At 40.2% G+C, this 72,089-nt stretch overlaps 1 protein-coding gene across 1 annotated transcript; it reads right to left on the bottom strand.

Moving 5' to 3' along the window:
• Window positions 1-16,955: 16,955 nt before the first annotated feature.
• On the bottom strand, window positions 16,956-65,640 carry SYT10 (synaptotagmin 10). The gene is made up of 7 exons (XM_032796146.2): window positions 65,310-65,640; window positions 53,978-54,335; window positions 44,974-45,538; window positions 22,983-23,103; window positions 21,608-21,779; window positions 18,715-18,844; window positions 16,956-17,138 (listed from the first exon to the last, which is right to left on the bottom strand). Exons 1-7 carry the CDS (start codon window positions 65,461-65,463, stop codon window positions 17,067-17,069), a joined length of 1,572 nt encoding a protein of 523 aa, XP_032652037.1. The 5' UTR covers window positions 65,464-65,640; the 3' UTR covers window positions 16,956-17,066.
• Between the last annotated feature and the right edge of the window lie 6,449 nt (window positions 65,641-72,089).

The following is a 72,089-nucleotide window of genomic DNA, read 5'->3' as shown; positions in this document are numbered from 1 at the left end:
TTGAAAATACCCTAAGAATAACTCTTTGTAGCAGAGGTGACTCCTGGGCTATGAGAAGGTATCTTACTTGAAGAAAACAGATTCAATAGTTTTTAAAAGTTGCAACTGTTTAAAAGTGACGTGTATCTCAGAACAGCATGACTAACACAAGATCCTAAAGAACAGAATCACAGAGTTTATACGTTTATTATGCCGAATAATGCAGAATATTTTTAACATATATAGTGGTAATGCAAGTATAGTAGAGAAAACAAGAACTCAGATGTCAGGAACTCCCAAATGTAAAGAATAAGTTAAATATCAAGATTACAGAGTTGTATTTTTCTTTTACACTTGTTTGTGGATAGAGTAAAGTACAAGATTTTAATTAGATTACAATATGTATATTTTTTGGCTAAATTTTGGGAGTCTCTTGTGTATGGCTTTGGACTGGGAATCAAGAGTTTGGATTTGGATTCCAGTTTTGTCACAGACTTCTGCATAACTTCTAAGTAATAGTTCTATTGCTGAGAACAAGTATTTTTGTATTAATGTGCCAGCATACAATAATGGAACAATTAGAATATTATTTATTCTTACTGGTTGAAAGATGGCCCACTAAGAGTCCAATCTAACTCTCATTAAGTCAATAGAAGTTGACTTTAATGGGAGCTGAATCAAGGTTCAATGGGACCACCTGTGTGATTAGGACAAGAAGGATTTGGCCACTGCAATGTGTTCTGGGAAAAATCAAGAAGTGCTTTTACAGTATTACAAACCCCAAGCACTCACAGGCTACCAAAAGTTTTAATTTGTGTTCTGGCTCTTAAATCTTTGAGGTTTCATGTTTTCCAGCTCCCCTCTGCTTCATGAGGTAGAAACATACTTTTTAAAAAATGAAAGCTGAAACTGTCAGCAATTACATGACCCCAGGAGCCAGAGTTTTAAGAAAACACCTAGTATAGTCTTGCCAGACTCACTAAAATATCATGAAAGGATGGCTATACTGCTTCTAAGTGGAGAACCAGAGCAGCTGATTTTCCAAAATAATTGGTAACACACATGACAGTCAGGACCAGTCTGCCTGATGAATGTGACTCTTTAATGTATTAAACAGGAAATACTGAAATTAAAGGCAACATCAAAAAAGGAATGACATTATTCCTAAATGAGGACAAGCAATCTTTCAAGGGAAACTAAATCATCAGATCACAGTTGTAAAGTGAATCCCCACAATGAAGCTCAAAATCAAACAGCATTTTCTGTCTTAAGCAGACATTTTGCTTGGAACTCATTAACTTTGTGACACCAGAAATCAGAAGCATGATTGGAAACCCAATAGAAAATATCGCTACTCTCATTTAGGCAAAACCATCTGATCATGGAATGGGGCAATTTGTGATATATTAAACTTTGTCTCCAGATTTTACAAACATTTTCTAGTACAATAAATATATTCTTTTTAAAAATTTGCACACCACATGGTAAAACTCATTTTAATTTTTCAACGTAGAAATAAGCAAGTGATAGGATATAAACCCCCCCCCACATGAAGTTGAAAGTAAAGCTAATTTTGTCTGGGTTCTAACTGTAATAATACCATCTTTCTGAAAGACCATGTAATGAAAGGTCAGTGATGACTGAGAATGTAAGACCAGATTCATCATTTACCTCCACATTATGTAGTCACTTACACCAGTGCAAAGTTAGTGTAAAAAGAACCAGATCAGAATTTTTCTCTCCCTTCTGGTGGTAACAATGTTTTAAACATGAATAGGTGTAAAGGATAAGACAGTTGAGAATTGGGGGCCTATGATGTCTCCATCAGACTTATGGTTACTTACTTTTGGATATTTAAATTAGGTGCTATTATTCTCAATATTACACTGAATAATGTTGTAGAAGAAATTGTGCAGAAAGCCACTAGTACTACACCAAATCCCCTTTGCTGTCGTGTGACTACTTGTTTATATTTCTTCTTCATTCCCAGATGTGCTGATTTTTACCCCACCAACTGGTGGCAGAAATGTATGCCTTTATTTGATTATGTTCTTTGCCAAATTCATTTGTGTATGTCATCAGAACTTGAAATAGCAAATTTGTTAAAGGAAAAATGCTGAAGAAGTATTTTGATACAGGACATCAGTTCTCAACCCGGGCATTGGAGCGGTGGGGATCACAAACAGGTCTCAGAGGGTTGTGAGCATTCTATTCTTCTCACCTTGATAAATAGAAGAGAGTTATTGGGTAGGCCCATGATCCTGTACCATTCAAATCAATGGGAGAGTATTTTTAATTACTTGAATGGAAGCAGGATCAAGCCCTAGATACAAAGAGGGTCTTGATATAGAAAAGAAATTCATGATGTGGAAAAGGATGAGACCTGCCGGTATAGCCATTTACTTAATATGCCCCCAATCATGCAATTAATGTGGATTCTGCATGGGCACACTATTGCATCAACACAGGATGCTGTTGAAGTCTGCAGGTCTCTATGCAGGTGCAGCACTGCATCTACGCACAATCTCTTGCCAGACTGGGGTCTATATGTGCAGGGCCAGCTCCAGGGCTTTTGCTGCCCCAAGCAGCCAAAAAAAAAAAGAATAAAATTCAGGATCCTCCGCCAAATTGCCCCCGAATACCTGAACTTGCTGCCCTGCTCTGGAGTGGCCGCTCCAAGCACCTGCTTGCTAAGCTGGTGTCTGGAGCCGGCCCTTTATATGTGCCTAATTCATGAACAAAACTCAGGAGAATGTGGGCCAAAAATCTCTGGTTACTTCCAACTATTTGCTTTTTGTAAGAAAGACAAAAATGAATAATTTTTAATCACTTTATTTCTTGTTCAAAATACATATGAAACAAATAGAATAAAATTATATTTCAAATGTGTTCTTTTCTTTTTCTTCTCTTTTTTTTATAAAATTATCACAAACTATACACTTCATAACATCTTTTGAGGTTTCATTGTTACATATTTTTTCGGAATTGACAAATAGATTCACACTTTCTAGAGAATACATTGTAAAAATACTGAAATGTGTTACATCTCTTAAAGGCTAGTGCAAAAACATTTACTATCAGTAAAACAATTATATGCTGTCAAGTTTCACAAATGGCTGTTTAGCGCGAACAAAAAGCCAGTAACACGAGTTCCAAAAGATTTTTATTTTCTTTCCCCTCTATAATGCAAACGCCATAGATATTGACTCGAACAATGGTTGGGTACCAAATCACAAACTGCATTTAAAAAGTCACACCATGAACACTGAATAAAGGGTACCAAAACGGTCAAGTATTTAATTTTAGATCCCAGTCAACCAATACCACGTAGCAAGAAAAGGCAAAAGCTTAGAAGAACTCTGCAGTTCTTCATAGGCTACATAGACTTGGCAAAAGCTGTGATCTAATTGTGAAGATTATTTAAAAGATAGGCAGTTTATTAGAGTTTTGGCTATTTAGGGCCTAATCCAATGCCCACTGAAGTCAGTGTAAGGATGTCAATGGCCCTTAATTTTAAATATTTTAAAATATTTTAAATTCATTTTTTATTTTAGCCCTCAACTTTTCCACAGGCTAGGAACCCAATCTTAACTTCCTACCTTTCAAATCGTTCGCTCCTGAAAGCGACTTTGCTATAAATAAACAAAATATTCTCTTGTGAAAAAAATAGAATCCCAAAGGCTAAATCCTGGTCACATCACCTCGTTCACATGAGTAGTTCTACTGAAATCAATGGGCTGGAATATGATTTGTGTTACATGCCCGCTCAAAGGAGTAAGAGGTATTAAGAACTCCCTTTAGCTCCTACACAAGCTAGTTGGGCTCTGATTTGGAGTGCACAGGATTAGGTGCCACTTACTTGGAGGGCAAAGAGTAAGCAGAGATGGGTGGGGAATGGATGGAAACTTGGCTCCACCTCCCACATCCTGGTTAGTGCAGCTAAGCTGGCATGAGGGCTGTTGTAATGTACTGGTAGTATAGGATAACAGTAAGACTCTGATACAGCAGTCCATCTCTATTCAGCAAAGTACATTAGCAGGTGCTTAACTTTAGGCACATGCCCAAGTCCCAGTGACTTTAACGGGACTTAACTTTCATGTTTTTCTGTATAGAAATAGACTTAAGCATGTGCTTAAATCTCCTAAATTACTGTCCCCAGGTTAAAGTGGAAAGAGGGAAGGAACTTGGAATTGGAGGGGGGTCTTCCTGGTCTGCTCCTGAGGTGGTGCAAGTAGCTGTTACCCCTGGCTCAGGGCTGTGCCTATAAAGCCCCATAGAGCCCATTGAGATTGCTCGTGTGAGCAAGATGGGCACTGTTTAGATCTACATTTGGAAGAAGAGAAGAAAAGAAACTATCTGCAATATATATAATTTCTTTAATTGATAAGTAGTTTTCTACTTGGTATTCTTAGCAAAAGTATACTTTTTTTCCTATTTTTCATAGAAATATATATTGAAAATAAGTGCTTCATGTTTGCTGTACAACAGGATTATCTAAGGATTACACTGGAAAGATCTACTCTGTCCAGACATACTCTGAGCTTCACGACTAATATGGCATCAGATGGAAAACTGTAGGCTTCAATTAAAATAAAAGAGCCAATAAAGATATGTCTGACCTCCACATCAGGCTATAGACACCAGACATTTTTATTTACTGAATCAGGCAGTTGAGGCTTACATTGCTTGCTGATGCGAGTAGAATCCACACACAAGACAGGCAATAGTTCATACCCTAAAGATGCACTGAAAACTTGAATATAATCTGAATTGGCAGCAAGCCACAAGCATCAACAAGTGACACTTCAAAATTCATTCTCCTTGCCGGGTTCGTTTCATGACATTTTTTACGTTACTTGTATATTTTATCATATGCAGCCTGGTCCAAAGCTCATTGAATTCAATGGAAATCTTTCCATTGACTTCAGTGGGCATTGGATCAGGTCATTGGGACTGTGCTTGATGGGGCTGTGCTTGTCATCTGTCTTGGTGTTGCAATGAAATGACACACTAAAAAGAATAATAGAAAACTGGACACTGCCTGAACTCTCATTTTACTGGGTACAAATAATGGCAGAGATGTAATATTGAACCTGGACATTTAAACAAAACCTCACATCTCTCATTTTAATGAATATTAGAACAATTACTTCAAATACAGAAAGAACAGCAGCTAACCTGCTTTGAAAAACTCTTGGTTTGAAAGAATGTTACAATTTTTACTAAAATGGTAACAGATTTTAATAAGTTTCCTTTACCAATGCAAAATATAAAAAATGTGCATCATTTTAAAAAGTATATTCTTTTTAAAAAGCTAAATGGAATAATTTTGTGCTCTATTCTTTCAATAATTATTAAAGCTACAGGATTGTGTTATTTTGTGGTTTTATTGGGTTGAGGGTTTGTTGTTCTTGTTGTTTTTTGGACAATGGAAAAGGCTGCAATTTTTATCACTGAGAAGGCTTTCAAAGTACAGTGTACAGCTTTTTTCTTAGCATCTCATAAGAATAAATATTTTTGCTAACAGATTTTTAAATCTTTGTTTGCATTATGTTATATTATGAGTAGATCAATGGTATCATTTTTGCTGCTGCTAGATAACAAAGTATCAAAGTTGTATCTCTTTTAATAAAAAGACGATACTTAGCAACAGCAGAGACAGCAAATAAAGACGTTCTAAAAGATGCCTTGACATGGATTTGAATGAATCTCTTTTCTCTGTGTGGATCACTTACTAACAACCTTCTTTGGGTGGGATTCTCATTTACTCCATTTGTGTATGGAATGGTTTCAAAATCAGGCCTAAGGTCTTAAGAGGTTTCCCTCCAGGCACTGCGTTAATGTACAGCACCTGGCTATGATGCACAATGGGTGTCGACCAGCGGCGTCAATTCAGATTTTTCCTATGGTGCGGTGGGGAGGGTTCCATTCCCCATCTTTCCCCCTACCTCCCAGAAGGGCCTCTGTTCTAGTTCCTGCTTCTCCCACATGGACCCCGGGTCTCCCTCAGACAAGGAGTCTCCCCTTTCTCTTATCCACACTGCATGAGTTGATGGCACCAAGAGTCAAGCAGGCTCTGCTGTACAGGAATAGACTCCCCATGTGCCAGATTGCTACACTGACAACTCACTGATATTTGGGCTGGCCTCCCATCTGTATGGAGGAGCTGTTGGGTCAAATTTCAGTGGCACTGTGACCATGCAGCAGGAGCGAGGCTCCAGACCACTTCAGCAACAGCTATACTGATTTGGTACAAGACTATCACTTAAAAGTGGTCAGGCCATGCCCACCCTGGTTCCGTGGCCTATGGAACTTGAAGCAAGTGCAAAAACCCTGGGGCTGGGGGAGGCATTCACTCCCCCAATCACCAGTTGACACCACTGCCAGGGAAGAGCAGTCAAAGTGCAGTTGTGCACCAGCCAAGGCCACTTTTACCCTCACAAGGAGCACAAAGGTCTACCAATGTAGATTCAATTGCAGGACTGGGGCTTAAACACGGTGAAGCAATATATTTCATATTCAGCAATCCGACTATACCCTGATAATAAACATTTAATGATTTGGGGGGAACCTTCCAGATGAGAAGGTTAAAAGGTTCAACAAATTAGTCAAGCTCCTGTGCTAAAGGAATAATTCAAGTCATTAGACTCTCTTATCCTCTCTAAAGCTGAAAAGGAACAAAAAAATAACATACCATAAAGTGTTCTTTGGAGGTTCATTCTAATCTCCTCCCTCATTTTCTGAGATAATCAAGGCTCCCTTCAGAGAAAGAAGTCCACTCACACACACTCATGTGCTAAATACAATAAAATAATTACATTTGGCAATTCTATATCCCCTTTCATCCAAAGGTCCTCCGAGCTCTCCACAAACATTAATTAATTAAAGCTCACAAAACCCCTGTAAAGTAATGGTTCTATTAGAATCACTTCGACCTCTGCAGAAACACAGTCATCTCTGGGGTGAAACACTCACTGGTTAGCAGCAAACATCACCACTTTGCAACTGTTTAGAACAAGAGAAGAAGAACTCAGTATCCAATTGAATCTGCATATGTAACTTTAGATAGGAAGAACAAAATCAGTTGGAGTTTGTCTGGACACCAATCCCACTACCTCTATTCATGCAGAAAGAGCTGTTGGCTATTAAATGAGAAATACACTGTAATCGGGAATTCAGTTTTGGGAGTACTCGTCAATAGGTGCAGGGTGGCTACACCCATTATCTTCCTTCTTTAGAAAGCAGGCACAGAAAACTATTGATCCTTCTCCAGTGAATCATGGTCTTCAGAGGCGCAGTAAGCAGCATTACTCCCCCCTCCTTCCCTTCCAGCAGACAGCAAGAGAGGGAAACACACTATCCCTGTGCTGCTACCTGCTGCGAGACTGAGTGGCATGGTGACTCCTACATTGTTCTATGGCATTAGTCTAACCATTGTTCAGACTGAAGAATGGTATCTTCTGAATCACATCAGCACTTGCAATAGATGTTTCCTAGTGAGTCTTCCATCCAAATACTGACCTGGTCTGTAGGGATTGGAAAATGTGCAAGGCTCGTAGCATAGAAGGCTGGTCTGTTCTAATCTTTGCCAGCTGCCAATGCCATTAAAAGCCATTACAGCTGCAGGGGATCAGTGGGTCATGAGGAAGCCCTGGCTATCTCCCTTTTGCCCAAGATATGCTACAGGGAGCAGAGGGGAGTTTAGCCACCATTATGACACCACTTCAGCACCTTAGAATCCTCTTTGCAGGGGAGCTAGAACTGCTGGATTTAGGGACATTGCTCTAGAATAGGCAAAGTGCCTGCAGTATGGCTCAGGCCAACTGTCACAAATACAAGGCCGTGGAGAATCAGACCCAAAATATTCATTTTATGGAAGTGGAGCTTGCTGCATATACATTTTGTGACTCAATCTGTACACTGTCACTTTACTACTGCCTTAACATTGTCACTCTCTTTTTTTTTTTTGACAAGCTTTTATAAAAATCAAGTGCTCTTCAGAGGCTCAATTGGCTCTTTTCCCCTCTCACCATGAGTTATTGACTTGGGTGCTAAAAAAGGGAGCTAAATGTCTTGTTAGGCTGTTAAATCCTTGTTTCTCTTTCTCCTTCATTTTCATGCAGCTCTCAGTCTGGACTCATCTGATTAACCAACCCAAGTCCCCACCTCCATAATCTCTCTCTCTCTGCTACTAAAGAAGATTAACTTTCCAGGTGAAGCATACAAAAATATTACTCTTACATTTAAAAAAAAAATTCTCTAAAATACTTCTAAATTTTTATTTTGGGGGGTAAAATATGTGCATCTACAACTGTGTGATCGGGCAAAAACTTTTATTGGTGCTCATTTGGGATTGCCTGCATAATACATAGATGGCAAAGCTTCTTGCAAGTGAGCAGCTGTTGGGGTTACAAGACTAACAGCAACTCTATCCTCTTCCTGCGCACGCCGCCTCAGGCATCATGCTTCATGCCTTTACTTTTCCTGGATGGAATTCCATAAATCCCCCATTCTTAGACCAGGCCCTGGCCTACAGTACTCTCTGTACTGACCATTCCTACCCAATATGTCTAAATGGGTTTAGTTACCTGTGGTTCTTCCTTTTGGGAGTCTGTGACCAGTGATGTACATGATGCCAAATCGCCTTCATAAAACAAAAGGATTGTTTATTTTGGCAGAAGGAAGAAAGTATTTAGAGAAAAGGGATTTTAAGATGCCCACAGTTTACCTGCATGTCTATTTTACCTGTTTACCAGACCCTGAGGTAATCTAGGCAGGCCTAACTTCTTCAGATCCTTCCAGCAGGTGCCTGCACCTTAGTCTGGTTCCAATGAACAACTCTCCCATCTCCAGAGAGAGAGAGAGAGACCCTCACTGCGATAGTCCTTTAGTTTTTGTGTTCCCAGGCTGTAGACTTTCTAAACAAAGCTAGTTTTGCAGGTTGACTGGGGAGAAGGTAAAGTCTTCAAAGATAACAGTTCAGACATTGTCCCTCAACAACCCTCAAGCATTTGAGGTGTGACATATCTTGAGCCATTCTTTGCTTTCCCTGCTTGTTTTTTCTCACAGCCCTCTATCAATCATCTCAACAACCATCTCAACATACAATATTCATGAATTATTATTTATTATTCAAAAGCAGCTCTACTGCTGTCATAGCTGTCCAACCTCTTGCTGATTAAACCTTTGTAGCACACCATTATGAAACAGCAGAGGTTCTTAAATGTTAATTACTGAACAATGCCTAGCTCTTTTGTTAAATCAGTTCTATTTATTGTCTTATTAATTGTCAGTAAACAAGACCTTCAATGAAGCTTACCTGGATGGTGATTTCATCAGATTTTACAAATGTCGGACTCAACTCTGCCTTGATCCAGCAAAGCACTAAAACTCATGCTTAATGTTCACAGTGCGAGTACTCCCATTGATGGTGTGGTATAAAGTCTTAATTGACAAGAGCAGCTGTGATGCTCTTTTAAACTTCTGATGTCTGGTGACCTCCTAGGTCCAATCAAGCCTAGAGGATTGAGCTCTGTGCAACATAAGGCTTGGTCTGTATTTGAATGGAAGGTAGTAGGTAGGTATTCTCTAAGTCAGTAATGAAAAAGTGTCCTAGCAACAGCATGCAGTGTTGGAGGTGCTGTCTATCAGGTAAGACATAAAACCAAGGCCCTGAGCACTTACTGTCTTTAAGAACCTTGTAGCACTTTTCACAAGATAGGAGGTATTAATTCCATTTTCCCCTTTGGTATGTAAATCCCTCATGTAGTTTCATTTCAACATATTATTCTCTTGGATTTCCAGCCCTTATTTTCCTGTGTGTTGCTGAACAGCTGCCAACGTCCAACCCAGAAATGAGAGAAGGCATTTCTGTGTACAAGAATTGAGTTCATTTTATATAGTGCTTTGGGATGAAATGTACTATATTAATGTAAGGTATCATTTCTCATGAACATGACAAAAGATAGTTCAGCATCTCACTTCATTTCTATACTTGCTGCTTCTGTTTCTCCTCTGACCAACCTTTCTAGGTTCCCTTTTTATCACTGCCTCAATAGTGCATTCAGGCCCATCAAGAAGAATGAATGCACAGCGTGAATACCACAAAGATTACGTGTTCTATAGAAGTGGTTTTTTTCACTGACTTTGCAGTTGTACCTAACAGTTGTGCACTTCATATTATGATCTCATCCTGGTCATTATCCTATGTTTTCAATAGCTCTGTATTCCATCATGTTTGGCAGTTTTACAGTTTTCTGGAAGTTGAGTGCTTAGATTTTTGAATGATCCTCATAAGCCAACAAGAAGTGAGTTTGTGAACAAAAGGTCAAAACTGGGTCTCATTTCATATACGAGAAATGAGGAGCCAAGAACATTTTCTCTCTAAAATATTCAGTAACATCCCTGCCATAGAAAATATTCTACTCATCACTGGCTTATTTGACTGACTTTAAATCACCTCTGGTCCAAAAGCTGCCTCACAATCTATTTAGCAATGCACATTTAGGTCATAATTTATGCATAATTTATTTACTGCAGAGAATTCTTTCCTGGGTGCTGGCTGGTGAGTCTTGCCCACATGCTCAGGGTTTAGCTGATCGCCATATTTGGGGTCAGGAAGGAATTTTCCTCCAGGGCGGATTGGCAGGGGCCCTGGAGGTTTTTCGCCTTCCTCTGCAGCGTGGGGCATGGGTCACTTGCTGGTGGATTCTCTGCAGCTTGAGGTCTTCAAACCACAATTTTGAGGACTTCAATAACTCAGTCATGGGTTAGGGGTTGTGTTAAAAGTGTATGGGTAGGGTTCTGTGGCCTGCTTTGTGCAGGAGGTCAGACTAGATGATCATATTGGTCCCTTCTGACCTATGAGTCTATGAGTCTATGAGTCTATGCCAATAGAATTTTCAAGCACATTCATTTGAATGCACAAAAAAAAAGTACTTTGAGTCAGGGACTCTCTCTTCCTAAGTGTTTGTTCAGCATCTAGCACCAATGGAAGCCTATTTCTCATTGGACTTCTGGATCCTATTGTGTTGTAAATGCTAAATAATCATGATTACATATATATTGTGTGTGTACTAGTGTATTTTCAAACATAGATTTTTGCAGGCTTAGATAAAAACTTTCTCAAATCTTGCTGGCATATTTATTGAACTCCTTTGAAAATGTAGCTATTTAAACACTAAAATAGTCCTGTAACATATGTAATGCTGCTATGGCTTCCCACATGGCAAGTTACTGTAGATCAAGCCATGCTCTTGGACTTTGAGTGCACTGTAGCAGCATCTACATGGGATATTACTCCATGGCAAACTGTAGAGTAACACCCTGGTTTGTTGGGCAGTAATTTGCCATGTAGGTAAGTCCCTAGTGAGTGTTAATATAATTTCTCACATTCTCCAACATTTTTACTCTTAAAAATGATTTAAAACATTTATGTGTAAAGTATAAATCTACAAATGAAACTTAAGCAGCATCATAGACTTTTTACATCCCATAAATCATCTAGGTACATATTTTGTTAATGGGTTAAAAAAGGCTAAATAATGTGAAAGTTGGGAATTAGATCATCATGACGCTTGAAAGTGATAGTTAAGGCTTCCAAATAGGTAAAATAAAAGCCAACAGAAAATAAATGAAAGTACAAAAGTAAGAGTAAAGGATGACTGGGTAAGGATTCCCTGGAAACTGAACAAATTGCTAAGCCTTATGGGTAGAAGTGGTTAGGAATTCTTTTTTTCCTGAGGAAAACTTTGATGAAAATTAAAATTGCTTATTTTCATTGAAATGTTACTTCTGAATCTTTTGGTTTTAAACTGAACAATTTGGGGGTTTGGTCACTGAAAATCAAGAGTATTTCAAGTTTTTGGATTTATTGGTTTTTTAATGAAAACCAGATAAGAATATAAAAATGGCCATAGTGGGTCAGACCAATGGTCCATCTAGCACAGCGTCGTGTCTTGCGACAATGGCTGGTGCCAGATTTTTCAGAGAGAATTAACAAAACAAGGCAATTCATTGGGTGATGAACCTCCTGTTGCCAGTCCTAGCTTCTAGCAGTCAGATGTTTAGGGGCATCCAGACCATAATTTTAAACAAAAATGGACATTTTTGTGAAAAAATTCAGTTTAGTCAAAAAAGTCATTTTGATGGAAAATGTGTGACCTGATGTATTTATGGGTTACTGCCATTCAACATAGCTCAGTGGTTTGAGCATTGGCCTGCTAAACTCAGCATTATGAGCTCAATCCTTCAGGGAGCCATTTAGGGATCTGAGGCAAAATCAATACTTGGTCCTGCTAGTGAAGGCAGGGAACTGGACTCAATGACCTTTCAAGGTCCCTTCCAGTTCTATGAGATAGCTATATCTCCATATATTAACATCTTGCAGCACAGAGACAGTGTATTTTCCTCTCCAGCTGCCTGCTGGAAGGGAAGGAAGCGAGAGTTATGCTGCTTCCTGAACCTCTGATGATCATGATACACTGGAGAAAGGTCAGAGGCTTTCTATGGCAGCTTCCTGAAGAAAGAAAATAATGGGTGTAGCCATCTTGCACCTATTGAGGAGGAAGCGAGAAGGGCTTTCATAAATTCTAAGGCCAGAAATCTTCTTGAGGCAGTGCAGAGGAAAGTAAGCATATGATCACTACTGCTTGAATACAAACCTGGTAGAGAAAAGGTTGTCGGAAAAAAGTGGCTAGGTGTTTTGGATTGTGGAGGGGAAGAGACAAATCAGTGGAGTTTCACAGATCTACAGTCCTGTGAACTGCATCAGCCCAGCTTCAATGACTATTTGTGAACATCTGCTTATGTTTGTTTGCAGCTCCACTAGAAATCCAAACCTACCCTGGTTTTCAAGTCCCATTCAAACTTTTTGCATAGACCTACTGACAGCTTCATCATTGTTCAAACTGTTTTATAGGTTTTTTTAAAACTTATTAGTATGGTGGGAAAACACTTCATTATTTACCCGAGACCGGAGTGGCTCATGGGAGAAATTTGCATTTGGGCTTTTCCATTTTAAAGTGTATTATTGTAAGTATGTATAAGAGCTGAACAACTTTTTTGGAGCCACTTAATTCATCATGTAAATACAGTATATGTCGATGGAGTCTGCTGTTCTGAAAGTATTAAAAATTATGTAGCACAAAAAAAAAATCTTATGAAAAATAATTACTGTGCCCAGCCAATTCAACATAAATTCAGGCTTTTAGAAATATGAGTTTTTCAAATTGCCAGATGTTATTGGAATATATTTTACAAACATTACTTGCTAAATTTGATTGTGTTTAGATCAAAATAATATTTATGACATTTCGAATATGCAAATATAGGCAATCAAAACATTTCTTCAATTTTTTTACACCTTGTCTACAAATTAAGCACAATTATGTTTTTTAAAACCTGGAAGGAGAAGTTATTTATTCATTCACTGAGACTTTCTTTGCTAAGTTTTCACTCTGAGTGAACTTTTATGACCGAGGTGTATACTTCTAAACATGGTAGTCTTCAGAAAAAATGGTATAGTCTAAGGCTCCAAATCCTGCAAGAGGCTACACACATACAAAACTTGTGAGAAATCCCCTTTGAAAAGAATGGAATTGCTCACATGGTAAATGAAGCACAGGCTTAACTTTGCAGGATCAATACTCAAGGGATCAATGAAAAAATAAACTGCTTTACATTACTTAAATACATCACTGATAAGGGCACGATATGAGAAACCACCTGTAATCTACAGCTAGGCTTTTTTTTGAAATTTGGATGCCTAAATTTAAGCATTTCAATCCATATGTAGGCACCTAATTAAGCAGCCTGGTTTTTCAGAGAGGCAGAGCACCCACAAATCAAGTTTGGAAACATAAACTATTAGTAATAATTTTCTGAACAGAAAAAAAAAAGAGGGCACAAACCGGATTATTATTCCTTTGGTTTTGGATATAATTTCAATCCAAGAAAATGATCATTTAAATATCTTGCCACTTATAATCAAACATACATAATATTAATAGAAAATGATGAAACAGTTATAAATAAGATGTTCATTACTGAACACTAGTGCTACATTTGATTATGAACTTGTTAGCTTTTTTTGGATATTAGATGCAAAAAAGTGCAAAGAATATTCAGTCAACTGTTACAGTACCACATTACAAAATAGTAACTTTTGGAGCACAAACCCCCATTTCCTATAATACTTTATATTAAGATAAATGTATACTCAAAATAGTTTTTGAATCTCCAGATATATAAGTCTGTCTCTATATCAGCCTTGCAAAACTATCATGAAAATTTACAAGCCCAGGCACAAAATCTCATGATGATGATGGTGATGAAAACCAAATTACAGTTTACTCGCCTATTTAAAAATTTACTCATCCAGGGCAAGTGGATGAATAAAAATTTGCAAGGCTGTATGTATATATATATTTATTTATTAAAATACAATCTTGAGGGTTAAAATACCATGGGACAAGAGGACCAAATCTCTAGAAGGAAACAGTTTCTATAGGATTCAGCAAAGGTGACTTGCAAAGAATTTTTTCAAATGGTCCCTTTTTTTTGTTTTTGTTGTCAGTAATATATAAAAAAGGCTGGTGTGTTTATGTATGTGATTATTTTATGCTTGGTTTTACTAGAATGTCAAGACTAGCTTTCTGTTGTTTTTCTGGAGGAAATGATAGATATCTCAGAGCATGTTTATTGGGAGCTATCATATCTTAATTAAAAAGCTGGAGGTGATGGATTTTTATAAATAAATCATTTATCCAAAATGTTAGTCACTGAAATAAAATAGGTATTAACAAAGCCAACCAAACCCAAAAGATTTTTTTAAGTCTGAGTAAAAATCCCCTCCTCTCAGTTTTCATTCTCTTGACTCCTGGCATGTCAAAATTTGGTAGTTCTCCCATCATTACAGAGTTTTTCTGCATAGACAGGACATTTCTAATTTTAAAATGTTTTTGGATTGTTTTTAAACTAAAACCTTTTTGGCTGTCTTTATATGTCAAAAAGAAACAAGCAAACAACAAAAAAAAGGGAACACCCGTAATTAAATTTCCTATTGCAGCTCACCTTTAAAAGTCCAGGGCCCAATCCTGCAGCCTTTTCTCTGGCCTTACTCAGTATAAATTCTCTCACTGAGCTAAACTGGAGTTTTATTGAGACTTGGATTAATACTGCAAAGTAACATGCTAGTACTGTAACGCCTCACTTAATGTTGTAGTTATGTGCAGGAAAAATGCAACTTTAAGTGAAACAATGTTAAACGAATCCAATTGTCCCATAAGATTTAATGTAAATGGGGGGGTTAGGTTCCAAGGAAATTTTTGGGGGGCAGACAAAAGGCATTATACGGTATACTGTACAGTACTGTACTGTACTGTGGTTGGGAAGTCCCCCGGCTTACCCCACACAGGCAGAGCCCGGTGCAGGCAAGGATGCCAGGAAGCACCTTTGCAGTAGCAGTGGCAGCTTCCCCGGAGAACAGGCTCAGATTTTGCTAGGAATGCTCCAGGCCCACCTCTTCCCACCCCTACTCCACCTTCTCTCCGGAGCATGCCACATCTCTCCTCCACCCCCAAAGTCCTAAGCCCTGCCAAACAGCTGTTTGGTGGGGTTTTGGACTTTCTGGGAGAGAGGGGGAGGAGCGGAGATGCAGCGCTTCCCGCTCCTGCCTCTCCCTCCCAGAAAGTCCTAAGCATGAAGTGCTACGAGAGAGGGGGAGAAGTGGAGAAGCCCCACATTTCCACTCCTGCCCCTCCCTCCCAGAAAGTCCTAAGCACCGACAAACAGCTGTTTCACAGCGCTTAGGATTTTCTGGGAGGGAAGAGGAGAAGCAGAGACATGGCGCTTCCCCGCTCCTGTCCCTCCCTTCCATAAAGTCCTAAGCACTGCCAAATTTGGTGGTGGGGGAAGCGCTGGGAGGGAGGGGGGTTGTCGGAGAAGCGGAACTTGTGCAATGCTCCCTTGTAAAGTTGCTGCTCTGTCACAGAATCTTACAAGCAGGCAGCCAAACAGCGTTATAAGAGAGCATTGCACAACTTTAAATGAGTATGTTCCCTAATGGAGCAGGGACATAACATTGAAACAACATTAAGTGGGACAATGTTAAATGAGGAGTTACTGTATTTATTAATTTTTTTAACCAACTAGCTTTAACTGACACTCATTTTGTATTTTCTTTCCTTGAATATTCTTGAGTTTATGAGCAGGAATGTTCTATGAAGTAGTAACACTTAACACTACCTCACTATATTGACAGAAGGCAAATTTCAAATCCATAATCACAAGTCTTTTCACTGGAAGCCTAATTCTAAGAAAAACACTCCTCCAGTCCTATTGAATTCGTAAGACCAGAACAGAACCAATCCCATGCGAACAAGGCATCCAGTCAAAATTGCTTGGATATTAAATAATGCACAGTTGTCTCCATAATGTCAGTAGGATTGTTGTAAGGGTTCAACTACATGCATTCATTTGCAGGATATGGTCCATAGGACCTGAACTAAAACCAAATGAATTCAGTAGGATCCTTTCCATTGCCTTCAGTGGGCTTTGGTGCAGGCCTACAGTAACATTCAAGACAATCATAGAGAAACTGGACCTTATGTTGTTAGAATTATCTTTTTCTAGTACATCAAAAGCTTTAAAGGTTTTCTTTAATGGTCATATATGATTTAGTGCAAAATTTATAATTTAGAGGCAAATTACAAGGTAAGTGCTGTATAAGACAATTTTGCTGCCTTAAAAGGAATAGTATCATAAGTTCCATTTGTTTTCAAGTGCTAGTATATATGTATTGTTTTTTTATTTCCTTCCATCTGCAAAGAAATAGGTTGTATTAAAACAATATTTTATGAGAGTGAGAAAATGAATATCTTTGCATAAGGAAGGAATATTTTGGCTCAAGTGAAATTCATTCTTAAGAAATTATTATAAACTGTAATATAAGACTTAGAACAGGAAGAAAATCTATTTTAATACAAAAATATGGATACAGTTCATCTGAGGAAGCCAAACCTTCTGTTAATGTAGGTGTGATGGACATGGAGCTTGGACACTGGATGTGATGAATCCATTCTTGTGCCCTAGGGTGTAGGTGGTGGTTTTGGTGATGAACAAGACCCCTGGCTATCAAAACTGGTTGCCTGGCCAGGTAACTGAAAGAAAAGTTTTAGTTTTACAATCATCATCAGATCTCTCCACTCATCATGGTTATTTCTGAGGATGAGAGAGTTGTAAGAACCCTCTCCAAAAGAAGGAGCTGAATTGTACCCCAAATGAAAAGGACATTTTTAGAAAATGAAAACTTAATCTGAAGTAATTTTTATGCCTCAGGACACACCCTCCTGGAGAATTAACCATGGTAAGGAAACTTTTTTTGGCGGGGGGGAGGCCCATAAGGACTCTCCCTGAATCATTCCATTTGGGTGTGGTTTGCTTCACCATCTACTGAGCTGCAGTTCTGTCTCCAAACCGTGCATATGTGCTGGAGAATCCAGGAGGAGGCCAGGAACCTCTGTGTAGTGCCCTCTGAACTGTTCTGGCTCCAGCTTCCTCTTTCTCACACACTCCCTGAGAGTGTAGCTCCAGTAGACACTCCCCAGCTGCCACAGCCCTTGACGCTTCTTTAAGGGTGGTTCCCCACAGTAGAGGGAGCCATGAAATAGTCTGTGCTGCCTCAGGTTGCATCAGCTCTCAACTGGTTTATCTGCAAGGCTTGATTGAAGAGAAGGGGTGAACAACATTTGTCCCCCTGACCCCAATCCTGGCCTGCTGCCTAATGAACACAGCCTGCACCCTCCCAGCCCTAAAGCCATTACTCCAATGGGTGTTATGCATCTGGCAGGATGTGATCCTAAGATATGGAAGGGGATCTTCTCAACATTCACAGTTACACACAGAATTTTCCCTGCATTAGGATTAGAGGGTTCAAATAAGAGACTGTTTTAGCATCTCTGTATGTGGCTACTGGTGTGCAGCCACAACTCAGCCTACTTAATGGAGAAATCTAAACTCAATATTTTAGTTACACAACTCTCTTTAATGCTAATGATTTCAGATCAGAACAAGATTGCCCTTGAAATATTTACATTTGCCACTCCCAAGTAATTTTAAGCAACCCTTGGTAATCTCAAAATAAACAATAGATAGCCGCTAAAAAGGTTGGAAAGAACTTTATCTCAAAACCTTGAGAGCAGAGCAAGACAACTTCTGAAGTAATACTTTCAGATCAAAAGTAAACTCCTAAATCAGAACCTCACTGATTAAAATAACAGCAAAAATCAATACAAGCATTCTTTAGACGTGAACCGAGTCATAGACTTCTTTTGACTGTCCACTACTTAGAGAAAATTCTTTCCACAAACATAAGAAACTTCAGGTCCTATTCAAGTGGAGTGCAGGAAGGCTGAGGAAGTAAAATCCATCTCTGAAGCCCGGGGTCAATTTCTGACCCCTGGCCTGCCCCAAAGTGGATCTCCATACCAGCCTTTGCAGGGCAGTGGAAAGTGCTTTTCTGCAGTATGTAAGGTATGGTCAGGCATCCCTGTTTGGCCATTCAGCCCTTTCTCCCCCCACCCCCACAACTCTTAGGCAAGATTTAAGTGGTGTGGAGGTTCTTCCACAAGGTCTCTACCTTAGTGATGTCGTGATTCTCAGAGGCTCTTGGAAATGAGTTATTAAATACAGAGAGATGTAGCAACAAGTTGGCTATAAAGATACTCTACTTCTTACCTCTACCAGTGGATGCCAATGAGTAATAGGTTTACGAGGGTAAGCCAGCATTTCATTCCAGTGATCTCTTCCAAGTCCTTCAGCATCGAGTCCTGTCTTACACACCCCGATCACCTCATTGTGTCCTACTCTGAGGATTACAGAAGGGCAGAGAAAGCTTTTTTTAATGCAGATAGATTTATTAATATCTTTGACCCATAATGCAGTTTGATTGGTTTAGTGCAAAATGTTGTTGAAGATGCCCAAAGTGTGCACGTTATTTTTATTAATCATTATTGTTATATATTATATATGTCCCAGTCAGGTTTGGGGCATCATTTTGTTAGGACCTATAAAATCACTGGTGAAGAAATTGGCCCTGCCCTGGGAAGTTTACAATTAGAGCCATGCAAATCTGTTGATATCCACTTTATATCCACAGGTATCTGAATCTGTGGATGCAGATATCCATGGACCATGTTCACAGATTGGATGCAGATACAAATTTGGTGCAGGGCTCTACTTACAACCCCAAAGAACAGGCAAAGAGTTGGAGACAGGGTTAACATACAAATAAATGACCATAGTTTTGAGTATGCAGTGTTGAGGCTGTGTCGGTCCCAGGATATTAGAGAGACAAGGTGGGTGAGGTAATATCTTTTATCTGATCAACTTCTGTTGGTGAGAGAGACAAGCTTTTGAGCTTACACAGAGCTCTGCTTCAGGTCTGGGAAACTTACTTATTGTCACAGCTAAATACAAGATGGAACAGATTGTTTAGCACCAGTAGTTAACACACATTTCAAGGGACCATTCAAGGTGAAGTAGCCCATTAACACCCCTCCAACCACAGGGATAAAGGAAGGCAGGGTGGAAGGGGAAGCAAAGCAATTGAAGATGTTGTTAGTGGGTTATAGATTGTTGTAATAAACCATAAATCCTATGTCTCTGTTCAGTCCATGATTTTTAGTGATAGCAGAGTTATGAATTTAAGCTCCCAGAGTTGTCTTTTGAAAGTGTTGTGCAGGTTTCCTTTGAGGATGAGGACCGAGATGTTAGATACGGAGCAGGGGTAGGCAACCTATGGCACGCGTGCTGAAGGCAGCACACGAGCTGATTTTCAGTGGCACTCAAACTGCCTGGGTCCTGGCCACCGGTCTGGGGGGCTCTGCATTTTAATTTAATTTTAAATGAAGCTTCTTAAACATTTTAAAAACCTTATTTACATACAACAATAGTTTAGTTATATATAATAGACTTATAGAAAGAGATCTTCTAAAAACATTAAAATGTATTACCAGCACACAAAACCTTAAATTAGGGTGAATAAATAAAGACTCGGCACACCGCTTCTGAAAGGTTGCTGACCCCTGATATAGAGAGATCACTTTGTGAAAAGTGCTGACCCACAGGTGATAGAGTGTTTTTGTCTGTTATCATTTTCCTGAGTGAGTATATTCAAGCGTGCAGTGATTGTCAGATGTCACCCACATATTTGTTACTGAGGCATTTAGTGCACTGGATGAGGTACACCACATGTTGTGATAGGCATGTGTAAGACCCGTGGATCTTGAAAGATGTGTTGTGGGGGGTGTTGATCATTGTAGCACTAGAAATATGTCTGTAGGTTTTGCATCTGTTGTTCTGGCAGGGTCTGGTGCCACTTTGAGTTGGTGTGCCCTGGTCTGAGGGGAGCTTGCCTGATAATGAGCTTGGAGAGGTTGGCAGGTTATTTGATGGCCAGAAGTGGGGATTCAGGAAAGATTTCTTTCAAGATGGGATCCCCATGGCATATAGGTTGTAGTTGTTGGATGATACCCTGTGTGGGTTCCAGCGGAATGGTAGGTGACAACTAGAGTTGTGCAGTCAGAGGGTGGGGGTTATTTCTGCATTGGACCAGGCTCTCTCAGAGTATTTGGGTGGCCCATTCCATGAGATGATTTACTTCTCTGGTGGAATGTCCTTGTTTGGTAAAGGTGGTTTAAGTGTGTTAAGGTGTGCATCCCAAACTTTATACTTGGAGCATAGCATATTCTGTGGTATCTAAGTACCTGGCTGTAGCTAACAGATTTCTTGGTGTATTTGGGGTGGTTACCGGCTCTACAAAGATAAGTGTGGTGATCCATTGATTTCTTGCATATAGTTGTCAGTAGGTTTTGAATGTCACTGGTTAGTTAGTTACATGTTTTGCTGTTGTATTTTAACTTGTGGGGAGAGGAATGATGAGTGGGAATTGGAAGAATGAGGGTCCATGCAGGATCCAAGAGTAACTGGTGACCTTAAGTATATTTTTCATCTTTAGTGTGTTATAATAATTAGAACCTCAGGTACAGAAACATAAAAGATAGATCTATCCTTCTTGTCAAGGCATTCCGGGGTTTAACTATGACAGGCAAAAATCTTAACACCAGCTAAATGCTTAATAGCTCTTACTCCGACATCGATCTGTTATGTGACCTTGACCAAGTCACTTCCTCTCTCTTTCTCATTTCTTCTCTCAAACAGGTGATGATACTTATCTTCCCCTTTTCCTACTGCTTGAGCTAAAGGAATAACTCCATTTGCTGGAAGTTTTACAGACTTACAAACCCCTTGCATGGTATAGCCACAGGGTTGGGTGGGGAAGATGGGGATGGGATGGACAAAGACTCACACTGTTAACATGTGTTACATTTATAAGACAATTTTCAGTCATGTTTAATTTTCTCCCTACCATCATTAATGACACTGATTAACAGAAGTAAACGCTGAAAACTATGGTAGCTTTGAATCCTCCAGCAGAGGATTCAAAAGTGTTATTTTAGCGACATTGAATTTACTTAAAAAACCAGGCAGTTAAAATAATAAATCAATTGCAATAATGAGGTAACCACTTGCTGAAGATTAATATTTTCAGGAAACAAATTGCACTTACCGATCATAGTCCATCACAGCAATGGAGAGGCTGACCTGGTCCACATTCTCTGGAGGGATATCGAAAATGATGGCCTCATTATAAACTGGATTAAGTGTGTTTTTCTTTGTAGTTGTTTTCCGCTTTTTCAGCCTTCGACCCTCACACATCAATGAGACTTTGACATACGGATCTGAGTAACAGGAAGTCATTTTCATACACTCGTCTCAATGCAGTTGAAATGTAAAGCGAAAGAGCAGCAAATTCTTAGCAGGTTAACATTAATGAAAACCTAAGTTGTATAGGTATTAGTGACATAGACAACCAGAGCTGTCTCTTCTGCAATTTCAATTTCCTGCCTACTCAAAAGAATGGTGCAAGCAAACAGAATAGATACACCCACCCCTACATCACACACAGCCAGTAGCTCTAATTTAGTCCTCTCCATCTTAACCATTTCTTTTGAAGTTTTCATGTAATAAACATATTAGTTACAAAGTAAAAGGAGGAGATTTTCAAAAGTGCAGAGGGCATTTAGGTACCTAACTCCAATTGAAAGTCAATGGGAGTTGTGTGCCTTGGAAAATCTCTTCCCACATTTTTAATGTTTAATTTTCTTTTAATTATCTTCTGCTATTATTTTAAGAGGATGGAGTAATCCCCACTGTCCTACCCATCCAAAAACAAAGCAAAACTTAATTAACTAATAAACAGACAAACCCCAAAACTTTGTAGGTGAATATCAAAGTACAATTTAATGTCAACTAAATCAAAACTTTCCACTGGATATAGAGATTTTTTGATGCTCCACTAAAGGAGTGTCTTTTGAAGAGCAGTTCCATTTTGTTAGTGTCTTTGGTACAACAAGACTGTTGATTTACATGTTTGTCTCACAGCACTTTCTGTATCTAGTTTAAGTTTACGACTTTAAAAACAAAACAAAACAAAAAACCCAACAGTCCTGCAAACTCAGCCTGAACTCTAACAGCTAACCAGTGTTTTATCTCACTCAGCATCAACATAATCAATGTTGGGATGGCCAAATTATGCCCTCTCTTATACCTGCATAATCCCATTGTCTTCAGTGAGTGCCCTCAATGGCTATTGCTTTCAATGGCTTTGCACAGAATTGTTTGGAACTTTGTAAACAATTTGGTTGATCATGCAAAAGATGAAATAGAATCCTCATTTTACTCTTTTTGAGCCATGTTGTCTCTGCACAGCTAATAAAAAGAAAAAGCAGGAAAAAAAACACCATATTTTTTTCACAAAACTGAGCAGATATGACTCAGCATATTCAAAATACACATATTTGTTGAGTAAGAAGTTGTTGTTTTGATATAGCCACTTTTCAGACCAGAACTCCACGCTGTTAAGTGAAAAGAAGCATACCCACCTGAAGCGCCAGTTACATCCATGGCTTTGAGATTTCTACATTTGATTACTGTTAACGTCATTCGTCCAGCAGTAGGTAAATAGCAAAGGGAAAACATGATTTCACCCAAATCTATGCTTTCCTGAAATGGAAAGATATGGTTAGAATGTTGTGTATTATGCAAATAGTTCAAACAATCCAAAACTGTAGAAACATTCAAAAAATGAATGCGGAAACCTATTTTGCTGAAGATCAAATCTTATTTAGATGTGTTTATAAAGAGATTATAAATAAACTTTTCAAAAAAAAATTTGAAGTATAAAGAATAATTAGAAATGGAAGAATATTTTGGTGACCGGCTTTTGAGTTGCAGATTGAGGACTTTAGTTCAGGAACAAGCTCAGAACTTTTCTGTTCCACGCTGGTGGGACCAGAGCCTTCTTGCATGCAGAGTGAGGGACAAGGAATGCTGAATGTAGGATCCTTGCATGCCATGGCTCCTTAGAAGTCATGGAGAGATACTCATGTCAGCTCCGGAAGGGACTCCATGTTTTACCCTTCCAGCCCAGCAGTAAGGTGGTGAGGTATATTCACATAAATTTAAACCCATTCCACAAATGTATGAAAAATTTGTGTGGATGTGAAAAAATTGCCTCATTTTGTGAGCATTTAGAGAGGTCATTATACTTGTAAAAGTCATGAAGCTCTTTACCATTTCCTTCTTCTGTGTTCTGTTGGTCAGAGAGAAGGAAGGAAAGAGCAAAGTAACATTCCCTACACTACCTCATTCCTTCCTGGGTGCAACACAACCTTTAGGAAGGTGATGTACCAAGCTAGGAAAGATGGACAAAGTCCAAATAACATTTCTTCCTCTGGAACTTACTCATCATATTACATAGAGATATTATTTACATGCAGGAGAGAGATGCTGGCCAGAGATAGAACAAGAAAGTAACGTGGCCCTGTTGTATAAATATGAAGTTTGAAAATTGAAGAATAAAAAAAGATATATGAATTATGGACCCATTCTCCCACCCATGTGTACAGTAATTTCCTTACAAACTCAATATATTTGACAGCAGATATGGTAGATTTTGTTCAGGTATCTCTCTTCAGTGAAATCAATAAACAAAAAACAACAACAAACACTTTTTAAACCTTAAAAACACAAAAAAATGAACAAAAATAAAGTTGTATAGTAAGAACTAAAGGCTCAGTCCAATACTAACTGAATACAATGGAGGTCTTTGCATTGACTTCAAAGAGTTTTGGCTCAGGCATCAATTCCTGTAGTTATATATGTATTGAGAATTGTGCTGTAGCTACTTAATCTTAATACATTTGCAGTTGGCTGATAAGTATATCTTGTTACTGGGCCATTTATGGTAAAACAGTTATGGTACATGGAGGAGAATGGAAATATTTTACCATAATATGCCAGATTAATAATGCCTGTGTAGAAGGTGATACAGTATGTTGCTGATAATTATGGGCTCGATTGGGACTCTTCATTCACATTGGTGACAATTACTCTCATGAGTAGTTTAATTGACCTCAATGGGATTTAAGTGCATGACTAAATTTAAATATATGCTTAAGTACAGTCTTTTGCAAAGGTAACCACGGGCTTCATTGCTTTTCTGAATCAGGGCCTCTAACTGTAGCTCTAAATTTGAGAATGTAGGTTTCAGAATAGCTTTAAATTCTTTCTCGTACCATTAATAAATGCAAATAACTGATTGCCCATGCTGTAAAGTCACGTGTGTGAAAAAGCCAAAAATAGCAGATAACTTAAAATTTGGATGGTACCTGCCTGTGAGTCCCAACCTGGTGATAATTCAACCTGGTGACTCAGACTTTCTGAGCACCATAGATATAGTGACAATCTTGGAAGCTTATTCAGATTGAATTTTGTGCAGGTCAGCTTATATCCCATTCACATGTAAAATAGCTTTCTTGGGGTTTTGTTTTGAAAATTAATAGGTTGATAGGTATGTGCCTATGCAATTTTCATTGCTTGACAAAGTTTCCAGATATGTCAAAATGACTTTTGCTCACATTCAGTCCACATCAGATGGAACTGGCCACTTCACCTCTTCTCATACCTCTTATTTTGTGACTCGCTACTTTCAATTTTATAAATTACAATGCATTAAAAACACTTCTGGAAAATATGAATAATACATAAACAAATGAAAACTGACATTTTCCCACCCATTCACAAAAGGGGTGAAAAGCCTTACATTACATTTAACAGTTTTTTCACAACTGCACTTTTATTCTAATACAGACCTTTCAGTTATTAATATTAATTTAGTACATGGGGCCAGATTATGACCCATGTATCCGCATGCAGAAGGTACTCTCTTTGCATGGATCCCACCCCATTACACATGGAAAGAGGGTATAGCTATCTTCATATCACCATCCCCTACATGCCCCCTCCACCTCCCCAACAAATACCCTACAGATGCTTCTTAACATAGTCTAAGGTCCATGCTGTGGGAGGGGATAGAAATTGACTGGCCAAGGTAAGGGAGTGGGCTAGCCAGAGGAAAGACAAGGGGGACACACATCATCCTTCCATCTAGTCCTGTATTATTAAGAGAAATAGACAACATAGCCCAGCTGGTATTATCATTCCTAAATAGCCTTTAGAACTCATGACTACCTGGCTGACCTGAGGGCTACCACAGACAGGGGGATGCCTTGGGAGAGTCTCTCTTTGGCTTTATCATGCATGCTAAGGTTTACAGCTATGATTTGCGATCTTAAATAGATTTTCTTTTAAATTAGATTTCCAAACACTTCTAATGGAAACGAATGGAACCACAGTTCCCAGAATACTCATGTAACCCAAAGTGTCAGAATGTTTGTATCATTTTTTTGTTAATGGTTATTTATTTACTAAGCATGAGCATGGTGCTTGGCACCCTACCCAAAGCACAAATCAGAAACAGATTGTTCCTGAAGTGTTTGCACAATTATATCTGGGCAAAAATTACTGAAAGAAATTGCAAAATGTTTTTTAAACTTTTAATGAAAAGTTGTAAGTCAAATTTCAAATTTACTAAAGCATTTGACCACTCCATAAGCTAGTTGTAAAAACAACAAAATTTTATGCGGGGAAATTTTCAAAAAATAAAAATCACAACATATTTTTTGAACTTTTCAAAATTGAGAATTTTTTCCCGGTTAGTTCTACTTACAGTTTAAAACCCAAACAAATATGGGGCAGGAAGATCCAGAGGATGATGGTAACTTAGATCTTTTAAAAACATTTCTTACAAATATCATAATTCAAATGAGAGTGAAATGTTATGACTTCATGATGTCTAATCTTTGGCTGGGTAGGCAATTGCTAGAATTATTCATGCATTAAAAAGCTGGCATTGAAAGTGTGTGGAGATATGTGATAATGTAATGCAAGGGTGAGGGGGATATAGCATTATAGCACAAATTATGTTATATTTGAGGTGGACACATTGTGCCCAATTCTTCCCTCAGAAAGCCAGATGTGGAGATAATTTGTTATACTTGCATGGAAAAGTTCTCATTGTAAAGACTTGTAAATTCTTAGGATAGTTACTATGTCTTCCTCTCTGCATTCTGCAGTGCTTAATAAATAGAAAATAAATAATAATTCATGGCCCTGGATCATCCCTTTTTTATCCATTTAAATATTCCATATACAATGTAGATGGAAAATGCCCTTGAAAAAATTACTATCCAAACACCAAGCATTTAACAATATGTTGGACATTGAAGAGAGTATGCAGATTACCTTGAATGTAAAGGAAAACATTATTCCTACATTTCCAAAGTATTTTCTGTTCCACATACTATTAAATATATCACAGAAGGAAAACTGAGGCACCTGGAAAGCATGGATATCACAAGAAAAGTAGGGTATTTGGAATGGCCTACTCCAGTTGTACTAGTCTTATTCCATTGCAGTACATTTATATGGTAATTCTCTAAAGTGACCATCAGCTAGGAATAGATTGCAGCTGCTTTCAGCTATAGTACAGTAGACCCCTGTTCACCCAAGCCTCCATTAGCCAGCTTTCCATATTAACTGAACAACCAGCGCACACTGAACGGTTGTTGATGAAGCAACTCCCTGATCGCGCAATGAAGAAGAGACCCTTTCATCTAAAACAATGCAAACTGTTAAGATTTTTGCCAGCCATTATCAACACGAGTGCTGCTGTACCTACCACTGTGCTATATACAGTATTGTATTTTAATGTGATACTTTATGCATATGATATATTGTTATTGTTGTTAGATGTTACCATTGATATTGCTGTTGTTGCAATTTAGAATGATCATTTCTGCATTTTTAAAAACTGGTACTGGTTACTAGAAGTAACGGTTCATGTATACTGAAAATAAAGAAGGGGGCTGTATTTTAATGCTTTTCCAGGAGGGATCAGCTAGTTTAAAAGCAACTCTGCGTCTTTAAAATAATGGACAGAAAGCCCTTAGACCATTCTCCTGATTATGAAAATTTTGGATTATCTGATCTGACCCCGGTCCTAGTTAGGTCAGATGAATGGGGTTCTGCTGTATTATAACTGCTCAGGTGATTTCACCCATTAAATTAACGTTTGTGCTCTGATGGCTGCACTGCCGGCCTATTGTAGAGCCAGTGTGCTTCAGATGCTTGCTATTACTAAATCAGGCCCAAATGCTTGGTTCAATGTCTGGGGCAGCAGAGGGGGTGGGTGGGTATATCCATCCAGGATGCAGAGTGGCTGAAGAGCAGCTCCACAGAGGTTACTACGGCCCAGTGAGCCCTCTCATGGGATTTCCCGATCTCCACAGGCTGAAGGCTGTGTTTATCCCTAGCAAGGCTCTCTATACCTTTGCATTGTCTATACATATATCCTCCAGAGCAACTGAACTGCGTCCATGAGGCAGGAGATTGGTGTTACCCTTAATGACTAAATAACAGATAGTAGAATTAGTCAACCTGAGGGAAACTTATTGCCCTATGTCTTGTGACAACAAATGAGTTCTGAATAGACATTGTTCCAAAGTATCTAATCTCATCTATGCCATTTATAATGTGTCCATCACTGCAGAATCAAGATACCAGAATTGAAATGAAGAGTTTCACTGAGATAATCCATAGATTCCATCTCAAGGTCACTGGGGACTGATACCATAGTGGTGTCTAGAGAGAACTGGCATGCAGAGATTGCCACCAATGACTCGGAATTCTCTTGCTCTCTGGGTTCAGTATAAACCATTTTGATATCCTTTGGAGCAGTCTCCTTACTTTCTATTTTTAGTTTAGTTGTGGTGGCACCATATGTGTTGGGCTGATATCTTTGTGAGAGGTGTATTTCTGGTAAGTGTGGAATGGAGGTTACTAGTATTTTTGTTCTGTTCTTCTTTTATAGATCTGTTATGGCATGTGGCCCTGTTTCATATTTGTATTAATTATGTATCTTTTGCTAAAGTATTCAGAAGCATATGGGAACAAAAAATTAAAATATATTATTATAATATGTATGCTGGGTAGGAATTCATACAGGTGAAATCCATCTTTGTGCAGAGGAGCAGCACAAAGCCTATGCACCTCCTATTTTGAGGGCTTGAATGGTGCATATGTAAATGACACTAGCAAAGTTTGAGTTTTTGTCCCCCTCTAGAAGCTGATACATACAGCTCTTAGCTACTAGACAGGGTTCTTTAGCTCAAGCAGTGGAGGTTCATACTTTTAGTGCTGAAAGTCCCATATTCAAACCCAGCTAATGGACCAAGCAAGGATGTAAACACACACACACACACACACACACACACACACAGACTAGCATAAGATGTGGGTCTATATAGCTACGTCTACGCTTGCAACTGTACATAGTTACATGTACATTGTTATGCCAAAACCATGTTATTGTCCACATCTGAAGCCCTAAAGCATGTCCCTGAAAGAGAGTAAAGGGCAAGAAAGCTAGTACACCTGAGGGATGTGGGTAAGTGCATGCCTCTGCTGGGGCATAGCCTCATACCCTTTCTGCAGTGTAGTACAGATGTAGGTTAAGGGTGTGTACAAGGTCACAAGTATCAATAGTTTTCCAGGGCCATCCCTGCATTGAATCTTTTGCTGCCTCAATCTTAGGCAAAGGTCCCTGACCACCCTTGGTCAGCAGTAGTAGTGACCTGAGAACCTCAGAACAGTTTTCTGGGGGAATTCTATCTATCAGCAATCATGGAGCACATTACAAGAGCTGCTGCCTGGTCTCTGGAGCACACCTTATCAATATGTGGTCAGAATACACCATCCTTTACAACTTCACCCAACAGGAGCACAGACCTGTACCTGGAGATTTTTCAGAGGCTGGAAGAAGTGGGCATTTACCGGACTCTGTCCCACTGCCAGGAGCTCATGAAGCACCTCAGACTCCCGTACCAATGGTGAAAGACAAACAGTTTCTCGGGGCAGAGGGGGATCTAGCTCATGCCCATGCTCTGACAAGCTGGACTAGGTGCTCTCTAGGGCTGCAAGAATAGAGTCTGAAGTGACTAGTGACTTATGACCCCATCCTCAACCCCACCGGCCTCATCATATGATGTGACACCAATGACAGGCAGTGGGGACCTTGGAGGAATTCCTGAGGAAGCCCTGGGAGTCATGGAGGAAGAGGAGCATGTGATTCTACACCTCTACCTGGCAGACCTGATTGAGGAAGCCCTCCCTGAGGAGCCTGGGGAGGACCCAGAGCCACTGCAGGAACCAGAACCCAAGGCTGGTAAGTTACAATACACCCCCACACTCCCTGGAAATATTCCCTCTTCCTCCAGAGATACATGCCTGAAACAGGCCCCTGCCTTCAGCTCCCTGCTCCAATCTGACATGATCCCCAAGCCAGACACAACTGTAAATCAGTTATTTTATTGAAATTCCATACATCACTGTAAAGTATTTAGTGAAAGCTATAACAGATAATTAAAAAGCAGTCACTGTGCTCCTGTGTCTGTGCTTTTCTTGGCCAGCACTAAGACTGATAGCCCTTGGGCTGTGCAGACTGAAAAGGAGGGAGGAAGAGAGGGAGTGGGTTTGAAAGGGTCCAGGTGGGGAAATAACAGATTTGTGACATTTATGTTTGTTCAAAGACCCCAAACCACTCATCCCACTGATTCCCCATCTTTCCACCCCCATATGAATGGAAGCTGCATGGAAGCAGGTTGGGGGTGACTGGTGGCTTGGGTGCTGGCCTGCCAACATCTGGAAGGGGAAAGGGAGCTATCTGATTGTCCAGCAAAAGCCATAGTCATTCATTCTCCTTGTGACTATTTCAAATATTTATTACTGTTCCCAGTCCCTGGTGTCTGGCCTTTCCCTGCACTGAGCCACTCTGCAGTAGCCAGCAGAAGATAGGGTGGATGAAGCATCTACTTTGCCAGTTGCACACACAGAATGATATGTCTCTTAGCAGTAGAGAGGTAACAAGCTTGAGGTGTCAATCTGAAAGTTCAGGGGAAAAAATGCGCTTGCAGCATGACTCTCCGTTTCCCTGTCCTTTTCCAATGCTGGTCGCTGGACATGGGCCTGAACTTTCTGGTGATGCGGGGAAGGTTAGAGGGTGGGTCGATGTTCGTTGTGGTTCTTTGTTCCTCTTCTATGGAACTCGATCAGCTAGCTTAAAATACAGTCAACTTCCTCTTGAATTGCCTCCCAGTTCCGTAAGCATAATTCAGCAAATGTTTGGTGTAGGAGAGATTGAAGTTGGTTGTTCTGGTTCATTGACAGGGCAAATGTGCTTGGTCCACCTTTATAGCTCTCAAAACCCCTCCACTCACCAATATGTAGGGAGGCGAACTTCAGAAGAAACATTGCACTGGCATCGAAGGCCAGATCTCCTCCCCGGGATTGGTAAACTACTGCTCTTTTCCATCCCAATACCTCGAAAACTGCTATGTTCTCCAAATGATGCCTGTCTTTTCAAGATTAAATGCCTGGTAATGTACCCCCAGAAGGAACCAACCCCATCCCAAATGGCTCCTTGATACACTGTAAACATTACAACATTTTAATAACAGTACTGAGGGAACCTTGCCATTATTTGCCTCAGCTCCTTCCTTGTGGGCTGCAAATGTTGTCTGAGAAGGAAGGATGTTGTAAACAGTTGCATTCCTGCGATATTAAAAAGTATTAACATTGTGGCCTTCAGGAGCACAGTTAAGTTGTGTGTGTGTTGGGGAAAGGGTGTTCTTAGGTTCCTTCAAAGGAGAAATTAAATATAACGCTACCCTTGTGTTTGACTCAGCAGTATGTTCTGATGCCACCAGGGTACCTATTCTGCCAGCAGAGACAGTAGAGGCAGGCAGACAGACCTGAAGCATTTGCTCACTGGCATACACAAGACAAGTCAGGAACAGTTTTGCTTTATTTGGGTATGGAACAATCAAGCTCTTAGGCAGGGTGGGGCACTCATGAACCAATTATTGAACCTAGAGTCATGCCACAGGGAACGGGAGTATGCCCAGTGGGCAGAGGATCATGAACTCATCCAGTCACTAGTACAACTAGTGGTGGAAAACTTTTGGCAGGGCCACCCAGAGGATTCCGGGGGCCTGGGGCAAAGCAATTTCAGGGGCCCCTTCCATAAAAAAAAGTTGCAAAACTATAGAATATTATATTCTCGTGGGGGCCCCTGCAGGGCCCAGGGCCTGGGGAAAATTGCCCCATTTGCCCCTTCCTCTGGGCGGCCCTGGCTTTTGGGTCTCACCTGCTGCTGGTGACACTGCTCTTGTCTGGAAACAGGCAGCACCTCCTCCTCCCCCTACTGCTCTTCCAGATGCCTCGCAGGCTGCTGCTGATCCAACACTAACATGCTGGTCTCCTGGCACAACATCCTTCACTGGTACCCAAAAGCCCTTGCAGGAGAAACCCCCCCCCAAGCATACAGAAGTGGAACAATGAGCCTAAGCTATGCCTTGTAGCTCAGACAGTGTTCATCCCTCAAACTTCATGCAGAAGATGTCCCCTCATCTCTCCCACATAATTTTTTTCAGCTATTCCCCCTTTGTCAGGGGAAGGGGAAGGACAAGGAGACAAGTCCACAGAAAGTAATATTTGCACATAGCTCAGGGAATTCAATCCAGTTTTTGATTCATTCGCAGTTCCAGTTAAAAATCATTTCTGTTCTATGTTCCATAGATCTTTTAAATAAAAGTTATTGTTCACTTCACTTGTGTAGGCACCTTGCTTTCCGAGTATCATCAATAGGATATTTCTCACACGTCAGCAGCGTGCACAGCAAATAACTATCTGTTCTGTAACTTTCTAATGCAGTGATGCCATAGAAAGACACTGAATTTTCTGTCCCTCCACAACTCCTTCCGCCCAGCCGCCATGAATTTCCCAATCTTTAACAAAAAGAAAGAGCGAGAGAGCAGGATTTATGACAATGAACAAAGCTCTGAGAAAACTGTTACTGTCCAACGCACCAGAATAAAAATCAGAGAAGTTTACTTAAAATGTCTTTATGACTTTGTCAATAATTTAACTGACAAAACAGAGAAAGGAAACAAAACTAAATTAACACTGATATCTGATGCTGAGCAGTGCTTTTACGACCCTTCCTCCTTCACCCCATCAAACAGTCACGATATACAACCAGAGGAGTACTCTTGCATAGCAGCTGATCAGTGCTGTGATCACTAGTCGCAGAAAACATTGCGAGGAAGGAATGAGTGAAGCCACGCCCCCGCCCCAACCCTTACAGAACTGTTTTTCAGTTACTTTCAGAATGATTAAGTACTCCACAGAGAGCACTATGAAACAGAGTTGTTAACATATAACAAAAAGATTGCTTAGTGCTGGCACTGAAGTGCTTATACACTCTTGAAACCAAAACCACAGCCAAAGGTATTGACTCTGAGAAGCAACCCTCACATAATGGTCTGTTTTCATTTGGTACATTAACATGAGCTGCAGGGATCAAAACCCACCAATGGACGCCACAACACAACTATATAGCAATGCTCTATTGAGCTTTTACAGCAGCACTGTAGCATCACATAGTGTCCTTTGGTGTCCCTTGGTACAGTCCAAAATCACCTTCTGGCTCCCCACTGTTCCCTGGTGTGCAAGCAAATAGCACCACAAATTTCCCTTGCCCTCTAGGAGCTGTGTACACATGTTTGGGATCTGGCTGCCTCTCCTGTGCCTGCTCAGTCCAGAAGTATTCCCCCTTATTCTCACATACGTTGGGAAAGGCACAGCATACTACTATTATGCAAAATGCATAGGACACATTGCTATCCAGAGGGCTCCAGTATCATCAACAAATTTTCAGCCTCCCAAACACACACTCCACTACCATGCTGCAGCTACATAGTCTGTAGTTGAATTCTCTTTTTCTTGGATCAGCAATGTTGGGATACAACTTCATGAGCTAAGTTAGGAATGGGTCTGCGGGGTGCCCCAAAATAAATGTCAGGCTAGAAACACTGTATATAACCACATCATTTCTGGGGAATAAACTCCCTTCTTTCCCACTGCAATACAATCCTAATCCCCTGAGCACCCTGGCATCATGGACTTTTCCCATGTTGCCAACATTGGTTATCATGCACCAACCACTGTGGTCCACTAAGACATGGAGAATGAACGAATTGTAACTTTTTGGTTCACATACTCACTTGCCCCTTTTGGTGGGTAAAGTATTGGGATGTATGTTCCATCGATGGCCCCTGAACAGTTCAGAAACCCCTTCCTCTGAAATCCAGCTATAATTACAGGGACTTGGGTTATGGCAATCACTTGTGGGTAGATCTCAGTATTGATAGCCTGGCAAACCTATACAGCCACCATCTTGACAGTTGACTTCCCAATCTCAAACTGGTTTGCAACTTACCAGTAGCTGTCAGGTGTTGTAGCCACCTCCTGCCCTGTTATGAGTTTCTGAAACTGAGTAGCGTGGCACTGGAGGGTTGGTGCAAGCTCCTCACACAACTCCATGAAGGTATGTTTCTTCAGCTGGAAGTTCTGCAGCTATTGGTCATCCTTCTAGGTTTCCAAGACGATGTGGCCTGACCATATTGTGCTGGTTTTCCGCAACCAGAAGTGGCAGTCCAGCCATGGGCATACCACTGCAATCGCAGAATTCAACATATCTTTTCCATGAGACTATAGTGGATTTACATTCATCCTCTTGGTCAGCTGTCTTCAGCATCTCAACTATTTCTGGACCTATTCCATGCAGTATCAGGGAATGAACCTGCATGAACATTTGTCCTGCAAGCAGGAGCAGAACCATATCATTATGGACTTGGCTCTATGTCTTCCACACAGTTAGGCAGAAAGGAGAGGTGAGTGAGAGGTGCCATCACCAAATGTGTGAAGGTGGCAGCTAGTACCAGCAACACAAAACCAGACAATTCCCAGAGTGTCTCCTGTGACACATAGGTCCCTGGGATGCTGTCCCTGCAATGGTAGTGCTACCATCCTATACCAAAAATGGGGCAGCATGGATGCAGATATATGCCTACGCACAGGGTCTAACTGTGCCCAGCTCTGCATATGTAGACACTTGGCACTGGTATGGGTTCCATGTATTATTAATACTTGGAAAAGTACATGGGATGTACATAAGGATAGACATAGCTTGTATATTTTATACACCCACCCATAGTATTCTTTTCTAATAATTTGGGTCCCTTTGGGTAACATTTTTGAAGGTGCCTAAATGACATAGTAGCCAAAGTCCCATTGACTTTGAATAAGTTGTAGGCACCTAAATCACTTAGATGCTCTTGAAAATTTTACCCTACATCACTTTATGTCAGACCAGTTCACTAAGTTTAACCTCAGCCACCTGACCAGAGTACCTCAGTGCTATCAGACTTCATAAAGCCAAGGTGTAGATTGTCTGCAAAGGTCACTTTTGTACCTCCAACACACTTGTTTATATGACCTCTTACTCAAGAGATACAAGCACAAAGAATTGCAGTCCAAAGTTAATCAGATACGTATTTATTTAACTATAACATCAAGAATTAAGCTTGCCAGAGTTTATTTTAGAAGCAGACTTTTATACTGAATGTTTTATTTTATTTTTGTTTTATTAATAATGGCTACAGGGTTTTTTCTTTTTTTTTTAAGGCAACTCCAGTGAAGTTTCCTGAATTTCATTGGTGTGTTGTGAGTTTTTCCTCTTCTTAAATTAAATTAAGGTTTCAGTTAAGAGCTAACCTTACTGACAGATACTGCTTTACTTTCAGATCCACACTGCTCATAACGATTCACTGCCAAAGGCTTGCAATAACTTGTACAAAAAAAGCAACACTGAGCACAGATACAATAAAACATCCACTTGGTGTTGAGTATCTTTTATCTATTTGTTTCCTTGTTGTGAACACAAGCCATTACACAGAACCATGGAACTGAAACAATGGTAAGCACTATACCAGCTTACATTTATTTCTATTGCTCCCTGTTTACATGATGAACCAATACACTTCTGTCATGGTGAGGCAAGAAAGAAATACAAAAATAAGAGAAACAAAATTCAAAATAAAGGTGTCAACTATTCATATCAATGCTATTATTTAATTATAGAATATAGATTCCTTAGACAGCATTAAATTCTTATCCTTCACTTAGGGACCAACTCTACGACCACTCCTAAGTGACACTGAACATGTAAAGCTCCTGCTAGGTTCGATGGGAGTTTTGTGTGCTCACTGTCTGTCAGTTGCGGGCTTGATCCAGGAGCCACTGAAATCAATGGATAGACTACCATTGTCCTGTTATCATTGTCATCTGGCCCACTGGAGAGAACTAAAGCTCTGCCCTTTCTCTACCTCTATCTCCCTGTGTGGGAGAAGTAGCAGCAATTCTGCAAATGCTGCTATGCATGATGCTGGTAACCATGCAGAGGTGTAAGGAGGTGCCTCATACACACTTGATCACCGGTGGAGTGCACAGGATGGTCCACGACATGGCCCTTAGGACTTCAGTTGCTGGATAAAGCTTCCCTCTTTCCCACTCAGACACAGACTTATGGGTTTTCCCAGTTGTTCTCAATGGTTTCCGTATCAAATGTCTTCAGTACACAATTAAAAACACAGTTCCATAGCTGCAAGCCCTGCACACTCAACTGGGGATCAAGTAACGTTCATTCCTACTCTGATACCATCATCAGACATTCTAATCCAACTGAGGCATGTTGATGATGCAGGTAACCTGAAACCTGAATGCCTCCAGGGAAAGATATTGCAATAAGAATTTAGTAATTCTGCTGATGGGAGAGCTGGGACAGATTCCATCTCACTTTCCAATAGCTTTGCGGGTTCTACAACCCTAACAGGAACAAAAAGCAAACTGGGAGCAGATCTGTGAAGTAAGAAGGTGTCATTTTTACATTATCATATTTCTGACCATAACTGCAGTTACTGTATTGTCACATACTTATTCCCTCTGATTTTTCAAACTTCCCATCTAACTCAAATTAACTCCTTCAGCAGCATTTCTGAGTTCACTACTGCCATGGGCTAGTTAGATGTTACAAGGGCTTGGAACCTAATATTGTTTTATTCATGCTAGTTGGTGATTAATTACTAGCATTAAAATAATAATGATCCACTTAATTAATACTGAATTACAGTCGACATCCCCTAGAATACTGTTGATGACATTAATACCATTCAGATTATTACAATGAAAACCAAAGGAATTAATAATCATTTAGGCTATTATTAGTTAATATTTAGTCACTTTAGCAGAACATTCCTATTAAGTAGAATGTAAATGATCTTTTAACACTAGATATTGTGTGAAATAAAATAGAAAAATATTTGTGGGCACCATTTTCTACTTTTATATGCCATTATCTAGGTTTCTAGCAAACCATTCTACACATCTTCTTTATCACCTCTTTTTGGTTCACTTTCCAAATGAATCTAAATTAAGCTATTATTTTATTAAACAGTGGGTCTTTTTTTCAGTTTCACAAGATGACATTAAAAATACCTACAACATTCTCATCTTCCTCATACACATACTCCAGCAGCATCGGTTAGCTCTAATACAGAGGCTCTAAGTGTTACATTATAAGATGCTATTTTGAAAACCCAAATTATTTAGGACCCTATTCTGCCACTTTTACTCACATTGCACAGTGCCTTACTCTGGAATACTAACATTAATTTCAACAGAAAGATGGCAAATCAGGTTCTGAGATAGTTTGAAATAACAGGAAAGAACAAAAAAAAATATTTTCTGATTTTTAGGGACATTTGAATGTTCCTGGTTTCCACCAAAAAATGTCTGAATGAGTTTTAACCTAGAGAATAATTGCATGTTCCAATATCCTATCAGGAACGAAATAAAACAATATTGACAAATCAGATTATTTTGTTCGTTGGTTGGAAATAAAGAGGAGATGGGGCTTGGCCTTCAAGAGCCAGATAGAATTGCTCTGAAAATTATTTTACAAAAATCATAACTGCACTAGAAGAACCAGTGTCATGTCAATGAAAGACTACATAGGACCCAAACTGACAATTGTGATGTTTGTCTGTCTGTGTATTATGAGCTCATCATTGTGGTATTTACCTTGTAAAAATTACATGAAATCACATGGGATTTTCAAAAATGCCTCAGGCAGATAGGCGCACTAATCCTATTGACTTTCAATGGGATTTATTCTTTTCAAAACACTACCCCCAGATGATATTTTGTTCTCTTCCCTTATTCCAGGCACATGAATTTCATTTTTTTTCCTTCCCAGCTTCATCTATTGATTTAGTTATTCTGCTCGGAGATAAGTGTTATTGTGGGAATCTAGGCCAAGGAGATGGGTATTACATTTTGACCTGAAGAAAGTGATTGCTGGTATTAAAAGCTGCTGATAGCTCAAACAACATCAGCATGTCCAATTAGCTTCTGTCCATAACTACAAGAATAGCATGTGAAGTCTGAATAGGTCTAGAGTGAGGCCTATCTGATTGCCCATTTTTTTAAAAATGTGGTTTGCAAACACTTACACTCTATTCAGTAATACTTTCCACTTATTCAACTTCAAAGTGCTTTACAGACAATAATTAATCCCACATTACTGCTTTAGCTCTTGGATTTAACCTTTATTCACAATATTGTGTCTATAAGGATGCACATCTTGCACCATTACTATCTCCAATTTACCTGTGGGGAAACTTTGACACAGAGATGTTAGTGACTTATCCAAGAACACAGGAGCCATTGTCATAGCTTGGTCTAGGAGTCTAGAGTTTCTTGCTCCAAATCCTTTAATGAGACCACCATATAACATACGTTTACCTATTGGTAGTTTGGTATCCAAACATGCAGAGGCACACAAAGATTAACCTTAATAGATTCCACATTTATATAAATAAAAAGCAGAGACTTTATCTGTACTTATACAGCACCCAGTACACTGAGATGCCCATCCTCATGGATGCCTTAGGATCCTACTGTAATGTAAATGTAAATAGTATCAGCTATCACTAATGTGGGTGGCATATGGATCAGATTTTGAAAGTATCAGAGGATGGAAGGTTATACAAGAATACTTAAACAGGGCTGGAAGGGGTTAATGTGGCCAGGTAGGCTATTCACTCCACAGGCTGCACCTGGAGGAAGAGCCAGGGAGCAGGGAATTAATTGCAAGCAGGCTTAGCTGGGCAGGAGGAGGCAGGGCCTATAAAGCCAGGAAGCTGGCAACAGATTGAGGCAGCAGTCACTCCCTGGTGCTCCCAGAAAAAGGGGGAAACCAGGAGTGGGAGGAAGCAGTCCAGGGAAGCAGCAGTGGGGACTGGGAGAGTAAAGCCCAGAACCCCTGGAATAAGGGCCCCTGGACTGGAACCCAGAGTAGAGGGAAAGCCGGGGTTCCCCTACCAGCCACTAAAGGATTAGCACCTGAGGCAGTGAATGAGAAGTCTGCCCAGGACTGATGAAAGAAAGACTTTGATAAACCCCGGAAGGGGGAGGCACAGACAGTGACCTGGCCAGAGGGCCAAGTCACAAAGGAGACCCTTTATTTGGTGAATGTTGCACCAGTCCCCAGATCCAGATCTAGGGTTGGCTCCCAGTTACCTACAGTGTCAGTAAATCTCTAGGCATGCTTCCCGTGTACTGGGAAGCATGTCTGGACCCATTGGCCAGAGGTAATAAACCCTACAAAACAAACAAACCTGTGCAAAACATGGGGAAGATGAGAGTGAGGCAAGGGGAGAAGAAGTATCAGAGATATATGTCTATGGGTGGTGTCTCATTCCCAAGCACTGGAGTAGTATGTGCTGAGTAGGGTCCTTACTCCTGCTCCAGACATTCAATTTTTAAAAATATCTGCTGATCACTAGTACAGGAAGGCCAGCTTGTGGTGAAATCCATTTCCACTAAAGCACATTCACGTACCCAAGCATGGCTTTTCTCATTCCACATTCATGGCACTGAAGGTAGCAGAAAAGTGCATAAGTAAAAAATAAAGTTTACTTTCAATGTCTGCTGAGTCAGTTTGAGCACCTATTTTTCAAGACATGACCCAAATCCTATGGACCTTACTGGCCTGATCCAAAATCTTTTGGCATCGTACCATTGACTTCACTAGACTTTAGAATAGGTTCTTAGAGCATAAATTCCTCATCTCATCCACTTAAGCATTGCTTAACCCAGTGCAGAATTGGCCCCTCAGTCTTATAGTTTCTGCAATGTAACAATTGGAAATCGTTAACACTAACATGATTTTCAGGAATATAAAATAGCTAAAATAAACTCCAAAACAACCCAAACCACAAGTTCATTGTAGCACATTCCAGCTTGTACATGTTAGTGATTTATAATAGTATCGTTTTATTTTGCCAGCAAAAAGAATACAGTCAATCACTGAAAAAATGTTGTTAATAATTCAAAGATTCAAAAAGTCTATGAAGGCACAATATGATTATACATAACTACAAGTTAGTTTAATTTTCACGTGTTCACTGGTAATGGTTTCTAAGTAGTGGCCACTTAGAAAAGAGGCTATTTGCACTAGTACAATACTGTTCATAAAGTTGTGCTTACAGTTATAAGCTGCTTGCTGAACAACTGAAGCGCCGAACACAGCTGCTACTACTTAAATTGCACACTTATGACTTGAAATTGTAAAATAGTGGTTCATTAACACCAAACAAGATACTACCACACTAAACTAAGCACTATAATTAGGTGGTTTTGTCTCTCAATGCTGAGGAGAGTTGTACTAATGTCAGCAGCCAAGAACTGCAATAATTCTCAGCCACATGCATATTAGTATCTCTCTCCCAGTAGCACCATTTGGTATGACATTCTAGTCTGCTCAAAAAGATGTCCAAGAAGTTTAGAATGATGAGATCATTTTGGTTTATCAAGTAAAAGGTTTGCATTTTTTCCTGTTCTAAAGAACCAATGAACATTTAAATGTAAAATCTCTCAGAACCCACCAGAATTAATAATAATAATAACGCAATGCCATTGGGCTTCATTTCAGCAAAGAACTTAAAGCACTAATTGAAGTTAAAGCATGCGAAAGTTAAATACATGCTTAAGTACTTTGCTGGATCAGGGCCTATGCCAATGGAAAGCTGGGATTTTAAGTTTTAAAGCCCTGAATGTTCATTAGAAACGTAAAGGGATGTTAATATTTGTACCTCAGCTGTAATTTCAATTAAAGTCTAAAAGATCATTTGAGTCCCATTTGCTGCTGACATCATGAATATTTGCTGTTTCCACTTTCAAGAGGAAGATGTTTGACTTATTCAGATATTATAGTGTGATATTTTCTCTACTTAGTCTGATCTGCTTGTGAAATCATCAGCAGTATGAGTCTCAAATGGCCTATTAGATTTAGCGAGAGAGGGTGACCAGATGTCCCGATTTTATAGGGATAGTCCTGATTTTTGGGTCTTTTTCTTATATAGGCTCATATTACCCCGCCTCCCCACCACACCCTGTCCTGATTTTTCACACTTGCTGTCTGGTCACTCTATAGCTAGAAGATGGAGCCAGCTGGTTTTTCTTTACCTTTTGTGTGACTAACTGAATTTTCAGATATTTAATATACTAAAACAAATATATTAGCTAGTTGACACTCATACTTTTTTGTCATCTATAAGTAGGGCCCTACCAAATTCATGGCCATGAAAAATGCATCAGAGACTGAGAAATGTGGTCTTTTGTGTGCTTTTAACATACAGTTTTCATGGGCAAGACCAGTATTTCTCAAATTGGGGGTCCTGACCCAAAAGGGCTCATGAGATTATTTTAGGGGGGTCCTGGTATTACCACCCTTACTTCTGCGCTGCCTTCAGAGTTGGGCAGCCAGAGAGTGGTGGCTGGTGACTGAAGGCCCAGCTCTACAGGCAGTAGGACCATCTCTACAGTTTTCACTGCCCCAAGCAGCATGCCGAATTCCCGCCGCGGGCGGCGGGGGCAGTCGCTGTGCCCTTAGGGCGGCAGGCGCATTTCCGTGGCTGGCGGCAATTCTGCGGCATCTTCTATGTTTAGCTGATGCCGCCCCGGACAGCTAAACATAGAAGCTGCTGCCGAATTGCCTCCGCCACAGAAATGTGCCTGCCACCCTAAGGGCACAGGGACTGCCCCCACCACCCACGATGGCAATATGGTGCGCTGCTTGGGGGCAAAACAACAGGTACTGCTGCCCCTTGCAGATTGCCACCCCAAGCACCAGCTTGGAATGCTGGTGCCTGGAGCCGACCCTGGTAGGCAGCAGCGCAGAAGTAAGGGTGCCAGTACATACTATGCCGTCCTTACTTCTATGCTGCTGCTGGCAGCAGCTCTGCCTTCAGAGCTGGGCTCCTGGCCAGCAGGCCCAGCTCTCCAGCCGCCCAGCTCTGAAGTCAGGGCTGCCACCAGCACCAGCGCAGAAGTAGGGGTAGCAGTACACGCAACCCCCTTACAATAATATTGCAATGCCCCGCACAACTCCTTTTTGGGTCAGGACCTCTAAAATTGCAACAACATGAAATTTCAATCATGAAATTTACAATTTTTAAAATTCTCTGACTGTGAAATTGACCAACATGGCCTGTGGATTTGTCAGGGCCTTATCTGTAGGTGTATGTCTACATTGCAATTAAACATTTGTGGCTGGTCCGTGTCAACTGACTCAAGCTGGGGCTGCAGGGCTGTTAAATTGCAATGTAGACATTTGGGCTTGGACTGGAGCTCAGGCCCTGAGACTCTTTTATTCTCCTCCTTCCTCCCGCACCTGGCAGAGTCTCGGAGCTCAGGCTCCAGCAAAGCCCAAACATCTACACTGCAGTTTTAAACCCAAATAGCCCAAGCTGCAAGAGCCCAAGTCAGCTGACACGGGCCAGCCACAGGGGTTCAACTGCAGGATAGATACTCCCTTAAGTACTCAAATGGCACCCATTACCATAGCATCTGATTGCCTCATAATCTTTAAAGCATTTATCCTCAGAACATTCCTGGCCTGTACTATCATTTCAATTTTGCAGAATGAGAAACTGAGACAGAGACAGACTAAGCGCAACATCATCCAAGAAGCTTGCAGAAGAGCAGGGAATTGAACCCAGGTTTAAGGCTAGCATTCTGAATCATCCTTTCCATGTTTAAGATCCGTTGTCTCATGTACTTGCCAGGCCAAAGAAATATTTTGGCAGTCTGTTAACTCTTCAAACGCATTGGTACTGGACCTATGATTGGAAAGAAAGTAGATCCCTGTATCCTACCCATATCTGCACCACTCAGCTACACCCAGAAGCTAGAACCTCCAAAGTACTACCCTCCACTTGAATCCAACAGTACCCAGCGCCACCACTTCTGAGATGCCTGCCCTAAGGGTGGAAAGAGGGGTTTGTCAGGGGTGAAAGAAAAGAGGAATTGTCTGCCCACATTAAAGAGGAGGCCTGCCTGTGGTCTGTGATTCAGCCAATCCACTTCTCTATGAAAATTGCATGAGTTCACCTTCATATCCCAGCTCTTGCTTAGACTTTAAGTCAAGGTGATCACTTTGTTCAGGAGGAAATAATTAAAATGCATATGAGTGATTTTTAATTTTATTTACTTTTTAACTCCACTGGTAATTGTACAGAAGATAGAGCCAACAGAACAAACCATCCTAAATTTGTACAATTCATTAGTGAATGTTTAGGAAACCCTTCAAGATCCTTGGAGGAAAGGTGCTGTACAAGTGCAAACCATTATCGTCATCTTGAAACAGACTGCCCAAGAGGACTACGAAAATGATGACTCCCCCCTGCCAATTTCATATTCAGCCCAGAAATATTTTAATGTTACCTATGAACCTTTAAAGTCTACACAGTGTAGCAACCAGGGCTGATGCCAGAGATAGGGTGACCAGATGTCCCGATTTTATAGGGACAGTCCCAATTTTGGGGTCTTTTTCTTATATAAGCTCCTATTACTCCCCCACCCCCTGTCCTGATTTTTCACATTTGCTGTCTGGTCACCCTAGCCAGAGAAGACAGTGTAGGTAGCTGAGACAGTTGTTCCAGTCCTGTGCACTAGATGCTGATGCTCATTGGTACCTCTAGCAGTGGGTCAGTGCTAATGCACTGCTCTGTGGAGCAACACAAGGTCTCACTAAGTGCAACAGCAACAGGAGGCTGAGGTGGCGATGTCATTAGCAGCAGCAGCTGTAGAAGAGAGGCAGCGGCACGTGACTGCCAATGAGGTGCCAGGTAGCATGAAAAGAGCCTGAAATGAAGCCCTGAACAGCCCCTGGCTATTCTGAGATCCTGGAAAAGGCGCAAAATGGAAGGCAGACTGGGAATGGGGAAAAACAGGGGCACAGGGGACACAAATGGTGGGAGATGTGAAAAGATGAAGGGAGGTGAAAAAAAAGGGCAGAGAGACACGGGTGTGTGTGAGAAAAGGGCACAAACAGAGGGCAGAGAAAAGGGAGGAAATAGCAAATGGAAGCAGGGAGCCAAGGCCACCAATGTGAAGGGGGAATGAGGAAAATAATAAATGTGGGACAGAGACAAGGTAAGAGGGTGAATCCTCTGGGAAAAAGGGGGAAAATAAAGAGGATGACGTAGAGCTCCCACCTGTGAGGGAGAAGCCCTGCTTGTGTTTCCTCTCCTAAACCCAGTAAATCTTGGGTGCAGTGCTGGCAACAGCCCACCGCCTACTGAAAAAGCATGGATAAGGAAGGCATATGAATCAGAGCGACGTAGATAACCCCAGTACAAGAAGACAACAGGAAGTTTCCTTGTGAACAGTGTAGTATTTTAGAGAAAACTGATTTGTTTTCTGAAACCATCTATCTGATTCCAAGTGGAAGATATGAGTTTGGCCTTCTGATTGGTAAAGATTAAGTTGGGAGACAGTGTTTGTTAGTAGTTGCAGCATGTCACCTATTTGCTTCTGTTCACAGGTGAATTTTATAGGCTACAATTCTCACTTGAAATAGCAAACCAATTCTCTCTGTTTCCAGATGCCCCCCCATATGTCCTTCTGTTCTCCATCAACATTGAGTGTCTATAGTAGACATTAGCAACAAAGACTATGTAGATATTTCATGTAGGATACCCTGTGCATGGGGCAGCTGTTAGAAAATCATTTTAGACACTGGATCATCTAACCTCCATCTCTTTTTTCATTTACATTGCAATATGTGAAAAGCGGTTAATAATACTAAGGTGCTTTCATGGCATATTAGTACATGACATTTTGAAGGACAATGTGGAACTGTGCATATGTTTTGCTGACAGGAAAATATTAACTGTTCCCGTTAAACAGTGACACTTAGGGGTATTTGATTTAATTAATCAATCTAATTTTCATTTGTATAGCGTGTCATGAGGGTAACGCTATGTTCCCAGAAGAGTTTTTTTAATTACATTTCATGGCTTCCCAATTATCTTATTTTCCATGCTCAAAGGAAAACACTGGCTATTCTTTTTTTCAACCTGTGCAGATAGACAGTATATGCTTTCCATAAAGTACAAAGGAGAAATGAAAATATCATCAATTTGAACACTTTTGGGACACATTACTTACTGTGGTGGCACAGTGGATGTCTTTCCACACAGTGGCTTCCCTGGAGAGATCAGAGACTTCAAAAAAGTTATCAAGAATAACTTCCCCAATCATGTCATGTCTAGAAAATCTGTCAAAATCATATACACTGAAATGCAATTTCCTGTTGCTGAGCTGATCATAGGCTACAGGAAACTGAAAGGTTTCATCAAAGATAGGATTTAAAGTCTTTCTGTGAACCCGTGTCTGAAACTTCTTTTTCCTGTCTGGGAGAAGGTAAATCTTAACGTACGGATCTGAGGTTCCTGTGAAGTCTTTAGCAGGTAGATCTAAGGCTTTGACAATGGTAACAATAAGGAGTTCATTTTCATAATCATACCGGAGAGTAAAGTTAAGTTTCCCACAGATTTTCACATCTTCTTGCTTGTCTTCCGAATCAACAGACTTCTGTTTATAGAGTTCTGGCTTTATTCGCCCAATGCTGGTTGTTGTCTCACCCCGTTGTAAAATTGGATCTGTCCCCATGTTAAAATCAACACTGGACACTTGCATCTGCCTTGGCAAGTGCCTCCTGAAAGAATTATGCCTGCACACACAAAAAATTAGCTGGGATTATCTCCATGAAAATGTATGGGTTTTACCAAATAAAAATATGAACAAAAATTCTAAACAAATAAAAGCTTAGGTTTAAAAACAAAGAAATTGCTGTGCAAATCCAGTCTTGAACTAAGAATTAACATTAACACCATAGAACATAATTTTACATGAAAATGGAATTTCTTATCCCAAAAGAAACCCAATTTCCTAGCAATACAACATATACCTTGTTTTGAAAAATGTGTACCTGAAACTGCCATAGAAGTTATAGGACTCCCCAAACTTCAGTAAGGCTAAAACATCACTGTAAATTTATACCTTCATTTTTATGGTCAGTGCCATGTGATTTTTTAAAAAAATAAGAATGGGTCAGGACTTCAGTTTTATGTCTCATAAAATAGGAACTCTAACACTGATCCCTAGCACCATGCTAGGGTATTAGTACAGTGTTGTTACACAGGAAAAAGTACCGCCTACCACTCATCATCAACACTTCCTGTAACTCTTGGGCATTCCTTGGAGGTTTTCCATCTAAGTATTTAACAGGCTCAACACTTCTCAACTTGTGAGATCTGAAAAGACCATAAGGTACTAGGCCTGCAGGTAAAAGTATAGCATTTAACCAGTAGAGGCCCTAATCCTAAAGATTTATACACATGCTTACATCTTGTCAGGTTTGAGATTATAGCTGGGTTCCGACTGGTGTTTTAACATTTAACATTGAATTCTAGCTCTTCTATAGTTTAAAGCTTTATTAGATATTTTTATGTTCCATTTTTTCCTGCTTTCCTATTCACTCTACAGTGTGTCAGAAGATGAATTCACTTAATGATACCAAAAGAAATTATTTTTAATTCCTCCTCATTTGGATTGCAGTATAGTACATTCATGATACTTAAGGCCTTATGCTGTCTACAATAACAGTGGGAATTTTGCCATTGTCTTCAAAAAGAGTAGGATCTGGCCTATCATGTGTTTTACAGTAGTATAAAACGTAGGATAATATACTTACTATATTTAATCTGGTGAAGACTTTGTGTAACCTAAATGTCCCTTCCATTTTTCTGCCACTTTAAAATTTCCCTGGCATATTACCGCCCTTGTAAGCTGTGCTGTGTGACAAACTCAGATTGCTCCTATGACTACACTTATACTTAGCTGCCATTAAAAACCAATTTAATAGTCAGAATTTTCTCATTTTTGCATAATCTATTACTTATTAATGCCAGATATAAATGTGCATTACTGCTCAGTTCCCCCACATGCTGAAACCAAGAGGAGTCATAGCTGTATGTTTATTTCTTTAAACCAGGAAAACAAATTCTCCATTTGAAAATGATTGTGAGTAATTTCATGGAAAATATTCTTATTTATGCTGCATGGGAGAGGTGCACAATGAACAAAACTGCTGTGGATCTTTTGAGTGCTGCACCAAGGGGGCAATCTGCAGCCATTAAATAATGAACAAGAACATTTTCCATTCTGGATGCCTTAGTGGTGTTGAGTGCAGGGAACAGTCCTCTCAACACAGTCATAATTTGGATTTGAACTGGTTATAAGAAATCTATGTGTTTCAAACCTGAAAGTTATATGCATAAAACACACTTCTGATCACACACATTTCTGCATCAGAAAGAAACTCTCAAACTGAACTCTAATCAAATTAAAAAAATAAGTTAAATATAAGTTAAGGTGCCACAAATGTCCTTGACTCTGTCTGCAAATTTGGAGGGATTTTAAAGAAAATGTTTTTCTCCTCCATGTTGTATGAAAAAATCTACATAAATAGGAGAATCTAACTATGCAGTAGAAACTGTGATACAAACTGCTGTTAGAGGAACAAAGTAAGCAAAATGGAAACATACAAAAAAGGTTCTTTGATCTCTTGCATTTATAATAATCTGAGGTAGCATTTGTAAAAATAATAGGTAACGTTTTTCAAACAAATGTAATTTCTACATTGCAAGAGTCCTTTCAAAATTAAAAACATTTACATACACACACACCATAATATCCTCCAATGAAACTAGTCACTGTTTTAAGTGTCACTTGATAAAACTGTACAGCTGTAAGATTGCTCTCTGTGGGAACCAAAGCTCAGTAGCCCTTTTACTCTACTAAGCCAATGCCCTAATTACACAGTACCTAGTGAATGTTCTGAGTCACAACTTTTCAACAAGACAGCTAATTACTCTTTTAATTATTAAGGTGCTTCACTGTTGTCATGGCAACATAGTTATGTTCCTTTTTTCTGCAATAACAAAGAGATTAATGACTGTTATACTGAAGGTCAAGGATCTCAGCCAATCACATCGTGGAGATGCCATGTAGTTACAGACTTACACCTCTACTAGGGCTTTCAATGACAAGAGAGTGCAGGTCCATGCACTCTGATTCACTACTGCACCTAAAAGCACCATCATAAATAATAATACCTAGCTCTTATATAAGATTTTTCATCAGTAAACTTGAAAGTGCTTAAAGGCCTTCACATCCCCCAAACAAGCATGATATCCTCAAATCAGATGAGAAAAACTTTGTGTCATAAATATTTACTCCCTAGACATTTTCCAGTAATAATAACAATAGTAATTATATAACAGTGAGTAACATGAGAGTGCTTTCTGTTAACTCAGTAAGAATCACACCCAAAGAAATAAGAACAGACAGATGACACTATGATTAAGGCACTGGACTGGAAGTCAGGATATATGTGTTCAATTATTAGCTCTTTCACAGACTTCCTGTGTGACCTTGGGCAAATCACTTAGTCGGCTGTCTAGCCAAACATATAAGTACATGCTTAACTGTAAACATGCTTAAATTAATCCCTGGAATGGAACACAAGCACATGCTTAAGTACTTAGCTGAGTATGGATGGACCTAAGGATGTACTTAAGTACTTTGCTTTAAGACAGAGGTGGGCAAACTATGACCCGCAGGCCACATCCGGCCCGCGGGACCCCCTCCTGCCCAGCCCCCGAGCTTCTGCCCTGGGAAGCTCACCCTGGGTCCCTTCCCTACCATTCCCCCTCCCTTGCAGCCCAGCTCGCTCCACCACCGGTGCAATGCTCTGGGCAGCGGGGCTGCGAGCTCTTGCCGGACAGCGCAGCTGCAGATCCGCAGCCTGACCCAGTGCTTTGTGCTCTGTGGTGGTTTGGCTGGCTCCAGTTGGGCGTCACGGCTGCCTGTCCTGTTGCTCTGCATGGTGCAGCTGTTGTGCTGCCAGCCACCGGTGCTCCAGGCAGTGTGGTAAGAGGGCAAGGAGCCGGGGGCGGGGGGTGTTGGATAGAGGGCAGGGGACTTCGGAGAGGTAGTCAGAGGGCAGGGGTCTGGATAGGGGTCGGGGCAGTCAGAGGGTGAGGAACAGGGGTTTGAATGGGGGCAGGAGTTCCCAGGGGGCAGTCAGGAAGGAAAAAGGGGGTTGGATGGGGTGGCGGAGGGCAGTCAGGGAAAAGGGTTCTGGGGGTGGTCAGGGAGAAGGGGTGATTGGATAGGGCAAGGATCCTGGGGGGAACAGTCAGGAATGAGACAGGTTGGATGGGGCAGCGAGGGACAGTCAGGGATGGGGGTTTCAGGGGCTGTCAGGGGTCAGGGATTGGGGGGGTTGGGTGAGACAGAAGCCCCGGGAGGGTCATCAGGGAGGAGAAGCAGAGGGGGGGATCAGATAGGGGGTGGGGGCCAGGCCACGCCTGGCTGTTTGGGGAGGCACAGCCTCCACTAATCGGCCTTCCATACAATTTTGGAAACCCGATGCGGCCCTCAGGCCAAAATGTTTGCCCGTCCCTGCTTTAAGATCATGGTGACTCAGTTCCTCATCTGTAAAATGGGAGTTGGGGTGGGTTTTGATAATACTTCTTTTCTCTCAAACTTTATCTATCTTGTCCAGTTAGATTGTAAGCTTTTCAGGGCCTCTTTGTATAATGGGGCTTCATTTTCATTTGGGACCTCTAGGCATTACTGTCATACAAATAATAAAGAGTAATAATTTGGCCTTTGGCCTTAGAGTTTACTTAACCCAATATAGGATTATTAACTTGCACAGAGAAAGCACATTCATGTTATAAACTAATTATAAAATAATGAATAGTATAGAGCAGACAGTTTGGATACTCTTATTTCTCCTTCTGTATGATACAAGGATATGGGGACATGCAATGAACTTGTAAGGCAGTAAGTTAGTCTGTTAGTGGTTGCTCCCGCCATTAAGCATAAGGGTTTCTTTCTCTTATTTTTAATCATATCTAATATAACTAAGATGTTCTAATTATCTAAATAAATGTCTAGTCCTTTTTTCAATCCTAGACTCGTAGTCTGAATTCTACTGTGGTAATTAGTTCCATAGGTCAATTTTGCCCTGCATTTTTTTCCCATTTGATCAGCTTTTAATTTGTCACCTTTCAGTTTTGTTGAAAATTCCCTTGGTCTTGTATTATAAGCAAGAGTAAATAAATGCACTGAATTTACCATGAATTATTTTGTGTACTTCTATTATTTCCCCTCATTCCTCTCCTCTCTAAACTGAACTGTCCAGTCTTTTCAATATCTCCTCATAGCAAAGTCTCTCCATGCTCCTAAAGATTTTTGTTTCTGCCTCTGGAACTCTTCTATTTTTGCTATCTCTGTGTTGACTATAGTGGGAATTCTGAGCTCAACATCTCTGAAAATCTGTTTGTACGCATGTCAACTTGGGCACCCAAAAATGGAAGGATCCAAAGTTAGAAGCTACCTTTGCAGATTTGGCTCAGTGACTTTCTCAGTGTCACACAGTGAGTTAGTGGCAGAGTTAAAAATGGAATCTGAGTCTCCTCATAGTCTTACATTCACTCCACGAGGCAGTAGCTGCCTCCTGCAGATTTCAGCTGCCCCTTTCCTTTCTCTAGTTTGATTAATTTCTTAAAAAGTAAATAATCTCTACTGCAAAAGCTACTTTAAATTTAACTCCTATTTAGTTAATCTCAGCAGATGAGATGGAGGAAGAAAAGCAGAGGAAAGAAAGAAGCTGGGCTGAAGTGGGATTGATTTGGGAGTGTCACAAAGGAGGAAAGAGGAACTTAATATTTTCCACCATGAGACCAACTTCTCTTTTAGAGATGCTATGGATTGTACTTCTGGACAGTTCAATTCTCACCTGCTGTTATAGCAAATTAAATCAAGGGCTGTTTAATAAGCCCAGTTTAGATTTTTCAGTAGTTAAACTAAAGTTGCAAAAGGTCAGAGGGCCACAAACTGCTTCTGAAAGGACTTCTGGCATCCTGGGGAAGAAAGAGACCAAACAATTCAAGAACTTTTTTAAAAGATGAAGTTAGATGAAATTTGTTAGAAAACAAATGTAGGTAAGGGTGTTTGTAACTTACGTCGCACTAAGAACCCCAGAATGGATGGCTATGTTACAATAAATAGCTCAAAATGATTTTTAAAAAGTTGTTTTTTGCTTTCTGAAAATGTAAATTGTTCCTGGGCTGCTAGTGAGTGTAGTTCTCAAGTGGATGAAAGTACAAAGCCAAAATATACCCAAGAGGTGCAACAGTGGCGCAGAAATGTTCATCCTGTTATAGTTTACTGCTTAATTGGGATCAAGACACTGAAGAGTGACTTTTTTTAATATGCCAACCTTCTTCATAGTATTATAAACTATGACAATGATATAAAATGTTCCAGTTAAGCTGAGAAACATCATTTTCCTGAACACGTCTCTGTGTTAAAAATACTATCCAGAAATTTTGATCAGACACATTGTTAGGTTTTGAATAATTTATTATATGATTATAGTTATAATTAGTTAATATCAGGCAGTTTGTTTTTATTAATAATTAACTAATGCGAGAAGACCAAAAATGTATCTCACTTGCATGATAGACTCCAGTCCAGATCCTCTGCTCTAAATCTAAGTTCAGCATAAGTAATAGAGGATATTAAGGGTTGGTTACACTCCCTAATTCTATGCTCCAGTACAGGTTAGAGAAGCCTAGGAGCTACTCTAACTTTAGCCACCTGGCAAACTTTACTGATTGGCTATGCTCAGTTGGCAGATGGTCTGAGTGCAATACATTCTGGTCATTTTCTGTTGTGACATGCCCTTGCTGAATAGTGCTTCTGCTGAGAGTGGTGTAGAAGCCAGCTACACCACTTCTGTGCCTGCTAGGGACTTTCCTACCACTACAGATATTCCAATAAGGAAGCTGTAGCCAGATTCTCAGAGTGACACAAAAGGGACTGAGCAATCCAGAGAATTGACCTTTGTGTTTGCTCTCCTGACATATAAAGTTTTGGATCATGATAATTACACTACTGAATGTGAGAGGTTCAAGGAGCAGTAGGCAAACAGCAATATGAGACCAGTGTAGGTATGGGGAAAAGGTATTTGTAAATACAGAATGGACCATGTGGGAGGCTACTGTGAAACTTTTATGGGGGATCTGATTCTAAAAAAACACAAGAAAGTATTTTGTATGATAGACACTCAGCTTTGAGGGGAACCCTAAAAGGGCTATGTCTCCAAAGATCCTACTGTCAAATGGCAGCTCCAAAGCCAGGAGAGATGAAAGGCTGATCTGAGTGAAGTTTTTCCCTTGATAATCTGGAATGAGCAAGAGAGAAAGACCCCCTGGAAACACTACCAGCTGATACCAGTGAGAAGAGGAGAAATCACTGCTTATACTCCTTAAGATTGTCCCCAACTCCAAGACTTTTTATGGTTTTAGGGTCTGATCCAATACCCATCAGAAATCTACAGGAATACTTCCATGGACTTGAATGGGCTTTGGATCAGGATCCTGGGAGCTGTTTCCTTTCCTATATGATACCACACATAGTACTTGGGTTTGTTTTGCAGCTAGATATTTCTTCTATCTATTCATTGACTGATGTTTCTTGGAGGTTTACACTACCTGATGGAGATTTTGGGGCATGAGAAGTGATGGCATGGACAAGAACCTTCCACTTAATATCAAACTATTCTATGTAATATTCTCGTCATGTTAAATGATACCAACTTTGGTCGCTCTCTGGCCAGAATGACAGTTATGATTTCATGGATGTCTCTCCAGCATTTTAAAAATGTTTCATGTAACAAATCAGATTCTGTGCTCCGCCACTTAGGAAGTAGAGCACTGGACTTGGAGCCCAGACAAAGTGGGAGAAAAAGACGGCTTTAAGCCATCTGTGCACCTTCCTAATTCAAGGATGTTTAAGAGGATTGTGCAGTTCCTGGTGTGAGTGAGACCTTCCCCAAGGAATGTTTTGATTTATGACAGCCTTACATCGCTGCTTCACAGCCTGGAACAGTAGTAGAACAAAGCACTCCAGCCACTCACCGTCCCATTCACAATACTCTCCCAGCAAATCCCTATGCACAGGAGGTCAATATAAGGTTTTTTATGTACATATATACTGGGCATAAAGAGGCCACTGTGGGGGACAGATTCTGTCTCAAGATGTCATCTTCAACATTTGCCTGAACTGTTCATGTGTTTTTGCTTCAGTTTCAAGTGTACATAGTACAAATTATTTATTGAGCAAAAATGAAATACTTTATATTTAGCATTTATTAGTTTCATTTATGTCATGATTCACAGCATATCTCTTCCCAGTTTTCATTCTCCCTGTGTCTAAAAAACATTGCTAAATTATTTCAGATGTAGTGAGGTTGTATTTCACTGTTTAAATGTCTCCTGTGCATTAAATACTTAAGTCACAAAAAATTCTTTGATACTATAGGTACTGCTACGTGTCACAGTATATCTTTAGTTCACCGCATATTGACATAATCCAGTACTTGAGATGGACAAACAGTTGGTATTCTCTAAATTGTACCAGGGTTTTCGAAGCTGGTTCAGATTTATTAAAAAAAATCCCTGTGTTATAGGTGTAATGTATTAGGAATATTCCACAAAGAGGTATATTTTGTTGAGTGTGGAATTTTTAATCCTTTTAAAATGTCAATCCACATCTTAAAGAAATGTGCATCAATCACATGTTTGTAATATATTTTCTGAGTCAAATTTTCAGTTGAAGGAGCTGTAAAAATATGCATACCGATTGTACCTGAAAGCTGAAGATGTCCTATATGCTTGCCTGGCTCTGGCAAATTGCCGTAAAAGATCCTTCCTTAATAAAAGTTTGTATGGAAATGTGTCACAAGTACAAATACATATTTAAGTACAATAGCGACAGACATAGACTTGATCTTTGCATTTATAAAAAATGAAATAATTTAATTTAAATATTCATTTTTGAGAGAGTGTTCATTATGGCTGTTTACTGAAAACTGCAAAAATGTTGATGCTTTGGCTTAATATGACTATTTTACCGAAAACTTGTAAGCACTGGTCTGAGAATGCTCCAATTTTGAGGCCTTAATTCACAACAAAATGCTATGGCTCTTATCTTTACTCTATAAATTGCCATAAAATTGAGTTTTCCTTACCTTGATGAGGATGCAGGCTCAGTGATCTGTCTCTGCATGCGTGCATGTTTAATTAGATGTTCTTTCAATGCATTCTGGACTGCGGCGGGAATATCAGGTGAAGTGTGGCTAATTTTCATTGCAGCCTCAAGTACCTTCACGGAAGGTTTCCCATTTTCTTTAATTTCTTTTTTCTCGTTGGTTTCGAAAACCTCAGCAGGAGCACTACAGGTGCTTTGAGGGATATTACTGGTATTAGAAATAAGAGGTTTGCTTCTCCAGCATGGCCAACACAACTTCCAAAAGACAAATAGCGAGACTACCAGCAAGGCAAGCCCACAGAAGCTGACGACTACTGCTAGCAGACTGACTGAGATGTCTGCAAACAATCAAAAACAAAGATCATCAAGACAGTCAAATACAGAGAAAAAGAAACATGACATAACTAAGGAAGCAGAAAGTTTTAGATATTTCTCTTGTATAGAGCTTTCAGGATATGATAGATGAACATTTTCACTCTTGCAGATATCTAAAAAATATACATTTTTCAAGTTTTATCCACTAATAACAATTTAACTAAAATTCTATTAGTTATTGCTTTGTTGCTCAACCAATGGCCAGTTTCAGCCAGTCTTACTCACCCTAAAATGAATAGGTGTACATGAGGAGTCAAGTACTAATCATTGAGAGGAAGCATAGCCTGTCTTTCCATTGATTTTAGTGGGCTTTGGGTTAGGCCCTTGGGTTAGGCCCTGGCAAGAACTTCAGTGGAGTAAAACCAAAAATGTATCTGACTCAAAAAATTAAATCATAGAAGTTATCTTCTATGAGTACACATTAATATAGATCATCATATGAACCCTGGCAGATATATACAGTTGTTCAGCATCTTCCAAACTTTAGTCACGTTAGGAAACAGGATTCAGCTGTTCTCTTTTTTTTAACAAATATAGAGATATGACCAGCACAGGCTAACATCCAAAAGCTGCTCAGATCAAGATGGCATTTAGTATGGTGGTACGTGGAGTCTCCATGGGCTATCCCTCTGTACTGAAAATGAGACTCTCCACAAAGCAAATTGTAGACCATGTGCTGCACTTTAGCTACCCCTGCTATCTTGCATTTGATTTGGCCTGTCACCATGGGTGAACATGTCCAATGACATTACCAAAGCAAATAAAACAGATTTCATCTCTCTCAACTTTGTGAACAGATTCAGATTTCAGGGGAAGGCTGACCTTTTGTAGTGCCAGTAGGAGTCCTGATTAGGAGTGTTGTTATATGAGACACACTTCAGTTAGATTTTTTTCAGTACCATGTTATATTAAAAAATATAGACTTAAAAATTCTCAAACTCCTTTTCTTTTGAAAAGCGCCTTTCATATGTTTTAAAATTATTCAATCGCCTCAATTAAATCTTGTGGAGAATTCTTGTCCCTTAAGCAATTGCTGCTACTGCTTGTTACAACAAGGGTTGACAGATCTACAGCTAATACTTTGCATCCAAAGCTTCAGGCTCCATGCAGCTAAAATGAACCAGCTGAGAAGCACATTGAGCACTTTAAATACAAGTTTGCTAAAAAATCACGGAAAGAAAAAAATCTTTGAACTACACAGTGGTTCTATGAAATGGTACGTAGCTCATTCTTTCCTTAGGGGGATTAGAAGTACAGTTGAAATTTGAGAAGTTTGTTTTTTTAAAGATTATCATTATGATTTCCAGATACATATCTTTCAACAATAAATATTGAGCTCATTGTCCATACACCATGAAAAGGGATAACAAACAGTAATAAAAGAAAAAAAAGAAAGGTTTAGAGCTTTGAGCAAATTGGAAAGGCTCAGAAAAACCTTGGGGTTTATACTAAGCCAAATCAAGATAAAAAGTGTTCTTAAAAATATAAAAGCAGAACATTCTTTTGCGAGGAGACTGTACGGTTTGGCCAATGTACATGGTAGAGGGGCATTTCTGGCATATGATGGCATATATCACATTGGTAGACCTGCAGGTGAATGCAAAAGAATAAATGGACACAAATCAGACATCAAGAATTGTAACATTCAAAAACCAGTAGAGCACTTCAATCTCCCTAGACACTCAATAACAGACTTAAAAGTGGCCATTCTTCAACAAAGAAAATTCAAAAACAGATTTCAGTGAAAAACTGTAGAACTGGAATTAATTTACAAACTGGACACCATCAAATTAGGCCTGAATAAAGACTGGGAGTGGCTAGGTCACTACAAAAAGCAATTTTCCCTCTGTTGATACTCACACCTTCTTGTCAACTGTTGGGGATAGGCTACATCCACCCTGTTTGAATTGGCCTCGTTAGCACTGACCCCTTAACTTGGTAAGGTAACTTCCATCTTTTCCTGTGCTGTAATATATATACCTGCCTACTGTTATTTTTTACTCCATGCACCCAGTGAAGTGGGTTTTAGCCCATGAAAGCTTATGGCCAAATAAATTTGTTAGTCTCTAATGTGCTACAGGGATGCCTCGTTGTTTTTGCTGAACAGACTAACCTGGCTATCCCTCTGAAATTTCAATGAGAATCATTCATTGTAGGGCCAGAAGGGACCATTAGATCTTCTGTCTAGTCTGATCTCTGGTATTTCACAGGCCATTCAGTTTCAGTAACTAATTTGAATTTGTCTGGCTTCAGCTTCCAGCCATAGGTTCTTGTTATGCCTTTCTCCACTAGAGTAAAGAGGTCCATCATTTTCTATCCATGAAAGTAGTTATACACTGTAATCAAGTCGTTTCTCAATCTTTTTGATAAATTAAACAGATTGAGTTTTATGTAGAGAGGGGTGGGAGATGGTTCCCCATCCCAGACTGTGATGAACTTACCCCAAAATTTGCATTAGCCTCCCCCGCATAACCTCTTCTCCCACTGCAAAGGTCAAATGTTACACAGTAGTAAGGGAGGCATGGGGCGCTAAGTCTGCTGTGAAAAGTGATATTTGCATGTTTGTTAATATCACTTTTCACAGCTTCCCAGCTAGCTAACAAGTTTGCTGCAAAGAGTGATATTGACAAAGTTTCTTTGCAACACCCCTCCTGTCTTAAACAGTAATTATATAAAAAAAATTCTGTTTATAACATTAATTTGATAAAATGTGTTTTGGTCTTAATTTAAAAGCAATGTGAAAATGTAAATTTATTTTAAACAGTAGAATTATAAATGTAGCATTTAAAATAGGGTTAATATAAAAATGTGTTTTAATTTCTAAGCAGTGGGGGGCACACTCAAAGACTTGCGGTGAGAAGGAAGTCGCCAGTACAAAAAGTTTGAGAACCACTGGTCTAGATAATAGTTAGTCCTGCTTCAGTGCAAGAGATTGGACCAGATGTCCTATCGAGGTCCCTTCCAGTATTACATTACTATAATTCTAGGCTACTGTAGGTATGGCCTGTATTCTTTCCTCCTTGATGTATGATCTTGCATTTGGCTGTACTAAAACACATTTTGTTTGAACATGTCCAGATTACCAGGAGAACCAGGTGGCTCTGTCTGACTGTCCTGTCCTCATCACTATTTACCATTCCACTAGTCTGTGCCATCCTCCAATTTTAACAGCCGTTATATTTATTTCCAAATCATTGATAAAAATGGTGAATATTGTCAAACCTAAACCCAGAAGAATCCCTTTAGAAATACCGACATTCAATGACAATTCCCCAGTACTACTTTTTTGAGCTCCCTTATTAGGAACAAGAGAAAGTTTAGTTATTTGAATAGGTGGATGGAATCACAAATAAAAAGCAGTCATACAATTGTACAAATCCTTTCCTTTGAAGCTCTTGATAAAATCCAACACGTGAGTTATTGGTCTTAGCCAGAAGCAGTGGCTTTTCTAATACTTCAACTTTTCTGTGAAGGAAAACACTTTTTAAATCAAGGCTCCCACTCACAACTTAGTACTAGCCTCTTTAGTTTTAACAGCTTTAAATTGTAAATATTTTAAATGTTTTTCTCATCTATTTCAGATTTTTTCTAATTCTAATAACTTTACAGGAAATATATCCAATCATGTTAACCCAAAAGAATCAAATCAGACTTCTAAACCCTCAACAGAAAGAAAAAAAATATATGAGAGGTAATTTTAGGAGTATTTGAAATATACACAATGGTTTCACATGCTGTAATGGTACCATAAAATCTTGTAATTAATAACAATGCAGTTTTGCATTTCCTAGGAAGTTGAGCAGCAAATTCATTCCCCAAATACTGAAATTATTGCTATAAATCTAAATATCATAGAAGATAACAAAAAGTACAGATAGTACTAGCTCACTTCCTCAGTTCTGATGGTCACTCAATCATTAGTATTAATTTTAAAATTACCCTGCTGTCAGATTAAGCCAGAATTCATTCAAGCCCAACTGTGGAATAGTATTAAACCTGAGCTTTCCAAGTCCTATGTATCAGACTTGAAATGTCACCTATAATGTCTTTTTCACAGAAAGTTTGATTTGATAAGAGAAAATATCAAGAGACATTTCTTCAGACAGGAGTCTCTTTGCATGCCCATCAAGGAAGTTTAGTACTTAAGGCTGAATCTGTCAACAGGAATGGATTGCATTCCCTATATGTCAATAGTGTGCTATTTGTCCCTAACTAAGACTTAAAGATAGGGACAAATTAAGAGCCTAATTTAATTTTTGGATGCAGATGGATGTACATTATTTCTGTTATGGCAAGTCATGGGTGTCCGTATTCTGAGATGGCTGCTCTAACCTGCTCTGGGTTTGAAGATGGGTCAGGAAATCAGGGACCTGTAACCAGCTCCCTAATAGCCCTCTCCACCCAGCTGCATTCAGCCATTTATCTTCAATGGTATCTAGAACAGGACTTCTCAATTTTTGTTCTTATTCTTCACAATATCTTATAAGTGCTGTGAATTGCATTTAATATTCCTGTCCTCATGTTGTGCTGTATTAAAACTATGGTGAAAACATGTCCAGATTGAAGTCAATCACAAATCTCCTATTGACTTCAGGATAGGGCCAGGATTTCACCTAGAGTATTTTTTGTACAGCATCCAATCATTTGCCATGATTTCATCTCCACGAGCTAATAAGAGTTTATGACGAAAGTACCTGTCATTTTTCTGTTGGTTTTCCAATTAAAATGACTCCTTCAAGCTGTTGTATCATTGGGCCATTTTGTATTTCTCATTTGAATTTGTCACATTTATTTTTGGAAATGCAGAGTCCCTGAGTAGTATTTACTTCAAATTCTTCTTCCTCTAGCTTCTGGCTTTCACTGTTTATAGGTGCCCTTGAAAATACATCCACTACGAAAAGCTCATTATCAGCCAGTATTTCACATTAAAAAAGTACTCTAGAAATTTCATGATCATTTTCTGGATTCTAGGTTATGCTTTGCACAATAATTTCTGTAACAGACCATCCAACAATTTATGGTCCATATTGACTTCAGTTGATTTCAGCTCATAAAATCATCCATTACCAAACATACTGCCTGCATTTCCTTTTCAATCTGAAAGCAGTTTGGTTATATTTCAGTGCTTTGGAAACATACCTCACTGCGTGGCTATCTTATAGAAGGACAGTGCTCAACTCATGTGAGTTTGCACTGAGACCCATGGGTCTTTGTTAATCTCAATTACAGTGTTTCTAGAACTTTTATTTAAGTGCCCCAAATTTCTCTTTTGCTAATCAGCCAAGTGCCATTCAGTACTATCCACAGGCATCACTCTGAGTGTAGCATTTAATTATGACAAATTAGATCACCTTAGTAGGATTTTCCATTTGTACAACTGCCTGGATACAATCAAACTCCATTGTAAGTGAGCATGAGTCCTATACAACTAACCTCATTTAGACTAAATCTAGCATGTTTGCTGTTTAATTTAAGATTTTTTTCCTTTGGAAAACTGTGAGACATTACATAATTGTATTGTGATCATTGTGTTAACTATTTCTCCCCCAAATTAGCAAATCATCAACAATTATTTCCACTCCATCCAGACTCCCACAGATTGGAAACATTATACTTTAGTATATCTCAGGAAGCTGAAGGTGTTTTGCAGTTTCTCTAGTAAACTAGACCTGTCAAAATACTTTGCTCACATCCAAAACTGAAAACACTCTTATATTTAGAAATCTAGACAAGACCTCCTTGGCAGTTCTCATACACTAATACTCACATTTGATGGGCTTACTCAAATCTTTTGACTCTGTTCAAATTTGCTTGTTTTTTATTCCAGTGGCCATACTGTTAACCCACTCTGTTGGCATCTGAATTTGCTCAATAAGTACTTTTATGTTATTGCTCACTGCTAATGGACCTGATGGTTGCACATATTTTTGGTGACACACTGATATATATGAATGTGTGATTCATAACAATCCAGTCATCAAATATATTTCATCCTGAGCAGCAGACAAGTTACATATCCATTTGATCACTGGTATTTTCAGATTGCTCGTCAACCCAAGCACCCACAAGACTTTCCTTTTTCACTGTTTCAGACTCTACTTAACAGTGTGTCTTTATACAGTGTAGTTTATAGGAATTGGGTAATGTCCTATTAAATAGTTTGTGAGTCCTCTAGGATATGTCTACACAGGGATAAAAAAAAAAACCCATGGGTGGCCTGGGTCAGCTGACTCAGATTCGGGTTTGGGCTGGACCCCTGAGCCCTGGGACCCTGGAAATGGTGGAGGGTCCCTGGGCTCAGTCCTTCAGCACATAATACTCATGTGCACGGATCTACATACTGCTGTTTAAATATTCTGTGTTCAAGTATTTAGATATTTAAATATGTTAACATTATTATTTTAAGAACAAATGTGTGTTTGCATTACTTTCCTGGTGTCAGTAAATACTAAATTATGTTTGCTAACAGGGGTTTAATTAGTGCAATTGTTTCTAATTTAATCTGACTGTAAATGCAGTTGATGAGCATCATCTGATGGCAATGGTTTGAAGAGGAAGAAGTGTTTGCAAATAAATGCAAATGCTCCTTCAAGAATCAGTCATGAATTGAAATTTGCATTCACGTTCTAGCTTTGAGAGAAAATATGATCTCAATAAAATTGCATGGTCAAATGCAATAATTGAAGAGAGACCACCACTGACCATTGATTTTCAAGTATAACAGAATACAGAATACGGACATTTAATATAGGTTTTAGTTTGTATGGTCATTCATAAATGGCACTCGCTGTATTAAACAAAATAAAGGCAAAAGCTCAGATAGTGCAAGCAATGTCCTGTATTACCAAATGATGTCTTGCACTGCTAAGAAATACAACCACTCTGTCTGTAGAGACATGGTCACTTTCAAACACAAATTAAGTTATAATACAATTGATAGTAATCTTAATGATCACTGATACTCATGTAGAAGTATACATGGCTGCAGAAAAAGCTTCCCATTCTTCAATGGAGAGATAAAAAAAATGTGTAGGAGGAGGAAATCACTTTTTCATTCATCTCTCTTTGGAGTAAACTGCCTACTACTCCATATTTGGGGTGGTTCATTGATGTGATTTTACCAATATGAGCCAACTAATATGATCTCTTAAGCATCCTATATAACACTCTAATAATTTTGGACTAGATTCTGCCACCCTTACTCATGCTGAGTAGTACCCTATTTGGCAAGTAGTCCCACTGATGTCAGTGGGACTATTTATAAGTACTACTCTCTGAATATGGTACTATATGACAAGAGTGGCAGAACTTAGATATGACTCTCTGACTTTTGGCCTGATCCTGCTGCCTTTCTTCAAATGAAACTCTTCTGTGGTCATGGGCAGATTGTGAACCGCTTACAGTAATGAGCAGCCTCTCACACAAGTAATCCCGATGACCTTAATAGCACTACTCATGGAGTAACTGTTCACCACTGAGAGTTAGGGGTTTGCAGTCCAGCACCCAGTGAGTTTAGTGGAAGTTTTGTCTGAAGAAGAAATGCTGGATCACATCTTTTATCAGTGCATTAGTGGTCTCATTTAATGTAAGGAACAGTTTAAAAATTTTAGTGAGTTTTAAAACACACATCCACATATTTATGAGAAGTGAAGAAAATGTCATACTACAGAAAATAATGCCTTTATTTTAAAACACTCTTTATGATTTTTCATGTGAAGATGCCCTAAGATTCTATAGCTTATTACAATGATGTAGATACACTCAAGACAATGTATTTGCTGAAGAGATGTTAAAATTTTAGCAGGCATTCATCAGACGGATGACATATAATCTAATATCCTTATAATTTAGAAAATACATTCTCTAGCATTATTTTTATGTAAGATATGTTTCTAGGAATCTTATGAACAAGCAATTTTATATTCTTACCTCAGCCACTTTTACTTCATGACAAATTGTTATTGCTGCAGAATATAAAATTTAAAATCCCAGGCCTTTTGGCAGTTGCAAGTTGGTTAAGCATTACAAATTTAAAATACTGATACGATTGTTGGTTTTGAAGAAATGCTAAAAATTAAGGTATGCAATCTAATATCAAAACAGGTGCTGAATTTAAATGTATAAACATAATTTGCCTTATCAGTACCTTGGAGAGCTCCTTTGTAACTTTCATACCTTATTCCTTTATATTACATTTATGTTTGTTATAATAAAATTAATAATGACCCTCAAAAATGAATATACAGTGCACAAGGTGCTCTTTTACTATAAGTAAAGCAACCCTACTGGAAGATTTTGAAGCTCAACACCAACTACATCTCCATTTGATATGATTCAATCTGGATCAAGATAATTAACATATGCTTGATTATAACAAATATGCTAAAATATACTATATTTACTTAAAAATGCTAGTAGGAATACTGTGTAGTTCAACCAAATGAAAAATAATCAGTCACATCCACCAGCAACACTTCTGCATACCCAATCTATTAATCTGTCCACCCATTTACAGCGTGTAATATATTGTATGTATTCCTCCCGCACACAGACACGTTGAAATACACACAACCACCCCCCAATCGATGCAGATAAACTTCCTGCTGGATTCTGTTCCTACTGAAAACTTTGGGACTTTTGCCACAACTCCAGTAGCAGCAGAATCATTTCCTTTGTTCTTGCCTCGGGTAAATAACCACATAAAATGATCCAGAGGCGCCAGCTAGCGTTAACTTGGTCAGGGAGATTTCATTATGGATCCCTATATTCAAGCTGTGTAAATGCACCTTAGAATAAAACTTGGCACACGGTGCCTTAGCCTATGAGAAAGAACTGGAAGGGTGGTTGTTGTTATGGGTTGTTTTGTTTTTGTCAATAGGAGTTGGAAATAAATTAGATCCTCATTCCTCTTTCTAACTGAGGAGTTGCTCTGTTCTGAGGTGGGATTGTTGAGTGCTATAAAACTCCACCCTACTGCTGAATATGCACTAAAGACTTAGGGCATTAAAAGAAAAAACAAACACAGGTGGGACATTTATACTACTGCTATCGATTTTCACAAAGATTTTTAAACTACCTGTGTATTATTTTTCTCTGTTGTTCAGGTCTCGCCTGCGAGCGCACAAGAATAAAGCACCAAACATGAGCTAATTTTTTAAAGGCTTCCTTTAAAAACATTACCCTAGAAAAGACAACGGAATCGTGTACTATGACAAAGTAAGGTGAAAGAGCTGAAGGGAGCCAGAAACCCCGAGACAATCCAGAAATGAATACGAAACTCATTCCCTAACCTGGATGTGCCTGGGTACAAACAGTAAGTGATCAAACATGGTACCACTTGAGGTGCGTTAACGAGGCAAAGCGAGAAAATTTCACCTTTGATAGATTATCTTGCTTCCGAGGATTTAAATCAGCCCCTTATTTTCTTCAAGTCTTCCCTGATGGGTCCTAGAACAGATCTGACCCCAAAGCACTTCACTGAATCTACAGGTTTCCATTTGTACATGCTCAGCAAACCCGGCTAAGGTAAAATACACATCCTTAACAACAAGCTCTCCCTGAAACGGTGACTCATCCTATGGGACAAATGGAGACTATCTTATTAAAATAACTGTTCCGTTCATTCATAAAACGCCTTGGTGTTGCCAGGCTTTATGGCAGCAACACTTTGCATCGTCATTAAAAGATCGCTGCAACAGCGGGTCATCCAGAAAGAGCCGAAAGTGCACACAAAGATATATCGATGGATTGGTTTGGGGTCCCCCAGGATATTTTTCTCCCATAACTCTAACACGATATGCCTTTTTCATAGTTAAAACTTCAATAGAAATCGGGTGTACACATTAAAAACCATCTAGACACCGTGTTTCTGCTCTGGGAATAGGGTTCTTGTCCATCCCCCTACCCCCCCAGGCCAAATCTTGGGCAATGTTATGCAGAGCAAGCCTTCGTTTGAAGCTCTTCCGATTCACACAACCTATTGACTTGGTGGCTGCCTGATTGAAACCCTGTGCTCGAAATATCGCAAGGAAAAACAAGGGCCACTGGGGAGAACAGAGAAGGGGAGACGTGGGGTAAATCATATATGTACAATAACACTTCCTTTCCCCGGAACATACATTAGTAACCATTGTTTATAACACTGAACCAGCAGCCTGTTCCCCCTCCCTACATCAGTGCAACAGGAGAAAATAGTTCTCCAGTCTTAAGAAAGAAAAATTTCGTTGCAGAACAATGTAAATTCAAGTGTGTGTGTTGGGGGTGGGGGAATAGAAAGGGAGGACGAGCACTAGAAAGAGGGGGAAGGAGACGGGATACAAGGCGGAATATTTCCTATTGCACAAATTGAACCAACTGTTGGGCTTTCACTTTGGGGGGTGAGTCTCTCTCTCTTTCCTCCACTCCCTGTTCCCCGATCCAAGGTCCTGACCCCCTCCCTAAGTATTTTCCTTTCCTTTGTAGTTATTGTCCTCACGCCCCGCAGCATAGCTACAGCAGCAGCCCCTCCGCAAAGCATCGGAACCTCCCCGGGGCTCTGCTCTATAATCATCACCATACATAGCAAATGAGGCTCTTGGGCACCAGCGTTTGCTGTGCTTGTGCTGAGTGCGGTCCTGAGCACTCGAAGAAAAACTGCTTATGGTTTATTGCTATTTGAATGTGGATTCTCTCTCTCTCTCCCCCCCACCCCCACTCCATAGGCAAAGCAAAGAAAAAGTTCAACTTTCCAAACGCCCACACAACCTGTTGCCGCTCCTATTAGTAGATTACCGTCCCACACGCGTTACCCCCTCTTTGCGCTAAGGAAGCGAAGTGGAGGCAAGGAGCAGAGTGAGGGGGATAAGGGGAAAAAAGAAGGTGGTGGAAAGAAGTGGGGGGAACCAGCAGAAGACTAGAGACGAGCAGGAGAGGAGAGCTCAGCAGAGAGTCCACTGTACCTGTGCTGCCTATATCTTGCTTGGTGGTCTCCAAGGGGAAGAAGATGCCTGAACATTTCTCCCGCTCCACCTGGCCCCCCAGGCACAGCTCTGAGATGATCTGCAGCGCCTTGTGACACAGGCTCCCCACACCATCCTCCTTGTGGAAACTCATCTTCTCCTCCTTCTTCTTCTCCTGCCTCCTTCCCTCTCCTCTAAGCCATTGCTTGCCTGGGAAGAGTTTTCTGGATGGCACTAAAAAGCTACCAAGTCACCATCCCCGGAAGGGAAAAAAGAAAGGAAAGGGGAGAGGAAGAGCAGAGAGAGAACCGGTGCAATTGACACGTTGCAAGTGAACTAAGGCTCTCATCAGCGGGGGGGGGGGGGGGGGGGGGGGGGGGGGAGGGAAACAAAATAAGCATCCACTTAGCAACGCCTTTTGTGCCTAGCAGGCTTCGGTAGGCAGCTGTGTCCAATGGCAGCAGAGCGCGGGCGCTTGCCTTGGGAGGGATACAGGTGGCAGCCGCGCCGGGCGGGATGGCAAGGTCCCGGGTGAGTCAGTGTCCTGGCGCGTTCCCAGGGGCTCGCGGAGCGCCTCTCCCCAAGGACACGTCTTGCCTCTGTGCCGCGCCCTGGCACATCCCAGGCACCTTAGGGTTTCACCCGCTTTCCTTCCCCCCACCCAAGCAGGAGCTGGGGAGGCCGGGCCGGGGGTGGGGGTTTGAAAGATGACACTCCCCTTCTTTCCTGGGGGGCGGGAGGGACCCCTTACATGCACAGTCTGAGCTCAGGCATGCAGCACCCGCAGAAGGAATGTTGGCTGGCAGAGGGGCAGACGCAGGCTCCCCCTTGCTCCCAGCTATCAGGTTAGGGTACCGCCACTCCAACAGAAGAGCACACGCTCCACTTTGGAGACGATTCACTGGCATGAATCAATTCATTGTTAGCTCTGGCATGGCCTGGGGACGGCAGGTCACACAAGTGGCAATGGGGACTTGGTAACTTGAGCCAGGCTTGTTAATATTTTGTGTCATTTTGGAGACGTTACAAAAGCACACGCAAAAAAGTAGCTATAAAGGGATAGGACTTGCTCCAAAGCCCACTGCAGTCAATGGGAGCCTTCCCGTTTATTTCAGTGGGGTTTAGATCAGGCTACGGGGCGCGGGGGACGGACAACCTGGTGGCTTACTTCATTAATACTGGTGCTCCTTTAGTCTATGAAAGGCAACCTTTGACGTTCAACAGAGGGCCATGGTGAATGCACAACATAGCAAGAATAGAGAGGACATTGTTTTTTTCGGTTTTGTTTGATATGAAACTCCTTGATTTTCAATTCACACTTGGTAGAACATGCTGAGATTATTTTTTAAACACACTTGTTAATTTGGTAGAATCTTCATTTGCTCAAATGGTATGGACAGTATAGTCTTGCATAACTATCATGCACAGCAATATCAGAGGATTTCACTAACCATATCACCACAGGAGCTCTGGTTTTGTAAGTCTCTCTAAAAGAGAGGCTTTAACTAATTCTTAACTTGTAAACATATTATTAGGCTTGAAACTGTCCAGTTACTAAATAAGTTAACTTCTTACAAGTGCTTCATCACAGATTTAGATGTTCATGATGCTTTGTGCATATTTGATAATTTTTTAAAAAAATCCAACACAGTTTAATGCTCAGTTCAGAGAGTTCAATCATTTTACATAAAAAATCCACAGTTTAGGGGAATTAAGGCTTTATACTATTACATTAATAAACTCCTTAAAAACCACAAAGCATTTTCTATAGTGATGAAATATGTTCTATTTCATGACTTGTGTCTATTTTTCAATGCTATTCATTGTTCATTAGGCACAGGTTGAAAATAATTTTGGTAGCAGTTTGCTTAGTTAAACGGCCACTAGTCTGTTCTAGTTTGCTACTTGGATTCTTGTGCTTCATGAACAAGAACAGTTAACTTGTTCATTATTGAACTTTTTTTCCAGTATGGAATTTTTAATATCTCAATGTCAAGTTAATTTATAATTGATTTCTAATAAAATGCAAAACCAGATAGTATTCCTCCTGCAATTTTTTTATGAATAGACAAGAACATAAATTGTTTAAATATTATACAGTATTTCTATTTTCCATTCTGAAAGTTATATATTTTGAATATAGAGGATATTCATATAAGAATATCATGTAAGAAGTTGTTAAATGAAGGCATATACATTTATGCATATTAATTCATCTACATTTACTTTTTCTGTTTCCTTAGCAAACTTGTGTAAGACTTAGCACACTGTTATACAAGAAAAAAATGTCAGATTTTCTATAATTTCTTTATTTTTCTATGTCCAGATAATTTTCTGGAAACTACATACAGTGTTAAGATTCCTAGCATAGCACATCTGGTCAAAGAACTGTACAATCTTAGATGAAGCTCCATTTAATCTTTATACAGACAAATATATAATGATTAATTAAAATATATTTTAGGGATACAAACTTTATGTACATCTTTCATTAAGAGTGAAGGAAACTATACCCATCAGATTTGAAAACACAAATAATTATTCTTTGTTAGATTTAGAGCTCAGTACTCAAAATATCACACATCACCGTTTAATAATTAAGGAGTCTGTTCACCTCTAAGGGTATGCCTCTGCTGCAATGGAATCCCAGGTCTGTGGGACTGGAACCCAGAGGCTCAGTGTTTGTAAGCCTGTGCTTGAATGTCCGCCCTGAATATTGACCCTAAGGTTAGAATTTCTGGACCTCACACTCACATGTCCATACTGCACTACACAAACCTGAGTCAAACCAGCCTATCCCAGGCTTCCTAGTGCCTTCTCCAGCTGTAACTACTCTAGCCCTTTATGCACAGTGCACTGTGGGACAACTTGACTGTCCATCCTGTGGCACTTTATAGGAAGTTGTCACAGCCTGCCAACACATCCAGCTGAACCTGTCTTTTGGGTCTTTATGCTCCAAGCAACCAGAGCCAGCAACATAGAGGCAATACCATTTGAAGAACTTGTCCTGCTTGTGCTTCCACTCTTGCGTCAGGAAATTGGTATAGCAGACATGAGACTGTGGTGGACATTTTGACAGCATTTTCTAACCTACCAAAGGCAGCTATCAGAAGAGGACAAGGATGATGACAAAACAAACATAGCAGACTTGAACTGACTGATGCTGCTCAAGACTCTTAGTATAGCTGCTGGTGCCCTGATGAAGACCAGTCCTTCTGGAGCAGGGCCACAAGCACAGACTGGTGGGATCACATCACTGTGTGGACCTGGGATGAGCAGCAATGGCTGCAGAACTTTTGCATGAAGAAAGTGACATTTATGGAGTTTTGTGAGCAGCTTGCCCTGATCCTCCAGTGGGAGGACATGTCCACGAGGGTGGCCATGCTGGTCCAGAAACGGGTTGCTATAGCAATTTGGAAGCTGGCTACCCCAGACTGCAACAGGTCCGTTACTAAACAGTTTGGTGTTAGCAAGTCAGCTGTAGTGGTGGTGATTTCTGAGGTGTGTGGTTTACCCAGAGGTGGTGGGCATAAACAATGTCCCTGAAGGCACTGCTGGTTTTGAGGGAATAGGGTTTCCTAATTGCACCAGGGCCACTGATGGGACCCATGTGCCCATAGTTTATCCTTTTCAAGGAGCACATGAGTACATAAACTGTAAGTGATACTACACTCCATTGTTATGCAGGACCTTGTTGACCACAGAGGCCAGTTTTTGGATGCCAGAATGGGCTGAACTGAAAAATTTCTGATGCCAGGGTTCTCTGCTGATGAGGAGTATACATTCCTAGACAGACTGGGACACTATTGCCACCACATGACATGGTCATAAGTGGAGTTACTGTCCCCATTTTTGTGCTGGGGGACCTCAGGTACGCCCTTTTGCTTATGAAAGCGCACTCTGATATCAGAGGCTTTGGCGAAAGACGTTTTAACCACATTCTCAGTAGGTGTAGAATAGTGGTTGTGCTTTTGTCAGATTGAAAGCCTGCTGGCACTGTTGATGGAATAGTTGGATTTCATTGTCATCAATGTCTGCATTATTGTGGCTTGCTGCAGTCTTCACAATTTTTGTGACTCCAAAGGTGAGCCATTTGCCCTTGAGTGGGCCTGTGACAGTAATGGAGTGCTGAACTGTACACTCAGCCAAAAAAAGCCTCTGTCATAGAATCAGGAAGCTTTGTACACCCACATTCTGGCCCTCCATGAACAATGGAAGAGGGAGAATGGTATGTTGCTGAATCTATTTGTACAGCAACATTAACAGTAAATGAAGTACTTTCTGTATACAGTGTTAATGTGGAGGGAGGGAATGTGATTGTCATGAATTTTTAGTCATGATTTAGATGATTGCTTAAGTAATGTTGGGGGAACATTGCCTTGTGTGACATGAGCTATGGATTTTAATTATGGATTGATCTGAAGAGATATATTGAGAAATTGTGTTTGGATACAACTTTCTATATGTGCTTTATTATGTATATTTTTTGTGGGGAGGGATAGCTCAGTGGTTTGAGCATTGGCCTGCTCAACCCAGAGTTGTGAATTCAGTCCTTGAGGGGGCCATTTAGGGATCTGGGCAAAACTCTGTCTGGGGATTGGGCCTGCTTTGAGCAGGGGGTTGGACTAGATGATCTCCCGAGGTCCCTCCCAACTATGATATGATACAGTGAAGGTAATGAACTTTCTTAACGACAAATGTTAACATGGCTGTATTACAAAAAACAAAGAAAATGAAACAATATTAAAGAATTGTCAGCAGGCCAGCTGCCATTAAAACACCAAAACTAGTAATGAAACAAAGCACATAAATACTGAGCAGTGCAAAACAATGTAACTAATGCAAACAAATAAATCCCCTACTTCTGCATGTCTCCTGTCCCCATTATACTTTCCCTTTCTACCATGTTTAGCATGCCCTTGGCGCTATATGAGAGTGGAAGATTGCAGGGGATATGTGTGCCCTGTCCAAATAGCATTCAATCCTGCTTTTAGGGGCCACCCAACCATAGTATTCACCAATGCATTCCTGGTCTGTGGAGGGGACTCAGGGTGTGGTGCAGGAGCCTGACCATGGCCATTAGTTCAAGCAGCAAACATGTCGTTCTGCTCTATCTTCCTCCTTCAGTCACCATTCCTGGTCTAGAAACTGCACTGCAAGTGTCTTGTGCACTCTGCAGCCTGTCTGTGCCTTTTCCCTGGCCGTGAATCCTTTTCCCTTTGGTATTGTACCTGCTTATTGGCCCTATCCAAGATAGCCACCATAAGTTCATCATGGGCAGCCACCCTTTTGGACTGCTTCATGACTGTTCAAAATCCCTGGCTCTTGCTGGATTGTGGCTGGGCTGCAGAGGTGGAGAGGCCTGAAAATAAACAATTCATTATTGTCTCAGTACTTCAAAAAAGGTTAAGTACATCCTCAGAAAAAGTTGCATTTGGAATCTCTAGGCAAAAAAAAAAAAAAAGCTTTCAAAAAACTCAGCTTCAGTGTATTCTCAGAGCAGTGCTTACGATGCCAGGTGCTCTATGCACACAGCACAGTTAAGCAGAGTGAAAAGCCCAAGCATAAGAATGATAAGGTGAAATTTACAAATGCTATATGTTTAAAAATCAGACCATTTTAGCCTTGGTGTGTGTGGGTGTTTACTTCCTAAGCTTTCTCAGTCTTTTCAGGCATTCCACCTTCTGGAGGATGACAATCCTAGAGGTTTCTGAATGCCAAAGGAACATTCTGTTCCAAGCTACTGATTGGAAACCAGCTGTGTATGCCACAGAGGTTTTCAAGTTTATGATGACTGAGCAACACATCCATTAGTGGAGTGGGCTAATGTCCTACAGAGGGGGGCTTGAAAAATACATTTCTTGGAAGGGTTTGACTACCTATCTGAAGTTTCTGCTGCAGGAGAAGTTTTCAGCTATGAGCTGTGATTGGGTCAAAATTCGTAGGGAAAAATCAACAGGATGCTGCGCTGGAGTCCTCATGGATTACTGCCTCTGCATAAGCTGCTGAAAACTCTGCACTCCTGCAGTTACTGGGTACAGCTACAGCTTATGATACAGCCTGGTCTGACTATGTCTACCTATGGACTACTTGCAAACACACTATGACAATATGGACTCTCAAAGAGCTGCATAGCCAGCCTCTCTCCCCTCCCTGGCACATTTCTGGACTGCATAACCCCAATTCGCTAAATCCTTGCTGTATTTTAGTCACCAATGCGCTACATTTTCCCACACCTCGCATACAGCAGATGATTCATTATGCTGTGGGATGGCCAATTTGCACGATGTGGTGTACTAAAAGAGTAGCACCTCACCAAATCTTTGAACTAATGTGCAAGTATCCAGTAAAAAGTTTAATGTTAAATGCTTGTTTAACTGCTATCCATGGCTTGTAATAACAATACATTGGGTCATAACTCAGAAATCCCTCCCCTGCATATATTAAACATCAGACATGAAGCCAACCACATACCAGGCTCCTTCTGTATCTTCTGCTGGCGGTTCTGAGGCAAGCTGATCCTCCAGGATGGGAGTCATCAGACAGCTCCTCTGGGTATGGGCCCAGGATGAGCTGCAAAAGCCAAAGCCTGCTGGGGGACCAACACGGGACATCAGAGTCACTTGATTTGGAAGCTGCTGGCGCCCCGCTAGTGCTGTACTAGATCTTGGGGGTCAGAAGGTTGCCATCCTGGTTGACTTGGCTATTGTATCCAACACTCAGTCAAAGTCCTTGTAAAAGAGGCAGGATGATGGGGAGTTCACAAAGGTATGGTTCTCA

This window comes from Chelonoidis abingdonii, chromosome 1 (assembly GCF_003597395.2).
Source record: "Chelonoidis abingdonii isolate Lonesome George chromosome 1, CheloAbing_2.0, whole genome shotgun sequence".
In the NCBI taxonomy this organism is placed as follows: Eukaryota; Metazoa; Chordata; order Testudines; family Testudinidae; genus Chelonoidis; species Chelonoidis abingdonii.
The sequence above is the reverse complement of the archived record's forward strand: the minus strand, read 5'-3'. Positions and strand labels throughout refer to the sequence as shown.

Coding starts and splice junctions, on each gene's coding strand:
- SYT10 (XM_032796146.2), bottom strand. CDS start 65,463: ATGAGTTTCCACAAGGAGGATGGTGTGGGGAGCCTGTGTCACAAGGCG. Junction 21,780..22,982: donor GGATGTAACTGGCGCTTCAG/GTGGGTATGCTT, acceptor CCTGTTACTCAG/ATCCGTATGTCAAAGTCTCA. Junction 17,139..18,714: donor ATTGGCATCCACTGGTAGAG/GTAAGAAGTAGA, acceptor CTTTTCTTTCAG/TTACCTGGCCAGGCAACCAG.